Here is a 60,948-nt window from a genome sequence, read left to right as displayed (position 1 = left end):
AGAGACTTACATGAACTCATGCTGAGTAAAATGAGCAGGACCAGAAGATCATTATATACTTCAGTAACGATACTATATGATGATCAATCCTGATGGACATCTTCAACAATGAGATGAACCAAATCAGTTCCAATAGAGCAGTCATGAATTGAACCAACTGTACCAAACTCTGGGAGATGACTATGAATGGTTCATAGTCCACTACATAGAATTCCCAATCCCTCTATTTTTGTCCAACTGCATTTTTTATTTTCTTCACAGGCTAATTGTACACTATTTCAAAGTCTGATTCTTTTTGTACAGCAAAATAACTATGGACATATATACATATACTGTATTTAACTTATACTTTAACATATTTAACATATATTGGTCAACCTGCCATCTGGGGGAGGTGGGGTGGAAGGAAGGAGGGGAAAAGTTGGAACAAAAAGTTTTGCAACTGTCAATGCTGAAAAATTATCCATACATATATCTTCTAAATAAAAAGCGATTAAAAAAAAGAAAAAATAAAATTATTCCCCCATATACTTTCAAGGAAATCCAACTACTTCCAGCTATGAATACTACCATGATTTTGACACTTCACTTCTTGATCATTTTTCCAGGATCAAGATTATTCATTATATTGTAATCACAATTCAATTTCTGTTAACTGTTAATCAGCTTACATTGCAGTGTTCACTGTCTTTATTGGGTTTTTTTGGTTCTGCTTTCTTCACCTGGCTTTATTCATGATACTCCACCTGTTATCCCTATGCATTTGTACTTGCTGCTCTTTATGTCTAGTCTGCATTTTCTCTCTACCTCTGACACTAAGAATTTCTAGTTCCCTTCAAAGCATAGTTCTTCCTCTTGAAAATTTATTTTCCTATACTTTGTATTCATTTATCTGTGTACATTTTCTAATAGAGTATAAGTTGTTTAAGAGAAGGTACCATTTCTTTTTTTGCTGTTATATATATAGTCTTGGTGCAATAATTTTTATATGATAGACAAATAAAATTTATTTTCCATAATTGAATTTAATGACCAAAAGACTTGAATATAAATTGATATAGAAAATGAAAATAATTTTTTTTAATCTATGATTTTATGTAGTATTTTCATTTGCCTGAGATTTCCTAAGTGTATTTCTGAAATGGGATGAAACTCTTGAGTTGATGCACTGAGGTCAGACAACCAAGCACTTAAGGCTAACTACCAATTGAACAACACTTTATTAGCATATGCTTGGAAAATGGCCCTTCCCACTATTCTGTGCTGATTCAATCTTTTGGTGTTTACAGAGAATTGTGGGAAGGATTAGGGAGTGGAGTTAGACAAGCCAGAGTCATTTTGGCGTTAGACAAGCCAGAGTCATTTTGGCGTTAGACAAGGAAGAAGAAGGTTGCAGAGATTATGTGTCCATTCCCTTCACTTCTACCCCTAAAGACCAAGAATAAAGACCAATGATTTTGCTTATTCTGACTCCGGCTGATTCTAAGGTATCCAGGGTGCTAACGTGTCATCACGTATTTCTAAAGTAAAGTTATTTTCCTTTGTTTTCTTACAAAGCATACTATTTCCCTCTACTAGATCCATTATTCTTCCTATATTGCTTTCATGCTTAGTCCCTACAAATTTATTGTATTGCTTCATTCAGCACTCATTTTTCAAAAATACATGAGAAATATTCCCATCATTTATTATGAAACTTATTTGAAAGTCACATATAATTCCTTTGCAAGATGCTGAATTCTGGCATTATCTCATTATTTGAATCACATAGATCTGAACCTGTATGAAGCTTTTAACAAATGCCTAACCATAAGCTAGTGCCTACATGAACATTAAATGTGAAAACATGCCCTTTGAGACAGCATTTTGGTTGCTTATAAGGAAAATCAACAATAACCAATTAACTTGTTGCAAATATGATTTATTACTATTCCTGATGTAATAGATATTTATGTTTTGGGAGGGAAGAAAATGCTTATAACAATTTAATATAAGCTTGACTCTTTAAACTAATTTGGTAACTTACAGTTCAAAATCTCTATCTAGTTTTAGAAACTGTGATATAAAAACTACTATGTTACTGAATAGTAGACTACTGATATCACTAGCTTGGTGCCAGCATACTCAGAATAGCATCTTCCTTAAGCAAATTAAAAACAAGGCCAGCTGTCCTTGTGAGGTACAGATTTTTTGAAACAAGATAAACAAACAATAACCCCTCCAGGTTGGAGAACTGAACCAGCCCAAAAGGCTGATTCTCCAGGATCAGGGATCCTAATGTTTTACTCCAACCTAGCCAGTTCAAGTTTGAGCCACTTAATAATTCATCCCCTTAACATTGTGAGCTTATGCAGGGTAGGTGTGAGGTCATTCCATGCTCAGATGTATGTGCCTGGGATAAATGCTGCCCATCACTGCCAATCTATAAGAAGAGAGAACAGTGCTTCCTTTTGTTGCTTTTTTCATAGTACATACTTTTGTGGTTCTCAAGTAGAATGACAGCTTTCAATGAGCCACACTGGATTCTCGATTTCCTGTTACAGAAACACATCACAAGACCATCTGGCATTAATATAGACTACAAGAGGAAGGAGTAAAGATAGCACATTTGGCTAGGAGCAATCTCAGGGTAACTTTTTTTTCCCCTTGAGCAAAGGTAATTGTCAAGGCCAGAATATAGAGTAGCATCTTCTAAAAGCTATAAATGTAGCTATAAAGCAAAGGCCAAGCCCTGTGTACATATTAATTGCAAGACAAGAAGTAGTAAAGTATAATGGAGAGGGACCAGAGAGATGTGAATTCAAAACCTGCCCCCACAGGCATGCTAGCTGTGTGATCATGAAACCTCCCCAGGCAGTTCTCAGAGATTGAATTAAAGATGAGTTGCTAATCTGCATCAGCAAAGGGAATTTTCATGTTAGGAGTTCTCCTACATTGATGAAATCACAAATAATTATAGCCTCCAAAACAACAAGACAAAAACATTTGCGAGGTATTATGATAGTTGTTGGGCATACCTCCCCATAATGGTCCCTGCCTACAAGGACCTTAACATTTTGCTAACAAAGATGTCATAAAACATCATTATCATAGCTATAGACATTATTTATATATATAGATATATGGAATCTATTATATACCAGGCTCTTTACAATTATTTCATTTGATCCTCACAATAATCTTGCAAGATAGGTGCTATTATTATCCTCATTTTACAAATGAGGAAACCAAAGAACACAGGTTAAACAATTTGCCCACAGTTACACAGCTAGTGTCTGAATCTAGATTTGAACTCAGTTCTTCCTCACTAAGCCCTGTGCTCTAATCACTGAACCACTAGAAAAAAGAAAATACTAACTACTGTAGGACAGGGACAAAATACTAACATCTGGGGCAGGTGGCCCCTTAGCTGAACCTTGAAGGAAGGTAAGGATTCTTTGAGGGAAAGGTGAGGGAGGCAGAGATGGGGGATGAGGAATGCAAAGATCAAGAACAGTAATTTTTATGTAGGGCATACAGAGAACCACTGGTCAGAGAGGCTTTGGACCATCATGCTTGCCTATAGACATAATCCCAGCAGCAGCAAATATAGAGCACAGTCACATACATTATGAAGTGTTGAAGGGACAGGAGGCAAGCAGCCTGGCTTAAACAAGAAGCTCCCATTGAGGAATAGAAGGAGGTAAGTTTGGATAGACACAATGAGGGCAGATGTGTAGAGGGTTTTCAATGGCATGGGTAGGGTTCAAGTCTTAATTTTGTCCCATTCACAGCAGTGGTAGAGAAGTTTACTATATATAATCCATATTTTTCTATGACTATGCCTTTGTTAAGTATAGTCAACATTCTATATGAAGCAATTCCCATCTCACAATTGTTTATATATATATATATATAGAACCTTCTGAGAAGGAACAATATAGTATGTTATTCAGTCATTTTTCAGGCATGTTTGACTCTTTGTGACCCCATGTGGGGTTTTCTTGGTAAAGATATGGAGCAGTTTGCCATTTCTTTTTCCAGCTCATTTTACAGTTGAAGAAACAGGCAGACAAGGTTAAGAGAGTTGCCCAGGGTTACACAGCTACTAAGTGTTTGAGTGACTTGATTTCAGGTTTTCCTAACTTCATGCCAATTATCTGCCTCAAAATATAAGTTTAACCTAATTGCCTATGCATATGATGCATTTTGAGATCTTTAAGTACCTATTTTCTTGATATGTCTATCAGAGGGTTAGGACACACACGGGACAGTTTAAAAAGTCTAAAGAAATTAGTCTTTTAAAGTCAGCTAGTTATGTTTAGCTCTGAGACAAAAATTGCTTGTGTATCCCAATGTTGACAGTAGATGGCAATAAAGTGCACATTTTGGGAACCTGTCCATATTGACTCCTATTTATTTGGCCAATATCCTCTGTTCCCTGGACTGGATGGGACCTGGAGAAAGTGCCCAGGAAGATGCTTTTATCCCTGATTAATTTCAATGTTGCTATTTTACCTGCCTTTATATCATTGCTTTTACCGCTGTCGAACTGCTGTAGCAAGCATGCAATGCTCAGATAACCAAAATAAATTCTTAGTTCAATTCAATGAACATTTATTGAACATTTATATCTTTGTGATATTTCATGCATCCACTTCCTCTTGCCCCCACATTGCCACATTCCTAATTTAGACCCTCATTACCTTCTTTCTTGACTATAACAGCTTAATAATTGTCTTTATTATATTTCCCCCCTCACATCCTTTCTTACAGCTCTCAAAATCATTCCTAATATCACTTTCTGGCTCAAAAAGATTCAGTGCCCCAGTTTTACTTTCAGGATAAAATTTAACCTGGCATTCAGTGCTGCCCACAAACTTGTTCTCAATCTACCCTTGCAGTCTTATCTCAATCCAATTATTTTTTCTCATTCTTAAATTCTAGTGAAATTGAACTACCCCAATTTTATCCTATGCCTCTCCTGATTCTGTGAATTTCTATGGGACATCCCTTAATGATTTACATCATGCTTTTTGCCAAAGTCCTCATGCATAGGACCATGGCAACAAAATTGAATGAAATTGAAGGGATAATGTGAGTGTTCTCAGTTGGCAACAAAGACACAAACTTTCATCAGCCAGCACTTGGTGACACTTTCCATGGCATTTTCTGATCTTATTTTGAATTGAACTCTCTCTCCCCCTTGCCTCATTCTGCAGCTTTGGATTGTTACTTTGTTCATATCAAAAAGTGGAACAATCAGAGATGGGCAGAAAGAAGATTAGTTCTTTAGATAGTTTAGAGGAGATTTTAAAGCAGAGAAATAGGAGTTTATTAGTAGAAGCCTGATCTAGACTAATAGCAATAGGAATATAAACAAGGAGACAAATTTGAGAGATATGATATTTAAGAGATGAATTTGGCATTGGGGAAGAGAAAGGAGTCAAAATTGACACATTTCAAGCCTAGTAATCTAAGGACAGACCTAGTATTCATGGCATAGAGGATAAGAATGGTGGACCAGAAAGAGAAGGTAAAATTCAATTCTTATTTTAAGTTTTCTATATGTAGGAATACATTCCTCAGATTGGATAGAATGAATCTTAAGAAGAAAATAGTTAATAGGAAGGTGAAGCACAGGATAGTGAAGAGATGATAAGAGAGCACTGTCAATAAATAGCATCAAGTCCAGCTGAATTATACCCTGGGGTACTGAAATCATTAATGTGGTTGAAAATGTGGGGAGAAAGAATAGCATAATGGATAGAAGTCTGTTCTGGGAATTGGGATGATGGGTTCAAATACACTAAGACATACTGACAATGACTCAGAAAGTCAATCTCTAATAGTCTTTCTAAATTGTAGAAATAGTACCAACCTTCATTAGTAAAGAGACTTTCCTCACTGGGAGTTCCCCATACCAGTCAGTTGAAGGAAGAGGGATGTTTAGTTCTTCTTTAAGAAAATGTATATATTAGCTGTCAAAGTTATTTCATGATTTGTCAGTATATTCTTATTCAGGTTCCTATTGCCTCTCCCAAAAAAGGTAACAGGGATCTTACATTTGTTGTCATTTTAATCATGTCCAATTCTTTATGACCCCATTTGGGGGTTTACTTGGCAAAGATACTAGAGTGATTTTCCATTTCCTTCTCCAGTTTATTTTACCGAGGAGGAAACGGAAGCAAACAGGGTTAAGTGACTTGTCCAGGATCACACAGATAGTAACTGTCTTGAAGCCAGATTTGAATTCAGGAAGTTGTCTTTCTGATTCTAGCCAAGCTCTCTATCTACTTACTTTTACTTTTACTTTTAAATATTCACAAGGGGAAATTTTGCTTGAGAAAACAAGATTTCCTTTCTCCTAGGTTGTCTGGTGTTTATTCAGCTCAATAGAATTAGAGACAGACCTTGAACTTTTGTGAAAATGGGAATTCTAAGGGGTGCCATGCCTTGTTTTTTAGGCTGGAGCTGAGACTTGGGAGACAACCATAGCTGACTTTAGATACTTGAACTGTCATATGCAAGATTACATTTGTCCTCAGAGAGCAGAGTTAGGAACAGTAAGTGGAAAATACAAAACTGGGGTAGATCTCTCCTCATAGTAAATTTCCAAGTAGAGACTGTATGACCATTTGAGGAGAAATTATAATGGGGATTCCTTTTAGAGACAGGTTGGACCAGATGTGCCTCTTAAGGTCCCTTTGGATAGTGAGAGTCTGTGGTTCTCTGGGAATTCTTTGAATTGAGCACTAAGTGGAATGTGAACATCTTCCACTTGGTGGCCAACATTCTCATTGAGTTTTTTGAGATTTTGCTGGGCTGGCATGGCCTTGGAGAACCCATGTTACTTTCCTTTTACAAGTGGGTGACAGTGGTGATGAGGTCCTTTTGAATGCCTTTTTCTTAGTGGTTTCCTTTCCTATTCTGTCCTAAGTCCCTCAGACACATGGCAGAAATAGAAATCAACAAGCTTTCTTATTTCATTATGGAGATGGTGGAAGCCTTGGCATCTGGCAGCTAGGCTTCCCCAGTCACAGAACAGAATCCTACTCAACAGTTTCTACATTTTTAACTTCTTTTTTTCCCTCTCCTGTGGCAGAAAACTCAGTCTTGTCCCCAGGACACAGATCCAATTTGAGTGAGCACACAGTCAATGTACACATTAAACAAAGGTAGCTCTTAGCAACTCCCTAGTGAGGATCCACTTTGCCAAGTGCCTTCTTTTTCAGAACTTTCCAATCTAAGTTTCTATGAGAACCATATTTAACCAACAATCTGAAACATGGGATTGGAACCTGGTTTTGGGTATACTTAAGGATGGAAGTGTTTTGAAGAATAATCATTCTTTCACAGTGTCAGGTGTACTCACAATTCCATTGTATTCTCCATATATATAATAGAAATGATCACCCTCTGGATTTGGATTTGATCCCTGATTTTTGCTGCTTGTCTCTGTGATGCAGAAAGGTTCAAAATGACTGGTCAATAAAAGCCCAGTGCAGGGAGCATGTATAGAGAGCTCTGGCTATTTACTGCCAAGTCTTCTGAGTATAGTTGGAAAACCTGTTTTTGGTCATGCATAATGAAGAACTCTGCTCTCCATTTGAGAGTAGGCATTGGATTCTATCTAGACAATGATTGTTTCCTGTTGGCTTACTTCTTGGTGATGAAGTCTTTCATGTTCTTTGTCTCTGATCAGGAACTGACTATGCATATGGGAATTGTGAGTGTGCTTACAAAAGACCTGCTGGGGGCTCTCTTTTTACTATTTGATGATGAAGGCAAGGACTATAGTACTTCCAGGTGGGGGGAGAGGAACTATGGAAGCAGCCCAATCTCCTTTTCCAGTCTTAAATACATACCAATACACACAGTGTGGCTGATTTTTATCTCAGTTGAGTCAATTATTTTCCTGTTCTTAGGTGAAGGATTATTAGAGAAGGCTAAGATCTTATGAATTTTGAAAGATCAAAAAAGAGTGAGCCCAAGAAGTCCTGGAACTGTAGTCTAATCCAAATTTACCAGCAGGTAATCCTGGTATATTCATGAAACTCTGAAGAAAGACTTCTGCACATAGCAGAGATGTCCTATCTTTCAAGAAAGAAAACAACTCAATTCATCAGCTGTATTTTATTTAAGAGTAAATTTAGTGGGGTAAATACTTTGGACAAGCTACTTTAAGTCTGAACCCACTCTCAATTCAATAAACATTTATTAAGTACTTAACTATGTGTACTCTCCCTAGGGACCAAGGAAGTAAAGGGAAAAATGTACCCCAGTCCTGGAGGGTATGTGTTTGTACTTTTATTCTTGTTATATTCTTTTAGTAAATATTCCTTTGTAAAAGCTAATTGATGTTAGATGGGTTTAATGATACTGGGATACTTATACTGGTGATAATATAGAGAGTGGAGGAATAAGCTAGAATGGGAGTTCAAGCTGTTAGAACTAAAAGAATTCTCCTACTCCTGAAGAGTACTCTTAGGATCCAAGAGGGAGATTGTAGCTAGTCAGCCTTCAGAGAACCTGATTTTCCAGTACTGAATTGGGATAAAGACTTACAGAGTCTAAAATAATAATAATTATTTATAGTCATAATAATATCAAAAAATAAATAATAGCATAATAGATTAGATAGATGATATTATATTATATGCCTAGTGCTTGCTAAGTGCTTTGGGGTACAAATACAAAGAAGGAAGGCAGTCCCTGTTTTCAAGTAGCTAATATTCTAGTGGAGTGATGAGGTAACATGATGAGGTAAATACCTAATAATGAGGTATATGCCTCAATAGGATTAAGTGAGGTCTAGTGGCAGGATTTGGGGTACAGGGAGTCATATGGAGCTCCCCTGCAACCTCTTAGGATTCAGTGCAAGGATACAAAGTTAAATCAGGTCTAGTGGCAACAAGAGTCCCCTGTAAATGAATTTATAGGCCGAAAACCTAGATGGGTAAAAGATGTTTATTGCCAGGTTTGGAAGCAAAGTTAAGGTCTGGTTAGTAAAAGGCATTAGATAGAGGAAGATACACACCGACAGCAACGATGGGGACAGAGGATCTCTGATGCAAAGCAACTTGGCTGGCATCTTTCAACTCTCTGACCAAAGATGATTCTAGCTTTGCTCTTTTTATCTGCTTGAAGAAGCCATATGGGGGGAGCTCAGGTTGATTTCTGGAAGGCCAGATTTTTTGGCGGGCTTTTCAGATAAGGAAGAAACTGTTTTGGGGAAACCTGAACAGATAGTTGGGGGTTAGGTACAGGCCCAAACTGGCTCAGATACTGATCTCTCCCCTTGGGGTTTTGACCAGATCTTGTAAATCAAAGATCAGTCCCAAAGGTAAATCAGACAAGGAATCTTAAAGGGGGCGGGGCTATGACCGCATCAGGAGAAAGATAACTTTTAGGGCACCTAGAAAAGAAAGAAGCTATATTCATAGTGATAAGATGTGGAGATGTCTAGGAAGTGTCATGGAGACTTGGTTTAGATCAAAGTAAGGCAAAAGCTCACTTCAAGCAAGGAGAGCTAGCAAGAGAGTCCCAGTTTGCCTTGGAGTGGTATTAAGAATGGTGGCAAGAATACAGTGAATATAATATAGAGATGGCTTATATTTATATAGGGTTTTAAGATTTTCTTTTCTTTTTTTTTTTAATTTTTTATTTTATTTTATAATTATAACATTTTTTGACAGTACATATGCATGGGTAATTTTTTACAACATTATCCCTTGCACTTACTTCTATTCAGATTTTTCCCTTCCTCCCCCAACCCCCTCCCCCAGATGGCAAGCAGTCTTATATATGTTAAATATATTACAGTATAATTTAGATACAATATATGTGTGTAGAACCGAATTTTTTGTTGCACAGGAAGAATTGGATTCAGAAGGTAAAAATAACAGTTTACATTCATTTCCCAGTGTTCCTTTTCTGGATGTAGCTGGTTCTGTCCATCATTAATCAATTGGAATTGGATTAGCTCTTCTCTATGTTGAAGAAATCCACTTCCATCAGCATACATCCTCGTACAGTATCATTGTTGAAGTGTATAATGATCTTCTGGTTCTGCTCGTTTCACTCAGCATCAGTTGATGTAAGTCTCTCCAAGCCTCTCTGTATTTCTCCTGTTGGTCATTTCTTATAGAACAATAATATTCCATAACATTCATATACCATAGTTTACCCAACCATTCTCCAATTGATGGACATCCATTCATCTTCTAGCTTCTAGCCACTATGAAAAGGGCTGCCACAAACATTTTGGCACATACAGGACCCTTTCCCTTCTCTAGTAGTTCCTTGGGGTATAAGCCCAGTAGTAGTATGGCTGGGTCAAAGGGTATGCACATTTTGATAACTTTTTGGGCATAATTCCAGATTGCTCTCCAGAATGGTTGGATTCTTTCACAACTCCACCAACAATGCATCAGTGTCCCAGTGTTCCCACAGCCCCTCCAACATTCATCATTATTTGTTCCTGTCATCTTAGCCAATCTGACAGGTGTGTAATGATACCTCACAGTTGTCTTAATTTGCATTTCTCTGATCAATAGTGATTTGGAACACTCTTTCATATGAGTGGAAATAGTTTTAATTTCATCATCTGAAAATTGTCTGTTCATATCCTTTGACCATTTATCAATTGGAGAATGGCTTGATTTCTTATAAATTAAAGTCAATTCTCTGTATATTTTGGAGATGAGGCCTTTATCAGAACCTTTAGCTGTAAAAATGTTTTCCCAATTTGTTACTTCCCTTCTAATCTTGTTTGCATTAGTTTTGTTTGTGCAGAAACTTTTTTAATTTGGTGTAATCAAAATGTTCTATTTTGTGATCAATAATGGTCTCTAGTTCTCCCTTGGACACAAACTCCTTCCTCCTCCACAAGTCTGAGAGGTAAACCATCCCATGTTCCTCCAATTTATTTATGATTTCGTTCTTTATGCCTAAATCTTGGACCCATTTTGATCTAATCTTAGTATGTGGTGTTAAATGTGGGTCCATGCCTAGTTTCTGCCATACTAATTTCCAGTTTTCCCAGCAGTTTTTGTCAAATAATGAATTCTTATCCCAAAATTTGGGATCTTTGGGTTTGTCAAAGATTAGATTGCTATTTTTATTCACTATCTTGCCCTGTGAACCTAACCTATGCCACTGATCAACTAGTCTATTTCTTAGCCAATACCAAATGGTTTTGGTGACTGTTGCTTTATAATATAGCTTTAAATCAGGTACACTTAGACCACCTTCCTCTGACTTTTTTTTCATTAGCTCCCTTGCAATTCTCGACCTTTTATTCTTCCATATGAATTTTGTTGTTATTTTTTCTAGGTCATTAAAATAGTTTCTTGGGAGTCTGATTGGTATAGCACTAAATAAATAGATTAGTTTGGGGAGTATTGTCATCTTTATTATATTCGCTCGGCCTATCCAAGAACATTGAATGTCTTTCCAATTATTTAAATCTGACTTTATTTTTGTGGCAAGTGTTTTGTAATTTTGCTCATATAATTCCTGACTCTCCTTTGGTAGATATATTCCCAAATATTTGATACTATCGACTGTTATTTTGAATGGAATTTCTCTTTGTATCTCTTGCTGTTGGATTGTGTTGGTAATGTATAAAAATCCTGAGGATTTATGTGGATTTATTTTGTATCCTGCGACTTTGCTAAAATTCTGAATTATTTCTAATAGCTTTTTAGCAGAGTCTTTGGGGTTCTCTAAGTATACCATCATGTCATCTGCGAAAAGTGACAATTTGATTTCTTCATTTCCTACTCTAATTCCTTGGATCTCTTTCTCGGCTCTTATTGCCAAGGCTAGAGTTTCTAGTACTATATTGAATAGTAATGGTGATAGTGGGTAACCTTGTTTCACTCCTGATCTTACAGGGAAAGGTTCTAGTTTATCACCATTACATATGATGTTTACTGAAGGTTTTAAATATATGCTCCTTATTATTTTAAGGAATAGTCCATTTATTCCTATATTCTCAAGCGTTTTTAGTAGGAATGGATGTTGGATTTTATCAAATGCTTTTTCTGCATCTATTGAGATGATCATATGGTTTTTATTAATTTGATTATTAATATGGTCAATTATACTAATAGTTTTCCTAATATTAAACCAGCCCTGCATTCCTGGTATAAATCCCACTTGGTCATAGTGTATTATCCTGGGGATGATTTTCTGAAGTCTATTTGCTAATATCTTATTTAATATTTTAGCATCAATATTCATTAAGGAAATTGGTCTATAGTTTTCTTTCTCAGTTTTCGATCTACCTGGTTTTAGGTATCAGTACCATGTCTGTGTCATAGAAGGAATTTGGTAGGACTCCTTCAATCCCTATTTTTTCAAATAGTTTACATAGCATTGGAGTTAGTTGTTCTTTAAATGTTTGGTAGAATTCACCTGTAAATCCATCTGGTCCTGGGGACTTTTTCTTAGGAAGTTGGTTAATAGCTTGGTCTATTTCTTTTTCTGAGATGGGACTATTTAGACTACTTACTTCTTCCTCTGTTAATCTGGGCAAGCTATATTTTTGAAGGTATTCTTCCATTTCATTTAAGTTACTGAATTTATCGGCATAAAGTTGAGCAAAGTAGCTCCTAACTATTGTTCTAATTTCCTCTTCATTAGTGGTGAGTTCACCCTTTTCATTTTCAAGACTATCAATTTGCTTTTTCTCTTTCCTTTTTTTAATCAGGTTTACTAAGGGTTTGTCTATTTTGTTGGTTTTTTCATAAAACCAACTCTTAGTTTTATTAATTAATTCAATAGTTTTTTTACTTTCAATTTTATTAATCTCACCTTTTATTTTTTGAATTTCAAGTTTTGTGTTTGTCTGGGGGTTTTTAATTTGTTCCTTTTCTAGCAATTTTAGTTGTAAACCCAATTTGTTGGCCCTCTCTTTCTCTATTTTATGCAAGTAGGCCTGTAGAGATATAAAACTTCCCCTAATTACTGCTTTGGCTGTATCCCACACATTTTGGTATGATGTCTCATTATTGTCATTTTCTTGGGTGAAGTTATTAATTATGTCTATGATTTGCTGTTTTACCCAATCATTCTTTAGTATAAGATTATTTAGTTTCCAATTATTTTTTGGTCTATTTTCCCCTGGCTTTTTATTAAATGTTATTTTGATTGCATTATGGTCTGAAAAGGATGCATTTACTATTTCTGCCTTACTGCATTTGATTTTGAGGTTTTTATGCCCTAGTATATGATCAATTTTTGTATAGGTTCCATGAACTGCTGAGAAGAAAGTATATTCCTTTCTGTCTCCATTTAGCTTTCGCCAAAGATATAACTTTTCTAGTATTCTATTTACCTCTTTGACTTCTTTCTTATTTATTTTGTGGTTTGATTTATCTAATTCTGATAGTGCAAGGTTGAGATCTCCCGCTATTATAGTTTTGCTATCTATTTCCTCTTGCAGCTCTCTTAATTTCTCTTTTAAGAATTTAGATGCTGCACCACTTGGTGCATACATGTTTAATATTGATACTGCTTCACTATTGATGCTTCCCTTTAGCAGGATATAATGCCCTTCCTTATCTCTTTTAATTAGATCAATTTTTGTTTTTGCTTGATCTGAGATGAGGATGGCTACTCCTGCATTTTTGGTTTTGCCTGAAGCATAATAGATTTTGCTCCACCCTTTTACTTTTAGTTTGAATGTCTCATCCTGTTTCAGGTGTGTTTCCTGTAAACAACATATAGTAAGATTCTGACTTTTAATCCAGTCTGCTAACTGCTTCCTCTTTATGAGGCAGTTTGTCCCATTCACATTTATGGTTAGAAGGACTAATTCTATATTGCTTGCCATCCTATTAACCCCTGCTTATGCTTTTCCCCTTTCCTTCCCTTTTACCCTCCTATCCAGTATTCAACTGGTAAACACCACTTGCTTTTCACAGCCCTCCCTTTTTAGGATCCCTCCCCCACCTTAAAGATCCTCCCCTTATTTTACCCCTTTTCCTCTAAATTACTGTATTCCCTTCCCCTTAGCTTACTCCTTCCCTTTCACTTTTCAATGAAGTGGAAGAAGTTTCACCATAAATCGAATATGTCTATTGATACACACTATGTTCATCTCCCTCCTTTCTTTCTCTCAGATATAATAGGTTACCTTTGCCTCTTCATGAGATGTAGTACCACCACTTTATACTTTTTTATGATATAATCTCCTTTCCACCTCTAGTTTCTAAGACAAATTGTACATATGTTCTTTACATATTTTTTTGACAGAAGTATAGTTCTCAAGATTTCTTTTTACCTTTTTTAGAAGTCTCTTGAGTTCTGTATTTGAAGATCAAACCTTTTATGTAGGTCTGGTTTTTTCATCAAAAATAGATGGAATTCATTTATTTCGTTAAATGTCCATCTTCTTCCCTGGAAAACGATGCTCATTCTTGCTGGGTAAGTTATTCTTGGCTGCATACCAAGTTCCTTAGCCTTTCGGAATATCATGTTCCAGGCCCTGCGTTCTTTTAATGTGGACGCTGCTAGATCCTGTGTTATCCTTATTGTGGATCCTCCTTATCTGAATTGTTTTTTTCTAGCAGCTTCCAATATCTTTTCCTTTGTCTGATGGTTCTTGAACTTGGCCACTATATTTCTTGGCGTTTTGATTTTAGGGTCCCTTTCAGTAGGTGATCGATGAATTTTCTCAATGTCTATTTTACCCTCTGTTTCCAAAACGTCTGGGCAGTTCTCTTTGATAATTTCCTCGAAAATGGTGTCCAAGCTCTTTTTTTCCTCCCATTTTTCAGGGAGTCCGATTATTCTCAAATTGTCTCTCCTGGATCTGTTTTCCAGGTCTGTTGTCTTTCTGGTAAGGTACTTGACAGTCTTTTCAATTGTTTCATTTCTCTGGTTTTGCTTGACTCCCTCTTGGTTTCTCCTTGAGTCATTCATTTCTACTTGTTCCAGTCTAATTTTCAATGATGTATTTTCTTCACTCACTTATTTTATATCTCTTTGTAATTGTCCAATTGAGTTTTTATCTTCTATGGAATTTTTTTCCATTTTATCCATTTTATTTTTTAGAGAGCTGATTTCTTTTTCCAGCTCTCTAATCCTGTTTTCCTTGGAGTTGTTTACCTTTTCCAGCTCACTAATCCTGTTTTCCTTGGAGTTGTTTACCTTTTCCAGCTCACTAATCTTGTTTCTCAATGATTTGATTTCTTTATCCATTCTGTCTTTGAATGCATGGGATGACTTCTCCAGGCTCTCTTGCCAAGCTTCCCTTTCCTTTTCCCATTTCTCTTCCAGCTCTCTTGTGAGAGCCTTTTTGATTTCCTCTATGAGGTTCTTTTGTATTGAGGAGCAGTTTATATCCCTCCCAGGGGATACATCTGGGGACATTCTGTTCCTAGTCTCCTCAGCATTTGAAGTCTTCTCCCTCTCCACACAGAAGTTGTCAATGGTTAGAGCCCTTTTGAATTTTTTGTTCATTTTGTCAGAGTAGGAATCAAAGAAAACAAACTGACAAGAGAAACAATTGGTCTGTTTTGTGGGGGATAGGGCTGGATGTTATTAATGGGCTTCCTCTACAGACTGGGGGTAGGGCAGCAGAGAGCCACTAACAGAACAGCAATGACTGTACTGAGTCTGCGCTCTGAGGCTCTGAGAACGCATCGAGTCAGTCCAGGTGGGGGTTGGGGGTGGCTGGGTTCTGAGAGATGCTGGCTTTCCGGGGTTTTAATCTTCACCTCCGGTGTTTACACCCTCTCCACCGCTCCTGGCTTGCTGCCAAGACGGAGCATCCACACTGGGGCAAAAGCCCTTTCACAGAAACGGCAGAGATCACACCCCTCCCCCTCCGGTCTGAGCTGTGCGAGCTGCCTGTCTCACCCTGGCTGTCTGCCCTCAGTCTGCGCCCAGTCTGATTGACCCTCCCCCGAACAAACACAGACCTTTTCTGGCGACCCTCAAGGATGTCTTCTCTTGGTGATAACCTGTGGATTTCTTTCTGGGTCAAGCATTAAGTCAGAGGCTTGTCATGAAGCAAGTTCTGAGAGAAAACGAGGAGCTCAAGCAGCTGTCTGCCTCCACGCCGCCATCTTGGCCGGAACGGTTTTAAGATTTTCAAAGTATTTTACATATATTATCTTATTTGATCCTCATAATAACCCTGTGAGGTAGAAAACATTATTATATTCATAATATCCTTCATTTTTGTTGGCTAACACAGAACATAGAAAACCTTAAGGATTTTGATAAAGCCCCTTTGGTAGGGTGAGAGCTCCTTAAACTTCCTTTCCTTTTTTTTTTTCCTTCCTTCCTTCCTTCCTTCCTTCCTTCCTTCCTTCCTTCCTTCCTTCCTTCCTTCCTTCCTTCCTTCCTTCCTTCCTTCCTTCCTTCCTTCCTTCCCTCCTTCCTTCCTTCCTTCACTTCTCTTCCCTTCCCTTCCCTTCCTTCCTTCCTTCCTTCCTTCCCTCCCTCCCTCCCTCCCTCCCTCCCTCCTTCCTTCCTTCCTTCCTTCCTTCCTTCCTTCCTTCCTTCCTTCCTTCCTTCCTTCCTTCCTTCCTTCCTTCCTTCCTTCCTTCCTTCCTTCCTTCCTTCCTTTCCTTCCTTCTTTCCCTCCCTCTCTTCCTCTTTTCTTTCTTATTTGTTTAACTTTCATTTTTGTATGATTTCAAATTCCAATTTTTTTCTTTCCTCTCTTCCTTCCCCCCTTTCTAAGACAACAAACAATCTGATATAGATTATACTTGTACAATCGTGTTAAACATTTCCATATTAGTAATGTTGTGAAAGAAAAATCAGAACAAAAAGGAAAAACTATGAGAAAGAGAAAAAAAGTGAAAACATTATGTTTCAATCTACATTCAGTCCCCATAGTTCTTTCTTTGGATACAGATGGCATCATGAACTCTTTGGAATTGTTTTGGATCACTGTATTGCTGAGAAGAGTTAAGTCTGTCATAATTGATCATCACACAATATTACTGTGTACAATGATTTCCGGGTCCTGCTCACTTCACTCAACATCAGTTCACGTAAGTCTCTCCAGGCTTTTCTGAAATCAGCCAGCTCATCGTTTTTTATAGAAACAATAGTATTCCATTACATTCAAATACCAGAACTTATGCAACCATTCAATTTCCACTTGTTTTTTTCTTCCCTCCTTCCCTTCCTTCCTCCTTCCCTCCCTTTCCTTCCTTTTCCTTCATTTTCTTTTTTTCTTCCTTCTGTTTTCCTTGCCTTGCCTTGCCTTGCCTTTCTCTTCCTTTCTCCTTTCCTCGATTTCTCCCTTTCTTTCTTTTTTCATCTTCAGAGCCTAGCATAGTGTGTGACATCAACTGGACTCTTAGTAAGTGCTTGCTGAGTCAGATGGAAACTGGTACAGACCCAGTAATAGTCAAGAACCTAATGCCCTCTTGTATACAATTCTCTGATTTAGCCTTTCCCATGGAAGCCTCCAAGGCAAGTTCTTTTTTTTATTAGCTGCAGGTGGTCTTCTCCTACTGGACTTTTTTTTTTCTTGTACCTTTCATTTTCTGGTGCTTCTCACCTTCGCATTATTACAGTTTCAAAGGATTATTATGTAGAAAATAGATAGACTGGGACCCAAACACAAAGTAGAAATGTAGTGACCTAATGTAGCTTTTAGAAGGTCTGCCACTTGCTGAGAGCCAACTATTATTCACTTTCTGTTTTCTCACTGGTGGTTTTCAATTACAGCAGTTCTAACTGTGAGATCAGCGTGTTAGAACTAATGTAGCAGGTAAAAACAGCTATTAGCCGATCTGGGCATTTCAAAACCCAAATAATAAAAATGAGTCATCTAGCCAGCTGTGATTAGAAATAACTGCAGCCTGTGTTACATGGGGCCTTTCATTCATATCATTTTAATTAATTATGATTTGTGTCCAATTCCATGTTTGTGCTGTTGGTTCTATACAAACACATGACTAATTGTCAGCATAAATAGGAAGAATGATGTCCTATGAGTCTTGAATTTGGAGTCAGGACCCCTAGGTTCAAATCTCAGCTTTCCTCCTTGCTACTGAAAGCCTTGGATAAATTATTTTGTCCCTCTAGATTCCAGGTGCCTTGTCTATAAAATGAGTTAGACTAGCTGTCCCCCTGAGATCCCTCCTAGCTCTAAAGAAATAAGTAATTTTCAGTGGAGCCTGTATTGCTGAAATAGCCTGTTGGTGGATCTGCCTCTCCCCATTCCAGTCCACTGCCAATTCAACTGCTAAAGTGATTTTCCTAAAATGCAGGTCTGATCACATCACTCCTGACCCCCCTACTCAATAAACACAGTGATGTCCTACAGGATCAAATACAAGATACTCTGACATTCAAAACCCTTCACAGCACAGTTACCTCCCACTCTTCCAGTCTTCTTATACTTCATTCCCCAACAAATACTCCCCAGTTCAGTGACACTAGCATCCTGATTGTTTTATGAATAAGATTCTCTATCTTATACCTATGGGCATTTTCTCTGACTGTCCCCAGATTCCAAAACACTCCCTCCTCCACTTTGTTGACCTCCCTGGCTTCATTTAAGTCCCAACTATAATTCCACTGTCCATAGGAAGCCTTCCCTCCCTCCTTTAGCTTTCCCTCTATTAATTATTTCCTATTTATCCTGAATTTAGCTTGTTTTGTATATGTTTGTTTGCATGCCTTCTTCCTCATTAAATTGTAAGATGCTTGAGGGCAGGGCTGCCTTTGGCCTCTTTTCATATACCCAATACTTAGCATGGTGCCTGGAACACCATGGGTACTTAATAAATGTTTATTGGATTTAATTGAATTTTAGCTTACAAAGAAATTAAAAGACAAGTTCAAAGAACTGGAGTAGGACAGGAATGACAATTCCTCTCCAAATCATTTCCTAATAAATGTGTTTCCTAAATACATTCTATATTTCTCTCCTATATATAAAAACATAGAAGTTAGAAACTTAATAAATTATATTTTTCCCCCTGTACTTTATTTTCAGGAGAAAGAAGCAACAAAAGAAACTCACATTAAGGACTTAAAGCTAGTAATTGGGATTAAACCTGCAATTTTACTGGTACAATATTTTTAAAAATATTTCTATAATTAGTAACTATATGTAGTTATCTGTGACTTATTTTCCATGCAGATGAAGTCCATCTGCCCCCAGGAACCATGCTCTTTTGAAACAGATTAAACAGCTAAGTTTTTTGAACTTGTCTTTTGAACCCCAATTCCCCTCACCAAGGGCAAATCTCTGTCCCAAACACTTGCTTTAAATGGATTGGAAAATTTTTAGAATTGCTGCTTTCTCTTTGAAGGGTGAAGTTTGGCCTTCCATTTGTTAAATGTTATTAAATCTATTATAACAGTTTTGTTTGCTTACTCATTTCTTTCTTTTTTTTTTTTCTGTGAGATTTTCATAAAGAGGGCTTTTCTTTCACCTCTTATGTTTCACTTTGACTCACAGCCTTGGAGCTGAAAGGGAACTCAGAAGCTATCAAACACAGCTTTCTCATTGTACCCAGGAGAAAACTGAGTCAGAGGGAAGAGAAACAACTTTTCCAGGGTCATAGAGTTAAGCATCATAGGTGGGACTCAAATCCAGATCTTCTGGCTCCTGAGTCAGTCTCTTTCTCCTATATCTCATTGCCTCCATAGCAGGTCTCCTGTAAGCAATTAGCAAAACCAGTCAAAAAGTAAACACAATTACATGTTTTGGGGGCATTTGTGCCAATCATTGTGAATAATAAAAGTCTGAATAAGAAATTTTAAAATAGTAGAGGCCATTCCATAAGGAAACAAATAGTAGTAGAGTAAGCAATATACATTGCTTTTCTACATGCTACAGACTCTAAAGATATGGTCAAGGAAGGACAAATTCACAGCAGCAGACAAACAGAAACAACAGAAATAAATACCCTGTATTGGGAATTTCTATTGGCCATAACACAACATCAATAACTTTCACTTATATGAACTTTAAGATTTTTGAAGCATTGTATTCATTGTGTCCTTGGAACAACCTGGTAATTTAGATCCTATATTTATCCCTCCCATTTTACAAACTGGTAAAGTGTGGTTCAGGAAGGATGGGTTGTCCAATCTTACACAATCACATCGTCTTTGAAATGGAATTTGAACTTTGGTCTTCCTGGCTCCATGATGCCCCCATGGCCTCTCAGAGGGAAGATGGGGTGGGATTCTATTCTGCTGAAATTTTCAGCAGTAAAGTTTTGTGGTAACTAGTCCTGCCAAGGTCAAGACTAAGTGATCCCTATCTGTTTTATCTCATCAGCTGAGCACAGAGTTCATGCTATGAAAAACAAGTGGCTTTAATGAAAGACTGAGAAAAAAAAAAGTTTCATGAACAATCAACTCTTCAAGATCCTTGTTCCTTTCTATGCATGTGAAATCCCAACTAAGTATCAGAGAATCCACGATTTTGACAGTTGGAAAAGATCTTCAGCACCAGAATCTCCCTGTGTAATGTACTGGAAAGTGGTCATCCAAGCTCTACTTGGACAGAGGTTGGGAGACAGCTTACTGTGGACTGAGGCTGTCCACTTCACTTTTGGACGGTTCTGAAAATTTTACCATCTTCCACTCTCATAGTCCTGATGCTGCTTTTGAGGCAGTGGATAGAAAGCTAGTCAGGAAGTCTTGAATTCAAATCCAACCTCAAATACTTACTAGCTAAATATGCGATCCTGAGTAAATCTCTTAATCTCTGTTTGCCTCAGTTTCCTCCACTGTAAAATGGAGATAATAATAACCACCAGGATTATTGTGGGAATCAAATGAGATAAATAAAATGATTAGCACAGTGCCTGGCACTATATAAACTATATAAATGTGTGTATATATATATATATATATATATATATACATATATATATATATATATATATATATATATATAATTATATACTATATAAATGCTCATTTTTTCCCTCCACTATCTCCCTCCCTTCTCTTGAGGACCAAATAGAATAGCAGGCTTTAAATGGGTCTCAGGGATGCTAAACACTTTGTGCACTACTAGATTAGATAATTCCAAGGTTTTCTTCCAGCTTTAAAACTCGTGGTCCATACAATCCAACTCAATGCTTAACTGAGTTTTTCCATTTGAATATTCTAATTTCCTTATAAAAAATGTTTTTTGTGTCCTCTTTCCTTCTAGCTTCCTCTCCCTCTCTGGTTTCCTCCTGTTCACAGCTCAGGTCACCAGGTGTTGCCCTTCTGAAGACTTTTATGTCACTCAGCAGGTGTGTCACCCCTCTTCCTAGGGAACTCCAAGGACTCAAGTCACATTTTACTCTAACCTATTATATTTACTCATTCTACAAGCATATTTTATGATGATTATTTTCATAATCTGAAAGTGGTATGAGGGATTTTTATGGGGATATTAAAATGTTTAAGTGGGCAAGCCCAGATGTCACAATTAAGCATTAGCATGGATTATGTGGGCTACAAAATTTAGAGCTAGGAAAAAAATTAGGATCACCTGATCCAGGGGTTCTCAAAGTGTCGTCCAGAAATGCCTAAAGTTCCCTGAGACCCTTTCAAGGGAGTCCATGAGGTCAAAACTATTTTTGCAATCTTACAACCCATCTTCATCAACAAAGGGAGAGTCCTACCCCAGTAGACTTTGGGATATGGATTTCAAAAGTTTCTTTTGTAATATGGCAAATATCAAAATATATTCATGCACACATATGTATATGTATATATACATACACATAAATGTATACATATACAATAGGTATACACATGTGTATATGCAAGAATATAAGTACATACACATATAAATGCCTTGTATATATGTATATATAAATGCCTGTTTGCATATATACATGTGTATAACATGTTTCTATACTTGTGTATGTAAACATAAAATTTATTGCCCACATAAACAAATGCTTTTTGGGAGGATGCTCAATAATTTTTAAGAGTGGAAGCGTTTTTGAGAACAAAAAGTTTGAGAACCACTGATGTAATTTAATATATTTATTTTGCAAGTAATAAAAACAAAATCCAGACAAGTTAATGACTCTGATCAAAGTCATTCAAGGAGTAAGTAGCAGATCCAGCTTTTGAATCCAGGTCTTCTGCCTCAAAATCAACTGCACTTTGCTCTATTTCTCCTTCTCCTTCTCAATAAAATGATAAATGAATGAAACAGGATTGCTCAAGCTGATGAGTCCTATATAACCACAGGGAAAAATATAAATTTAGTTCATTTGACCATTATTATCTTACACTGCTACCTTACCATGATGATAACTCTAGGTCTAATGTTAGAAACATGCAGGTTCTGCCAGGTTATATCTATCTAGAAGACCTTCAAACATGATACTGGCAACAAGTGATTGACTGATAATATCCCATGTAAATAAAATGAAACTCATTAGTTTGTCACAAGATGATGAGCTCTTTCTCCATGATGGCCTAAGAAAAAGATAAAAATACAAAATCATTGAGCATGGTGCCCTTTTTAAAATTTAATTTTAATTTTTTCAATGACAAAAGCTATTTTTCTCTCACTCTCACTTTTCCCCTTGTAAAAAAAGAAAAAGAAAACCAAAACACTTGTAATAATTCATAGTAATAAATACAATAATGATAAAAGTATATTTCAATATATAAAGTTTTCAAATAATTTTACAAAAATCCCATTCTCCCTGATTGAAGAGAAAGAAAAACTAATAATAAAAAATTCATAGTAAAAATAATAATGATGATAATAATAAAAGCATTTAAATAACACTTTAAAGTTTTCAAAGTGCTGTATAAATATCACATTTTATCCTTACAATAGCTCCTGAAAAGTCAGGATTATTACTATTCTCATTTTGTAGAGAAGAGAGAGATATGCCAATGGCCATATGTCCAGTGGGTGTCTACAATGGCATAAAAAGTCAAATTTTTGCATTGGCTGTATCCACAAACTGTATGTCTCATTCTGCACCCTGAGTCCATCTTCTTTCTGTCTGTGAGGAGTCAGATAGAGCAATCCTCTAGACTAACAATTGTTCCATGTGTTGACTAAATTTCTTAAATCTTTCCAAGTTGTTCATCTTTACAATGTTGCTCTTTTACAAATTGTGCTCCTGCTTGTTTACTTCACTCTGCATCAGTTTATACAAGTCTTCCCATTTCCCTGGACTTTCTTTTTTTGTCATTTCTCACAGCACAATTGCAATCCATTCCATTCATTTATAATTTGTTAGCTATTCCCCTATTGATGAACACCTCCTCCCCCTTAGTTTCCAATCCTTTGTACCACAAAAAAAGAGGGGCTATAAATATTTTTGTTTAACTGGAAACTTTTCCTGGATAACTTCAGTTATTGGTCACAGGTCCAAATTGCTTTCCAGAATGGTTGGACCAATCTACTAGTGCACTAACATTGCACTAATGTGTACAAAGCTTTTTCTTTATCTCTAATAGTGCAGAGTAGTGAGGAAAAGAGCAGGAGGTGCTAAAGACCAGATAGTTTTCAGACTGTCTACACACATTTATTTATTTGTTGATTCTCTAAATGAGTTTGTTTTTGTTTGGTTTCTTTTTTGGTTCAGCAAGAAATGCATTGTTTATACAACTAAAAAAAAATGAACTTTTTTTTCCCCGTAGCAATATTCTTGATATACAGTAAAATCAGAAGACATAAAGATGTTTTAGCTAAATGGAAGAAGGATGGGTGCTTTCGACAAACAAATAAAGTAATTAATTTAAACTCTATCAAGAGCCAACAAAAAAAATTAATTTCATAGGACCCTTTAGGATCCCATGTCATCTGATCTTAGAAAAAAGGAAATTACAAGTATAAAGGTAATTACAGCATAGGTGTTAACATGACAGGATCTTCCAAAAGTCAACATGTACTTCTATACTCAGTAATTGCAATGTGAAAATGGACACAGAAAACTGATAAAGACTACGTTTTCACATATGGGTTGAAATTTTCTAAAATGAAAAGTTAAATGCTTATAGATTATTCTCATATCTGCAATATTGTGAATATTTTCCTAAGAAGAAAAGATAAAGAGTGATAAATGTGGCAAGCACAAAATGGCATGATGGAAAATGAAACTGGTTATTTCTTAATAGAAAGAAAATGGTTCCCAGTGTTTGAGTTGTTTCCAAATCAATTGCTTGTTGAAGCTAAGATCAAAATTATCATTTTTTTATCACTGGTTTTAAGGACAGCAAGCCCTTGTGTGTAAATCCAATAGCTCTAGCCCAACTTATTTAAATGAATGCTGACCTAAATGAGTTAAAAATATGGGGTTTAGTATCAGAATGAGTCAGCAGTGTGACATGGCAGCCAAAAAAGCTAATGTAATCTTGGGCTGCATTAAAAGGCATATAACTTCTGGAAATATTGGAATAATTTCCACAGTACTTTGACATTTTTCAGACCCAATCTAGGGTATTTTGTTTGGCTCTGAGAGTCAGAAGAACTCTGATAAGCTGAAGAGTGTCCAGTTAAGATCAACATGGATGGTGAAAGTCCTTGAACTTCATATCATATGAAGATGATTGAAAGAACTGGGCATGATCACATGTATAATTAAGATCATATTGTTTGCCTTCTTGAAAGGGGATGGAAGAGCAGGAAGGCTGGAGAGCACTTGGAACTCAATATTTTAAAAGGTGAATGTTAAAAACTTTTAAAAAGGTAATTGGGAAATATTTAACAAAGTAAAGATATATTTTTCATCTATAAAATTTTATTTTTTCCAATTGCATATAAAGATAGTTTTTAACATTCATCTTTGTAAAATTTGAATTACAAATTTCTCACCCTTCTTCCTCAAGACAGCAAGCAATCTGATATAGGTTGTACATGTACAATAATAATAAACATATCTCCATATTAAGTCATATTGTAAAAGAAACATCAGAACAAAAGGGAAAAACCACTTTTGTTTGTGAACTAAACAGTGAAAATAGGATGTTTCACTCAATAGTCAGTTTCCACAGTTCTTTCTCTAGGTGTGAATGGCATTTTCCATCCCAAATCTATTGCAATTCTTGGAGAGATATATATATATGCCTTTAATCTATATGTATGTAAAAATAACTGGGCATGAGAAGAGAAAAGAAGGTTTGGAGTACATGTTGGTTTTAAGTATTTGAGAGATCATCACATGATGGAGAGATTAGATTTATTCTCTTTATCTCTATAAGGCAGAACCAATACCAACTGGTAGAAGGTCCTAAGAAACAGATTTAGGTTTGACAACAATATTTCCCCCAAATTAGATGTCCATTAGTGGGATGAACTGCTTTGAATGGTGATGGGTTCCCCCTCCCTTGAAGTCTTCAAGCAAAGGCTGGACAATCATTTGTTGGGATATCCATGTGTGTGTCTGTGTGTGTGTATAATGGGATCTCCTTTTATCATACTAGAAGGCCAATGCCATCCCTTTCTGTTCTTTCATTCTGTGATTCTGTGACTTGGGAAAAAAAGGGGGAAATGGAAAAAAAGGAAAGACACTGACTCTACCACTGTCTTTTTGAAAAGTTTGTGTTAATTGCTACAAGAAGAGAAGAGCCTAGAAATCTCATCAGTTAGAAAGCAAGGATGGTATCATTAAAACAAATTATAGAGCTAACTTTGATGATTCTCTAATTATAAATATCAACTGATTCATAAAATAGAAACATGTTGACTAAAGATATTCATTATTACCATGAAAGAGTTTCCCATAAAAAGTCCAGATTTAAGAGGGATTCATTATAGGTGGTAAAATTCTCTAGATGTTCCTATTTGTTCCTATTGTCCTGATTTTTACCAATAAGATACTACAGAACATTTTCATTGAAACCCAAAGAGTTAAGGCTATCCATTTACACAGGAAAAACTAAGTGGGTGAAGAATGCCTATTATCCAGATTATGACAATTTGATTATTAGTTAGATAGGCAGCCTATTCCTGCACTATGGACACTAGGCTTGGTTGGGAAATGGAATATGGTGAAATAAAATTGCTTTCAAATAATTCCTGCTGTCAAAATCCATCTTTTAAAAAATACCAATAGTTTTCTGCTTTACTATGAATCATTGGACATCATTTTGGGAATTGTGTCACATTTGCAGGGGACATAAAAAGCTATGTAAGAAAAGTGCTTCATTTAAAAAAAAAAGTCTCTAGCATATTACTAACAAGAAGAAATAGAATCAAAGACATTTATTCTTTCAGGCATTCAACAAGCATAAGTCCTAGGGATACAAAGACAAAACTAAAAAAGCTTACATTCTGTTAGAGGAATAGCATCAAGAATATGGACACAACCATATATCTATTGAACACCCAGAAAAGAACATTCTTGTCACCAAAATCTTTGATGCTGTTAAATAGTTCAACATCATAAACTGATATGATTTTATCAGTGGAAATGACATTAAATAAAAGACATCATCTGCTTTGTATCTATACCCTGAGGACCATGAGACCTTTCCATCTAACTTACAGTTGAAATTTCCATTTATGTATTCTTTGCCATAAGAACAGGAACTCCTTGAGAGCAGGAACTGTTTTTTTTTTTTTTAATTTGAATCTCTAGTGCTTTGCCCATAGTAAGTGCTTAATAAATGCATCATTCATTCATTCATTCATTCATTCATTCATTCATTGATGTGTGACCTGAAAAGGTGAACCAATTAGCCTCTAAATGCTCCTCCAGCTTTGTACCCTATGATCCATAGGAGAGCAACAGATGGACTCTCTAGTAGCATGCTCATTCAAAACATTCAAATACATTGGACAGATTATAGAAGATAGAGGATTTATGGATGAATACAGACAATTGCATAGGAAACGAAAAACAACACATGGGCAGATTCTTGAGAGAGGTAATACCCACGTTGAAGAGATTATAGATTGATGGAAGTATTGACACTTATGATAGAATCATTTTAAAAGAATTGCAGGCATGTATTTAAAATGACATTAGCTTTGTTTCTACAATATCCAGAAAAGTTCAAGAGAGGCAGTGATAAGGTTAATGGAAACAGCATTTATCTTGGAATCAAAAGACCTGAATTCAAATTCTTTAATCCAACACTCACTGAGTAGGTGACCCTGACCAAATCCCTTAAATTGAACCTCACTTCCCTAATTTGTAAAATGAGAACAATAATATTCATAATATTTCACAAAATTGTTCTGAGGTAAATGCTTCACAAATATGAAAGTGCTCTACAGAATGTTAGAGGAGGAAAAAGTTCAGAGATGCCATTACAATTTTCCAGGTAAGAAAACAAACTTAAGAATGTTAAGTAACTTGCCAAAAATAAGTTGATCGATCAATAAGTACTAATTAAGCCATTTCTATATGCAACAGGTATTAAATGCTAGAAAGGTAAAAGACAATCCCTGCCTTCAAGGATTATTAGCTCTAATAGAGGTAATATATACAAACAAAGCCCATATAGGATAAATGTATGTGATACATGTAATTTATATTCTACATGAAAATATATAAATATGTACAAATGAGATGAATGAAAAGTCCAAGAGACAGAATTTCTGGGAATAATTTATGAATTAGGCTGGCAAATAATAAATTTGGAGTCTAGGTAACCAAAAATTCTGAATAGATGTCACAGAATGCTTTTGGAAAAGGGAGTGTGTCTGAGAGAGAGAATCAAATCTGATTGGTTAATGAGCTAATATTAATAGTGAAAGGTGGGCTTTTTCTAATTAGGAGCTGGGGATCATGACTTGATCTTGTTAGCCCTCTCCCATAATTGCAGTAATCCTACACAAAGAGATCCATCTCCATTCAGATCACTTCAATTGAACAATGAGCTAAAGATTCAAATGGATTAGATTCTCTTTACAATTTAATCAGAAATCCCACTTGGGTGAGGTTAGCCTAACCAAGATTGAGGAGAATGTGTTATTGGCAATACTTGTCCTTCATAAGGACTGGATTTTGAATGAGGAATTAAAAAGAAAAAAAAAACTTTTAATATAAACAAGGTACATACAGGATAAAAATATATTTAATACAGACTATATTTAATATAAATGTATGCTTATACTACTATATATAAAATATATATGACACATAAAATCAATATAATTTCTATATTATATGTGTGAATATATTATGCACACACATGGAAATATATACATACACATACATATATATAAATGTGTGTGTGTATTGTTAATCACAGAATTGAGAATAGAACCCAGGCTAGAATTCTTTGCATGCATGACATTATATGATGTAAAAATGGCTCATTACTAACTGCAAAGTCTAAGTATACAAATGACATTTTTAAAAGAGACTAGAAATATTTTAATGTCATTATGCAACTCTCTTGACAGTTTTTGACAGTCTTCTTGTGTCTTACTAATTATAAAAGTCATTCATTTGTACTCAGGAAACTCCACCCCTTTCCTAATAGTCTTTTCTTGGCCAGACTGAGAGTGCCCTTGGCTTTAGTCAGAAAGGAACTTAAAGGGCAATGGAAACCCATATATTTTAATATGTATTTTTTCTATTTCTATTTTGTCAATATTCCCTGATCACCTTTTAATCTGGTTGTACTCCGAAGTATCATGGGTTGTTTGACCCCTCTGATGTAGTCCAACCTCCTAACTTTGCAGACTTTACAATCCTAGAAGAGGGAGGCACCAAGAAGCAGAACCATGTTCAAAAACCAGCATTCTTTGACACTGAATTCAGTGGTCTTGTCCCTACACTATATTGTGCACTTGAACCAAGAGGGAGAATCTTTTCAGATAAGTCTAAAAGCCCCAACCCCTTCCCTTCTCCTTCCTTCTTTAGGACCTTATACCTCAGACAGATAAGCCCTCAAATTTAACAAAAAGAGAGGAGATAGCAATAATGAGAAAGCCCCTTTGAGCACTCTGGCTTTTGTCTCAAGCAGGCTTGCCCTAAAACTCAATGTCCTTTTTGTGATAGAACAATAATCCTTCAAGGCTTGGACTGCTTGCTTCCAAACTGGTCACTCAGGACTGTATTTCTTCCAAGCTCAAGAAGAGAGAATTCTTATGTAGGGATCCGGACTGGAAGGATTATAAAAGGGACAGGGAGCCGGAGAGAGGGCAGCCAAGGCAGCAGTAGTGGTGGTGACAGTCAGGGGCAGATGGACAACTCTTTCCAGGAGACTGACTCTAAGCACTGGGTGGAACTTTTTTGTTCCCTGGCTTACATCTTGGCATGTTAAAAGAATCCAGCTGAGAGAGACTGAATTCTAGCCTCTCAGAGAAACTGCCAAAACAATGGCCAATCTACTCCATTCTCCATTTCTTCCTTTTGGATTATTGTTCCAGCAATGAGCTGAAAGATTAATTACTAAGGATTTTTTTTTTTTTGCTGTTTAAAAGTCTTGCTACTCATTTGACAAAATCCAACATCCATTCCTACTAAAAACTCTTGAGAGTATAGGAATAAATGGATTATTCCTTAGAATAATCAGGAGTATATATTTAAGACCGTCAGTAAGCATAATATGCAATAGAAATAAACTGCAACCTTTCCCAGTAAGATCAGGAGTGAAACAAGGTTGCCCACTATCACCATTACTATTCAATATAGTACTAGAAACGCTAGCCTCGGCAATAAGAGCCGAGAAAGAGATTCAAGGAATTAGAGTAGGAAATGAGGAAATTAAACTATCACTTTTTGCAGATGACATGATGGTATACTTAGAGAACCCCAAAGACTCTGCTAAAAAGCTACTAGAAATAATTCAAAATTTCAGCAAAGTGGCAGGATACAAAATAAATCCACATAAATCCTCGGCATTTTTATATATCACTAACAAAATGCAACAGCAAGAGATACAAAGAGAAATTCCATTCCAAACAAATGTTGAGAGTATAAAATATTTGGGAATCCATCTACCAAAGAAAAGTCAGGAATTATATGAGAAAAATTACAAAACACTTGCCACAAAAATAAAATCAGATTTAAATAATTGGAAAGACATTCAGTGCTCTTGGATAGGCCGAGCGAATATAATAAAGATGACAATACTCCCCAAACTAATCTATTTATTTAGTGCTATACCAATCAGACTCCCAAGAAACTATTTTAATGACCTAGAAAAAATAACAACAAAATTCATATGGAAGAATAAAAGGTCAAGAATTGCAAGGGAACTAATGAAAAAAAACTCAGAGGAAGGTGGTCTAAGTGTACCTGATCTAAAGCTATATTATATAGCAGCAGTCACCAAAACCATTTGGTATTGGCTAAGAAATAGAACGGTAGATCAGTGGAACAGATTAGATACAAAGGACAAAAAAGGGTACATCTATAGCAATCTAATCTTTGACAAACCCAAAGATTCCAACATTAGGGATAAAAATTCATTATTCGGAAAAAACTGTTGGGAAAACTGGAAATTAGTATGGCAGAAATTAGATATGGATCCACACTTAACACCATATACCAAGATAAGATCAAAATGGGTCCATGATTTAGGCATAAAGAGGGAGATAATAAATAGATTAGAGGAACAGAGGATAATCTACCTCTCAGACTTGTGGAGGAGGAAGGAATTTATGACCAGAGGAGAACTAGAGATCATTATTGATCACAAAATAGAAGATTTTGATTACATCAAACTAAAAAGTTTCTGTACAAATAATACTAATGCAAACAAGATTAGAAGGGAAGTAACAAATTGGGAAAATATTTTTAAAAACAAAGGTTCTGACAAAGGTCTCATTTCCATAATATATAGAGAACTGACCATAATTTATAAGAAACCGAACCATTCTCCAATTGATAAATGGTCAAAGGATATGAACAGACAATTCTCAGAGGAAGAAATTGAAACTATATCCACTCACATGAAAGAGTGTTCCAAATCACTACTGATCAGAGAAATGCAAATTAAGACCACTCTGAGATACCACTACACACCTGTCAGATTGGCTAAGATGACAGGAACAAATAATGACAAATGTTGGAGGGGATGTGGGGAAATTGGGACACTGATACATTGCTGGTGGAGTTGTGAAAGAATCCAGCCATTCTGGAGAGCAATCTGGAATTATGCCCAAAAAGTTATCAAACTGTGCATACCCTTTGACCCAACAGCGCTACTACTGGGATTATATCCCAAAGAAATACTAAAGAGCGGAAAGAGACATATATGTGCCAAAATGTTTGTGGCAGCTCTTTTTGTTGTAGCTAGAAACTGGAAGATGAATGGATGTCCATCAGTTGGAGAATGGTTGGGTAAATTGTGGTATATGAAGGTTATGGAATATTATTGCTCTGTAAGAAATGACCAGCAGGAGGAATACAGAGAGGCCTGGAGAGACTTAGGTCAACTGATGCTGAGTGAAATGAGCAGAACCAGAAGATCACTATACACTTCAACAACAATACTGTATGAGGATGTATTCTGATGGAAGTGGAAATCTTCAACATAAAGAAGATCCAACTCACTTCCAGTTGATCAATGATGGACAGAAATAACTATACCCAGAGAAGGAACACTGGGAGGGGAATGTAAATTGTTAGCACTAATATCTGTCTGCCCAGGTTGCATGTACCTTCGGATTCTAATGTTTATTGTGCAACAAGAAAATGATATTCACACACATGTATTGTACCTAGACTATATTGTAACACATGTAAAATGTATGGTATTGCCTGTCGTCGGGGGGAGGGAATAGAGGGAGGGGGGGCAATTTGGAAAAATGAATATAAGGGATAATATTATAAAATATATATATAATAATTAAAAAAAAAAGTCTTGCTACTATCTGCATTTTTAAGACAATGGTTTACTATATAAAGCTAATATAATTCAAATGACTTTCTAAGTCTGTGTTTTATTGCTGTTATTGCTATTGTCTGAGAAGGAAGGGAAACCTGTGGAGATTTGCTAATACTAAATTCAGCTGACTAGGAGATCACCCTCCTTGCTTAGCAATTTACAGATTACCTAGGTACTTGGAGTGGTTTATGAAGTTTTTTTGTTTTGTTCTTACTTTGACAAGAAAGGAAGTCCCTTGAATTTGAGATCTTCCTTCTGGGCCAGAAACTCTCAAATTAGGATCCAAAAAAACCCTATACAGTCTTAAAAGTTATTGAGAATCTCAAAGAGCTTTAGTGAATATGGATAATATTAATTCATTAAAAATAGCAAAGAACCTATTACATGTTATCATAGTATTATTATTTTTATTAAAAAATATTTTCATTGAATGGATACTGTCCAAAAATCTTTAAATAGTAGTTTAGGGCAATTGTGGTTCAGTTGTTAAAGCTAGTTCTAATCATCCAGCTATAAGGACCCCTGCTTAATCCTTGCTCGGGGAACTCATCATTCCTTCAGGGGGACAGAAACTGTCACCAACAGGACCCATCATTTCCTTCTTCATAGCTGCCATCACAGGATCTAAGGGAAAATTCCCTTGGAGTGGGAGACTGGAATTATAAGCTTTACTTTTTATTCCCCCACCCTAAGGATCCAAATAGGCTCTTGGGTTTCTGATCTTTTTCCAGCTTCAATTATCTTAATCTCTCTGATTGACTTCCATCTCCAAGAGGTTCAAAATGATAGTCTAAGCCAATCACATCATCAAGGATATTTAATCATTAGCCTCAATGAAGTAAGAATAAATTGTTGTTCAGTCATATCCTACTCTTTGTGACCTCATTTTAGAGTTTTCTTTGCAAAGATACTGCAATAGTTTGCCATTTCCTTCTCTAGCTCATTTTACAAATAAGGAAACTGAGGCAAATAGGATTGGGTGACTGGCTAATGGTCCCAGAGCTAGTATCTGAGGCCATATTTGAATTTAAGTGCTCTTGACTCCAGACTTAGCACTCTATCCACTGCACTAAATAGCTGTCCCAAGGATGAGTTAATAAGACCTCAGACCCAAAGTATGTCTCATAGCTCACATCAGAAAGATAATTTTCGTTATCACAATAGGGTATTAATGGATGTATCCATACCTTCATTAGGAACATATAATCAAAGCCTGTTAAAAAAAAGTCTATCAAGTACCCAGATTTATTCCTGGTCATATCCTTTATAAAGACTTAATGTCAAGAAAAACTTTATAACAATTAGATCTCTCCAAAAGTGGAATGAGTTGCTAAAAGAAATGAATGGGTTCCTCTCATTAAAGGTTCTCAAGTAATTGGAGGGAGAGAAGATAGGAATATTAAGAACTTATGCCAGGCACTGTTCTAGATTTACAAATATTTTAGCCTTAATAACAATCCTAGATGTTATTAATTGAAGGAAATGAAATAAACAGAAGTGACTTGTCCACCATCACAAAAGTCTGAGGCCAGATTTGAGTTCTTCAGGCCCAGTCTGATGACTGCTTGTTTGAGATTGTTATAAGATCTATTTTTTTCTCAACTAGAGGTAAAACTACAAATCCACTGAGATTCCTTCCAATAAACTCTGTGCATGGGTCATTCATATTATTTATAAGAAATCTGAAGCATTACAGTGTCAAATCTGGTTAAAAGTTCTTAAATTCAAATCCAGCTTCAGACACTTACTTGCTATGTGATACTGGGCAAGTCATCCCCTTGCTACCCATACTGCCCCCCCTCAAAAAAAAAAAGGAAAAAAAAGATCTGAAGCATGTATTGCAATCGTAATATAAACTGAAAGCCAGAAAGCCAAATTATATACACTTTTTTCCATTAAGAGTTATTGTCTTTTCTATTTTCATTATGTTTTGCTCATTAAGAGAATGATTTGCAAAAGTAAAATATCATGAAGATTGAATACTTTTTCCATGGAAAATAGCCTATTGTAATAAGAAACCAAATGCTTTAAATTTCATTTAATGATTCTCAGAAGACAAATATATTGACTGAAGAGTTTGTTGCATTGCAGTAGTGTGTCTTTTCTTTAAAGGGGATAATAATAATAATTATCTTACAAAACAAGGGCTTAGGAGTTGTGGTTGAGGTTAAGAGCCTCCTTTTAGGAATTCCAGAAAAGCACTAATGATTTGGAGGCCTGACCTTGGTGAACACAGGCTGGAACTAAGTACAACCCCTGAATTGACAAGAGCAACCCACCTTGCTTGAGATGGAAAGGATACTGATACCTCTCAATATGGCCCTAATCTTTGGCCAAGATTCACTGCCAAAGTGCTCTTTTGCTAACCTTCATATCCAGAAATACTTTTCATTCATAATTAAGTGACCTTGGAGGAATCAATTGCCTGAGCTAAATTTCAACTGAATTTGCAGTTTGTAACTGTTTGAAAGAAAACAACTGTTCTATTTCAAATGCTCCTAGAATTAAAAATCTATAAGATTTAAGATTAGCATTATGAGGAGGGAAGGCTTATTCAGGTCCCTGATTTGGAAAATGGAACTCAGGGGAATGTGAGGAGATTAGATAACTTTCTAATAACTCAAGTTCATTTTCCAAGTGAGGTAAGCCCATGGTGTGGTTTTTCTCACTAGTCATTTTCAGTTGTGTCCGACTCATTTGAGATTTTCTTGGCAAAGATACTGGAGTGGTTTGCCCAAGTAAGCCCATACTCTTTGTCTCATGAGGCCGGAGTACTTTATATTCCTTGGGGTAAAAAGTGGGCTTAAATATTTAAGAGCTGGAAAAGAACTCATAGGTCAACTCGTGTAATCCATTCACTTTACAAATGAGAAAACTGAGGACTCAAAATATATACTGACTCTCAGCACAGTGTCTGGCTGGCACATAATATCGTTTGTGCTTCACAATAACTGCATGAGATAGATGCTATTATTATTTCCATTTTACAGATGAGGAAAGTGATGGGGGAGAAACTTTAAGTGACTTTCTTAGTATCTCATAGCCAGGAAGTGCCTGGGCAAATTTGAATTCAGCTCTTCCTAACTCCAGGTCTAACCACTACAGTCCCCTAGAACTGGCTGTAGCTATTAAGCGTTTCTTGATTGAATGTTGATTTTCCACAGTTCAAATACAAATATCAGGAGATGGATTTTGAATCTAGATCTTTATCTTGTCCACCTTACCTCAGTGAAGAGGCTATCTTGATGGTTATATGTTTCTGTGAGTTCTGGGTATTTTTCTACAGACTTTCTGTGGAATGAAACAAAGACTATCCAATATATAACCCTGTATGATTGAAAACTTGCCCCTGAACTAGAGTTCTTGACTAAATCTATGGAGCTCTAAACACAAGTTATATTCTGAAGTTCTTATGAGGAGTCCTCCGTAGAAGCAAAAATCAAATCCTGAGTTTCCACGGAAGGCTAGATAAAAATAAAACTATCTAATGGGATGTTATACCTAAGTTTTCCTCTTTATTATCTCTATACCTAGTTCTGTCCTCTGAGGCCTAACCAAATATCCCCTCTTTCACATGATAACCCTTCAAATACTGGAAGGCAACAACCGTGTCCCCCTGTGTCTTTTCTTCCCTAACTCACCATCCCTTCTTCCTCAAGGTGATCCTCATATGCTATGAATGCAATTTACCATCCTGATTGAGCTTCATTGGACAGTTCCCCACTTACCCATGTCCCTTCTACAATGTGGCACCCAGAACTGAATACAGTACTCTAGATGTCACTGGATTAATACACAATGCAACTAACATCTCCTTGCTCTTGGATGGTTTTTATAGTATTTTAAATCAGACAGAAATTATGGCATTAAATATGTAAAAATATGTGCATAGGTATATCGCAGGTGTACTGTATCTGCCAATAGAGAAGTTTGTTTTACACTGTCAAAAGATAGGTCATCCTTTTTAAAGCTACTGCAATTATAGCTCAAATTATGAAGAACAAATGTGAGTAGAATCTTAAGAAGACTACGATTCCCACTTTGACAGATCTATTTATTTTTCTTTTGGATAGGGTAGAAATAATTAGTGATGTCTTAAGTCCCATTTGTGCAACTCTTTTAATTATACCAAGATGATAACATCCATATTCTCCCAGTAATTCTACGTGACTGCAAATTAAGGAACAATACCATTTCAGAAGAATCAAAATAACTGAGACTTACATGGCAATTCTGAAACAAATAGTGTATGTAAGATGCAGCATCTTCTAATGGTGACTTGCATGAAAGATGGGATAGAAGAAACCTATAAAAGCAGAAAAGGAAGCATGTTGAGTGAAGAATAATACCATCGGTTTTCCCAAAATATTAAAAGAAAATGAATGAATGAAAATCATTTATTAGATGTTTTCTGCATGTATCATTCTGGTTACAGGGATACAATACAAAAATGAGATAGTTCCTTTCCTCAAGGAATCTCCACACAGGGAAAAGCAAAGCATGCAGGGGACCTATGATGGGAGTTCCAGAGCTCCACCATATGGTGTCTAATCTAGAATGATGCTGCAGCAGTGTGTATGGAAAGATCCAGTGGTCCAGCAAGTGCAACAGATGGCAAGAAGATGGCTAAGGTAGACCGTGAAATAGGACTGGGACCTATTAAATGTAGTGGACTATATGGTATAATGACCAACCATGTAGTATCCCCTTTGGATTACCTCTACCTGACACACTCACAAAGTAGTTCCCCTCAGGACAGCTAGTTCAAGTTCAAGGTCATCTGTAAATTTGCACTTCTATAAATATAGCTAATCAGCTTCCACTGGAGCATTTATCTCTACTGCAGTCAGCGGGAGGACATAATTAGCTAAAGACAATTTACTGAAATGACAGAACAAAAGCAAATACCACCAAAATCCTGGGGTACAGTAACCTACAAATAGTCATTGAGAATGGGCACCCACAGAGTTCCTAAGTGGGGAGACATACGTTGTGAAACACGTGACCAGTACATGTGCAAAGAGGGGACAGCTCATACCTCCAATAGTGATGTCCCCCATGGCTTCTGACATCCTTGCACGGCATAGAACGCATACTCCCTCCAGTGAAATGAATAGGTCTTCCATTTATGATTTGCGGGAAGACCTGGCCAAGATCTCCAACAGGATGAGCTGTGGAGGAAAAGAGAGGGAAGAAGTTAATTTGCCTACTGTGTGCTAGGCACTGTGCTAAGCATTTCATAAACATCATCTCATTTGGTCTTCACAACAACCCCATGAGGTAGATGGACACCTTAGTTCTGCACTGGTGGTAAAAGTGTCCAACCTGATTAAATTACCAAGCCAGTGAAGTGTCACGGGGCTTTCCTTCCCTTTCTCAAGAGATTGTTTTGTGGGTGTGGTGATGTCTTTAATGAGATAATTTCTGAATTAACTAATTTGTTAATGAATACATTTTATAAATTTTGATTTTTAAGTATATGTCAGTTCTTGTGGTTCTTACTTTGAGCTCTCTATGTCTTATTTTAAAAATCTTAATTATTTCAATACAATTGATTTTCTTTGTAATTGTGTGTTTTAATTTATGTATTTAGAAACATAATTCTGAGAAGAAGGTGATAGGATTCCTTACACTGGCAGAAGAGTCTATGACACAGAAAATGACTAAAAACCCTGCTCTCAACAGAGTTGTTTATTTGCATCTCCATTTTAAAATCTGAGCCTTACTTCCCTTCTCTTAATTTCTCTCTCTCTGTTTCTCTCCTCTTTTTCTCTTCCTCTCTCTTTTTCTCTTTTTTATACTATTTTTCCTGTCAGATTGTCCCCACTACCATTCCTTCTCTTTCTTTCTCTTTTCATTTAAAAAAATTGAGCTTGAATCCTCTCTCTCTCTGTCTCTGTCTCTGTCTGTCTGTCTGTCTCTCTCTCTTTTTCTTTAATGTGGAATAGAGGCCAGAACTTTCATTGTAGTAATACTTTCAAATTTTAAGAACCAAAGAGAATAGTAGAAATTACTCCCTCAATTTTAGTGGTGAAGAAACTAAGCACCAAAGAAAACATATTATGCCTGAAGAAAAATGAATTTTGTAAAAGCTATCAATCAAATTGATCATAGAATCACATGTAAAATCTAAGTTACCATTACAAATGATAATTGCCCCTAAAAAAACTGTCTTGTAGTATTTGAGGATAACAGTCAGATGATTAATCATTGTCAGAGTAAATGGATTTCTGCGGCTCACCCCTTCTGAAAATTCTAATTAAAGCTCCTGGAAATGCTTGGTATGAGGTTAAAAGAAGAAAACATCTTGTGGTAAGAATAGCTGAGAGCTTTAGAAAGCTTGTCTCCAACTCTTGGGAAAAGGGGAGCTAGATCCAAGAAATAGCTGATAGTTATTTCCCGGAGAGACAATGGGGAAGGCAGGGTGACTATTTTATGAGTGGGGGCAGCGAATGTCACAGAGGCTGCAGGATTCCTGACTGTCAGATGTTCATGGTGAATTTTTAGGGGAGTCAATAGCAGTTTCACAAATCCACAGTCAACTCCTTGCAGAGTCATGTTTGGAGTACGAATGAGCAGCTAGAGCTCCAGATTAGAATCATTTTACAAAGTGACATTTTGGAAACTCTAGTCTTTAGAGGGGACTGAAGATCCTCACTGTAACTTAAAATCCAATGTGTAATGGCTAAGTGAAGTCTAGTAGATAGAGTGGATTTCAGTTTTCTTCTCTTTGTCACAGAAACTGTGCGACCCGAGCAAATCATCAATCTCTCAGCACCTCCAGATACAACTCTTAGATTATAAATCCCAGAATAGGAGTCAATTTGAATTGAAAGTGGGAATTAAGGAACAGGTCCACTCTCTACCACTCCCTCCAAAAGATGTCTAATATCATTCATATCCCAAACCTCTCATCTTGTGACTCAATGGCTTCCAAATAAAAACAACTCTTTATGTGGAGGAATCAACTCTTTTGGGAGAAATTGATATAGCTAATAAAACTTTTTTAGTTCAACAACCATTTGCGGTAGGGTTCATTTGCTTTTCATGTAGTCATCAATTTATTTTTTTCTTTATTTATACAAGAAAATACCTGTGGCTTTCAAGGACATTGTTTATTTTGTTTTATTTTATTTTCCTTAGTTCCTTAATTATAATTCCTTATAGCCAGGTGGCATAGTGGACAGACTACCAACCCCAGAGTCAGGAAAACCTGGGTCCAAATTTGGCCTCAGATACTCACTAGCTGTGTAACCCTGGGCAAGTCACTTAACTCTGTTTTACCTCAGTTTCTTCATTTATAAAAATGGATAATAATAGCACCTACCTTAAAGAGTTGTATTGAGGATAAAATGAGATAATTGTAAAGTGCTTTATACTTAGTAAACACTATATAAATGTTAGCTATTATCATTATTACTTAATTCAATTTTATTTTATTTTCAATTCCAAATGTTTGCCCTCCCTCTTCATCCTTTTCCACCCATTGAGAAAACAAGAAAAATGAAATTCATTACCTATATGTGGAGATATTAAAAATCAATTTTCATATCAAGCATATTCTAAGAAAAAATGAAGAAAATAAGTTTTAATATGCACTCTGAGTCCATCAATTCTTTTTCTAGAGGTGACAGCATGTTTCATCATGAGTTTCAAGGATACAATTTTTTAAATTATGGTCAATAAATTTTATTAGGAAAGTTATAATGATGTTTCACAATATCTGATGCACTATAAAACTATAAACTTTCTTTCAATAACCTTCCCATGAAAACTTTTCATTTTTACACAAAGAAAAAAAATCTTTGACATTACTCATTTTCACTGTTATACAGTAATTGGTATTCTGACAGAACTATAAAAATATTTTTAAAAGTCTTTCCCACTCTACCTTATTTCAACTCTGTAAAGTTAGGATTTTATGGGTCATGGATTTAAAAATATAAACTTTTATATAATACATAACCACATTTTGACATCATTCTTTTTTCCTTTTGTCTTCTAAACATATTATGTTTTTGGTATTTTGGACATCCTGAGGTTTTGGTGGCCATTAGACCAGACCTCTGTCAAAAGAAAAGGTTATTCTAAAACACATATACTATAGATATAGACATACCTATATATCTATACATGTGGCACAGCTTTGATGACTCTCAAAATTAAGAACTTTTAGTTCTTGGTAGGAAAGCATTACCTAGCAAGCATGTTCAAAAGAAGCAAGGATCATCATTGTATCATCACTGACCCCCTGCTGTCACCAAAGTTCTCAGCAAGAATTCTTATGTTAGATAGGACAAGAATAAGGTCATATTTTATATGCAACTTCTAAGTCACACAAAATAGATCTTTAAAGACATCAGAGGGCCAAGGAAAAAAGGGAGCAGAATGGGATCCCATAATAGCTATTAAATAAAATGGTATTCAGTCAGAAAGGTAAAGCCTGACAAAGAAAACAACCTCTTTACAAAGAAAGGCAGTATAAAGTGAGCCACAAATAGTGTTTCTGTCCTTAATAACATTGAATCAGACTGACATGACTGTGCAAAATTGCACCTGACCTCCCAGCCAAAATGGTTTGGATAAAAGTTTGATGTAGGACTAACTTTTATAATAAGGAATACTGTACCCCATAAACACTGTATGAATGTTAATTATTATTACTTATAATTGAATTTTACTTTATTTTCAGTTTCACATTCTCTCTTCCCTTCTTCCTTTCTCATCCACTGAGAAGGTAAGAAAAAAATTATCATATAGACATTCAAAATATCCATATTAGCTATGTCACAAGAAAAAAGAATAATAAAAAGAAAGAAACAGAAGAAAGTATATTTCAATCTGCACTTTGAGTCTTTTGGTTCTATTTCTGTAGGTGTACAGTATGTTTCATCATGAGTGTCAAGCACAGAATTTTTAAAACTTGGTCAATCAGTGTTTTCTAAGGAAGATGATGATGTCTTACAATCGATTTCCATGTTAACCATGTTCCAAGGGGGAAAAAAGCAAAAAAGGAAAGAATTAGAAGAAAATATACTTCATTCTACAGCCTGAGTCTATCAATTCTCTTTTTGGAGAAAGGGAAAAGAAGATGAGTCTTTCTCAGTATTAAGCTCCTGGCAGGGAGTGGATTTTCTCTTTTTACTTTTCAATCAATTTAATTTCATTCAGCAAATCTTTTTTAAGTACCTGCTACATGCCAGACCCTATGCTTAGCACTGGGAATTTAAAGACAGGATTAGAACAACCCTAAAAGCTTACATTTTATCGATGAGATGCAACAAGTAAGTGAATAAGAAGCAATAGAAATTATTTTAAGAAGGAGGGAGTATTAGTAACTGGGGGGTTTGCAAAAGGTTTTATGGAGAAGGTGGTACCTGAACTAAACTTTGAAGGGAGCTGGAGATTCTAACAGATGGAGGTTAGTTCAGACATGCATTCTCATTTGTACAAAGACAAATGATGGAAGATGGAATATTATTGAGTGGCTTAAAGGTAACTTTGCTTGGAGTCTTGAATGGATGAAGAGTCATAAGAATTAATATTGGAAAAGTAGGTTGGCTGGAGCCATATTCTGAAAGAATATTATATCCCCATGATACCTGGGGTACTAAAACAAACAGTAAGTTTCTGAGACTGGATTTGAACTTGGAAAGATAAACTTCATGACTTGAGACTGGACTCTCTCTCCACTGAGCCACCTAGCTACTCTAACTCATGCTAGAACCCCTAAATATTATGAATATCTCTAGATATCTCTGCAGTCCACTTCTAATCCTGCTTTGTTTGTTATGATTAGCTGCTTCTTGAAACAAAGGTCCATCTTTTTAATACTAGTATTTTTCCAGTGATATCATATGACTCTGAGTCATGGAATATTAAAGTCTGAAAATACCAGAGTTGGCAGTGGTTCAAAGGGTATGGAAAGCACAGAGGGGTATGACTAGGTTGCAACACATAAATGAAGAGATTGCAAAGGTGTTATCCAAGACAGGCGGGACCCAAAAAAATGGGCTGGTGAGAACCTGTTCTCACCTGGTGAGAACAAGGGAGAGCTCATATGCTCCATTAGTATCCTCATGATGTTAAAGAAACATGAAGGTTCCCAATTCTTTAGGAGCACCTTCTATGGTGAACTCGTGCTACATGGAGAAGATTCTCACAGCCTCCCGGTCAGTGAACATGTGCGAGGCACTATAATAAGTCCTACAGAAAGAAGCAATCTTTGTCCCCCAGGAGCTCATAATTTAATAGATGAGGCAACAGCATGAACACAACCGAGGTATATAGAGAATAAACTGAAGATAATTTACCAGAGAGAAGACGCTAAAATTAGGAGAAGATCAGGAAAGGCATTTTATAGAAGGTGAGGTTTTAGCTGAGACCTGAAGGAAGTGAAGGAAGCTAGGAGGTGGAGATGAGGAGGAATAAGAGTCTGGGTGGCACAGTGGGTAGAGCTAGACCTGCAGTCAGGAATACTCATCTTCCTAAGTTCCATTACTAGCTATATGATTCTAGTAAGTCACTTATCTCTGCCTGTTTCCTCATCTGTAAAATGAGCCGGAGAAGGAAATGGCAAACTGCTCTAGTATCTTTGCCAAGAAAATCCCAAATGGGGTCACAAAGAGTTAAAAATAACTGAAAAATGACTAAACAGCAAGAGGTAAAAAGAATACTGGACAGGGAGTCAAGAGAATTAGATTTTAGTTTTAATTCTACCATTTACTAGCTGAATGATCTTAGGTAAATCCCTTAATTAATCTCATCCATAAATTGAGAAGTGTTCATTTAAAAGATCTCCTTTCTAACTCCCACATTGTATTAACCTATATTGTATTATAGATGCATGTTGTCTACTAATATAAGCAAACATAAGGTACTGTGGCCTTTTCAAGTTAACCCTTTATAATGACTCCATATGGTGGTTTCCCATTTTACTTGAGCTCTTATTATCAATCAGGCAGTCAGAAAGGCAAGTGAGGTGAACTTTCAGATAGATGCAAAGTTTGTTCTTGTTTCACAGAAAGGAAAAGCAAAGTCTTTCATGCTAGCCCCTGAACAGCTGGAGGGCAAAGCTACAAAGGAGAAGCTTGGGTCCTGTCATTGTCAGGGAGAATTTTCTGTTTGGCCTTCCCTGCCTCTGTGCATGCATTATCTAAATAATGTCGTTTAAAATTGGTTATGAACCTGGCATAGTAATGAGATGCACCTACATCAAGGATGCAACTAATGATGTGTGTCATTTTATTCAACTAATAAAGAGGCTGTATTTTGATGTTCTGGTTCCTTGGAGAAATGCTGAGTGCTGAGATTTACATAGAAATAATCGAACATGCTTCTGAAAATCAAAAGGAAATGTCACTCCCAGAAGAACTTGCTGTTGCATTACAGTGTTTGGTTAAAACAATTTTAAAATTCTAATTTTTGAATCCTGGGTGAGGGTAGGGGTGGGAAGGGGGGAAGGGAAAGTAAGGAAGTTAGGTTGAAAGACTATGTTGCTGCTTCAACCAAATAAATAATTTTATTTTTTAATTATCATTCATAATTAAAATGCTTTGCAAGGCACATGAACACTTTCAAGGTACTTATAGACCAAGAGTTCTTAATAATTTTTACATGTGTGAGAGAAAGAAAAAGAGACAGAGAAACAGAGGGAATGACAGACAGAGACAGAGATAGAGACAGAGAGAGTCACAGAGAGAGAGACAACAAGACAAGAGAGCGCACAAAAGACAGAAAATAAAAGAGAAAGAGGGAGAGACAGAGAGAGAAGCTTTTTCGGAGTTCAGTGAAGCCTATGGATCTTGTCTAAGAATGATATTTTTAAATACATAAAATAAAATATATCAGATGATAAGGGAAACCAATTAAATTGAAATAAAGTTTTTCTCCAGTCCAAGTTCATAGACTCCATGAAATATATCCATGGACATTTTGGGATTGGAGATATCACAGTTAAGAACTCTTACTATTCTATACCTGTGATATTAATTTATTGAATAGCAGTACAAGAAAATACCATATAGCATGAGATAGGGCCCCTTATGGGGATGGCAAGTACGATATACTATATATTATATGGTATATAGTATGTAGAAGTTTGGGATAGTTAAAAGGGTGAGTTAAAAGAAAACGTCGTGGGGGGAAGCCAAGGGGCATGTGTGAAAGGATACGGTCCAAACCTTGATCCAGAAAGATAAAAAGGCCCAGGTAGGGAGTCAAGCCTAAGAGTTCCTTTGGATGAAGTTGTGAAATAGAAGCTGGAAGGATGGTCCGAAACTAGGGTAAAATCAGCTCTACACAGTTAGGAAGCCCTAAAGATATTCACAAAAATGACAAGTTTTTAACACAACAATATAAAGTTTCCATCAGAAGTAGTCTTCTACTATAGTTCCCAGATTCATCTGTATCATAGGAGGTTCAGAGTGTCAAGATTATGGTACTGGATCAGCAGTTAAGGTAAAAGAGATGATTTATCAGTGGTTATTTTTAAAATTTTAATTTTTGTTCCATTTATTTGATATTTTATTCTCCCAGTTACATATAAAACTATTTTTAACATCTTTTTTAAAACTTTGAATTCCATATTCTCTCCCTTCCTCTCCCCATTCCTACTGAGAAGGCACATGTGAAGTTATGCAAAACATTTCCATGAAAGTCATGTTGTAAAAAAAAAAAAAACAGATCTCCCTCCTACCCCAACAAAAAAACAAAACAAAACCATCAAGAAAAAAGTTTTAAAAAAAAAAGTAACTAATCTGTATCCAGATCTAATCCATTCCTTCTTTGGGGATGGGTAGGATTTTTCATCATAAACCCTTCAGGGTCCTCTTGGATCATTGTGTTGCTGAGAATAGCAAAGTCATTCTCAGCTGATCATCGCACAACATTGCTATTACTTTGAACACAGTACATTTCACTTTGCATGAGCTCATGGAAGACTTTCCAGTTTTTCTGAGAACATCCTGCTCATCATTTCTCATAGAACGATAGTATTTCATCATAACCACATACTACAATTTATTTAGTCATTCCCCACTTGATGGGCATACCCTCAATTTCCAACTCTTTGCCCTTATAAAAGAGCTGGTATAAATATTTTTATACACCTAGGTCCTTTTCTTTTCTTTTTAATCTTTTTTGGGATGTATGCATAGTAGTGGTATTGTTATGTCAAAAGGTATGCATAATTTTATACCTTTGGGCATAGTTCTAAACTGCTCTACAGAATCAGTTCCCAATTCCATCAATACATTCATGTCTCATTTTTCCCACCTTTCTTCTAACATTTGTCATTTTTCCCCCTTTCTATTAACCAATCTAATTGGTATGAAGTAACATTTCAGAATGATTTAATTTGTATTTCTGCAATCAATAATAAGTTAGAGCATTTTATATAGCTTGATTATTGGATTATTGATTATTTCAAATAGTTTGATTAGTTAACTACTCATATCTTTTGATCATTTATCAATTAGGGAATAGCACTAATTTTTTTTTATACATTTGACTCAATTCCCTATGTGTTTGAGAAGTTATGTCTTCATCAGAGAAACTTACTTCAAAAGTCTTTTCATAACTGATCCAACCATTCTGGAGAGCAATATGGAACCCCAAAGGGCTATCAAAATGTCCATAGTCTTTGATCTAGCAATGTGTCTACTGGACCTGTATCTCAAAGAGATCATAAAAAAGAGAAAATGACCCACATGTGCAAAAATGTTTGTAGCAGCACCTTTTGTAGTGGCAAGGAACTGGAAACTGAATGGATGCCCATCAGTTGAACAATGGCTGAATAAGTTATGGTATATGAATGTAATGGAATATTATTGTTCTACAAGAAACGATCAGCGGGATGATTTCAGAAAAGCTTGGAAAGACATGAACTAATGCTGAGTGAAGTGAGTAGAACCAAGAGAACACTGTACATAGTAACAAAAAGATCATGTGGCGATAAATTCTGATGAACATGGCTCTTTTCAACAATGAGGTGATTCAAGGCAATTCCAGTGGTCTTGTGATGAAGAAAGTCATTTACATCCAGAGAGAGAAGTGTGGGGACTGAGTATGGATCCCAACATAGTATTTTCACCTTTTATTGTTGTTTGCTTACTTTGTGTTTCTTCTAATTTTTTCCCTTTTTGATCTTATTTTTATTGTGCAGCACAATTGTGGAAATATGTATAGAAGAATTGCACATTTCACAATTGGATTACTTGATGTATAGGGGAGGGATGGAGAGAAAGGAGGGAGAAAAAAATTGGAACACAAGATTTTGCAAGGAATGTTGCAATGAATATTGAAAACTATGTTTGCATATATTTTGAAATTAAAAAGCTATTATCAAAAAATTATTTTCACAATTACTGTCTTACAACCCTTTTTATTCTATTCTCTCTTTCTTTTCACCCTGTCCCTCCTCAAGTGTTTTACTTCCAACCACTCCCTCCCCCAATATGCCCTTCCTTTCTATTACTCCCCCTCCTTTCCTTATCCCCTTCTTCTACTACTTTCCTGCAGGGTAAGATAGATTTCTATACTATACTGAATGTCTATGTTCTTTCCTCTTTGAGTCAATTCTGATGAGAATAAAGTTCACTCATTCCTCTTCCCCTCCACTATAAAAACTTTTTTTTTGCCTCATTTTTGGCAGATAATTACCCGATTCCACTTTTCCCTTTCCCTTTTCTCCTAGTATATTTCTCTCTCACCCTTTAATTTCATCATTCTTTAAAAAGATATTATCCCTTCATATTCAATTCACACCTGTGCCTTCTGTCTATATATACTCCTTCTAGTTACCCTAATAATGAAAAAATTCTTATGAGTTACAAATATCATCTTCTCATGAAGAAATATAAACAGATTAACTTTATTAAATTCCCTTATAATTTCCCTTTCCTGTTTACTTTTTTATGCTTCTCCTGAGATCTGTTTTTGAAAGTCAAGTTTTCTATTCAGGTCTGATCTTTTGCATTATGAATGTTGGAAGGGCCTCTAATTCACAGAATATTCACGTTTTCCTCTGAAAGATTATACTCATTTTTGCTGGGTAAATGATTCTTGATTCTAAGTCTAGCTCTGTTTCTCTCCAGTTTCTCATATTCCAAACCCTCTCATTCTTTATTGTAGAAGCCACTAAATCCTGTGTTATCCTGATCATGGCTTCACTACACTTGAAATATTTCTTTCTGGATGCTTGCAATCTTTTCTCTTGACCTGGAAGTTCTGAAATTTTGCTATAATATTTCAGGGACTTTTCATCTTGGGATCTCTTTCAAGAGGTGATCCATGGATTCTTTCAATTTCTATTTTACCCTCTGGTTCTAGAATATTAGGACAATTTTCCTTGATAATTTCTTGAAAGATGATGTTCAGTCCTTTTTTTTTTTTTTTTTTTTTTGATAGTGGCTTTCAGAAAGACCAATAATTTTTAAATGATCTGTCCTGGATCTATTTTCCATGTCAGTTGTGTTTCCAATGAGACATTTTCCATTGTTTTCTAATTTTTCACTCCTTTGGCTTTGTTTTCACTGTTTCTTGTTTTCTCATAAAGTCATTATCTTCCATTTTTTCAAATATGATTTTAAGGAATTATTTTCCTCCGTAAGCTTTTATACCTTCTTTTCCATTTGGCCAATTTCATTTTTTAAAGCATTCTTCCTTTTGCATCACTCTCATTTCTCTTCCCAATTTTTCCCCTACCTATATTACTTGATTTTCTTTTTTTTTTTAATTAAATCTTTTTATTTTCAAAACCTAGATATGGATAATTTTTCAACATTGACCCTTGAAAAACCTTGTGTTTCAAATTTTCCCCCCTTCTCTTCTATTCCTTCCCCTAGATGGCAAGTAATCCAATATATATATATATATATATATATATATATGTGTGTGTGTGTGTGTGTGTGTGTGTGTGTGTGTGTATAACATGTTTAAAAATATGTAACTCCAATATAGGCATACATATTTATACAATTATCATGCTGCACAAGAAAAATCAGATCAAAAAGGAAAAAAAAACAAGGAAGAAAACAAAATGCAAGTAAACAACAATAAAAAGAGTGAAAATGCTATGTTATGATCCATACTTACTTCCCACATTCCTTTCTCTGGGTGCAGATGGCTCTCATCATCACAAGCCCATTGGAACTGGCCTGAATCATCTCATTGTTGAAAAGGACCACATCATCAGAATTGATCCTTGTATAATCTTGCTATTGCTGTCTTACTTGATTTTCAAAATCTCTTTTTGAGTTCTTCCATGGCCTAAGACCAATTGTTATTTTCCTTGTAGGATTTGGATGTATTTTTGTGTGTATTTTGATCTTCCATATCACCATAGTAATTTTCTGTAATTAAAATCTTTTTCTGTTACTTGCTCATTTTTCCAACCTATTAATCTATTTTTAACTCATTAAAATAGGGTGTTGGCCTGGCAGATTGGCTAAGATGACAGGAAAAAATAATGATGAATGTTGGAGGGGCTGTGGGAAAACTGGGACACTGATGCATTGTTGGTGGAGTTGTGAAAGAATCCAACCATTCTGGAGAACAATCTGGAATTATGCCCAAAAAGTTGTCAAACTGTGCATACCCTTTGACCCAGCAGCGCTACTACTGGGATTATATCCCAAAGAAATACTAAAGAATGGAAAGGGACCTGTATGTGCCAAAATGTTTGTGGCAGCCCTTTTTGTGGTGGCTAGAAACTGGAAGTTGAATGGATGTCCATCAATTGGAGAATGGTTGGGTAAATTATGGTATATGAAGGTTATGGAATATTATTGCTCTGTAAGAAATGACCAGCAGGAGGAATACAGAGAGGCTTGGAGAGACTTACATGAATTGATGCTGTGTGAAATGAGCAGAACTAGGGGATCGTTATACACTTCAACAATGATACTGTATGAGGATGTATTCTGATGGAAGTGGGTATCTTCAACACAGAGAAGATCTAATCCAGTTCCAATTGATCAATGATGGACAGAAGCAGAACCCAGAGAAGGAACACTGGGAAATAAGTGTAAACTGTTAGCATTTTTGTTTTTCATCCCAGGTTATCTTTACCTTCTGAATCCAATTCTTCCTGTGCAACAAAAAAAAAAAAATCAGTTCTGCACATATATTGTATCTAGGATATACTATAACATATTTATTTAACATGTATGGGACTGCCTGCCATCTAGGAGAGGGGGTGGAGGAAAGGAGGGGAAAATTTGGAACAGAAGCGAGTGCAAGGGATAATATTGTGAAAAATTACCCATGCATATGTACTGTCAAAAAAAGTTGTAATTATAAAATTAATAAAAATAAATAAATAAAATAGGGTGTTGCGGCAGCTAGGTGGTGCAGTGAATAGAGCACCAGCCCTGAAGTCAGGAAGACCCGAGTTCAAATCTGGCCTCAGACACTTGCCTAGCTATGTGACCCTGGGCAAGTCACTTAATCCTAATTGCCTCAGCAAAATAATAATAATAATAATAATAATAATAATAATAATAATAATATAGGGCTCTATTTCCAGGGTAGAGGATACAATGTCCCAAGCTTCAGGGATTTTGTGCAGCTGTTTTTAGAGATTTTTCTAGGGACCTTCAAGATTCCAGTTCTTCTAAGATGGTGTGCTCCAAAGAGAAATGTGTTTACTGCTCTTCTATGACTATGCTATAGTCCCAAATCCAATGCACCCACAGATCTTTCCTGCCAAACTTCCAAGCTGTCTTCAGCTGGAAAATTATTCCACTGCATCTTTTCGTGGGCTCTGACATTTTAAAACTTGTTTGGAGTCATTATTTAAAGGTATTGGGAGGGATTTGGGGGAGAGTTCAGGTGAGTCCCTGCCTTAAATTACTCTGCAATTTTGGCTTTGCCTCTATTTATCACTGGCTATTAATCTGGGATCTGAGAACTTAAAAAAAATTTATTTTGATTAGCTGTATTTCAACATATTTGCTCTCTTTTATCATCCTACATATTTTATTTTGTGCATTTAATAACATAATTTTTAGAAAGAACCTACAAGTTTCCAGACTACCAAAAAAGGTGCCTTATCTCAAAGTGGTTAAGAATCATTATTGTAGTTTAAATGTGTCAGACACCAACCAAAACTCTTGCTGAACCATATAAAAATGTAACTGGGACATAGTTAACAAAAAAAAAATAAATAAAAATAATATATATATATATATATATATTATAATAATAGATAAGGTTAATATCTTTTCCAAGTTATTATAAGGTTTGCAGAGAGCTTTATGTTTAGTTTAGTGGTCTTGGTTCCCTAAAAAATTAGTGACTTCTGTTCTAGTTCAAACTCCTGATTTTACAGATGAAGAAACTAGGATACAGAAAAATACAATGATTTGTCTCTAGATTTACACAGTTAATAAGAAGCAAAGTTTAGATGTGAATCCAATTTCTTCTGACTCCATATTGATTGGTTTTTCCACTATAGCAATAATCTGTTGTGATGAGGAAGGGAAAGGAAGAGAAGGAAGGAAACAAACATTTATATGGGGCCTACTATGTGCCAGGTACTATACAAGTATTTTTTCATTTGTCGTCTGTACAAAGTTATTCAGGCTTCACAGTTTCCCAACCACAAAAAAAATAATAGTAATAATTCAGCCTTTTTACCCTGTAAGTCAATGAGCTTAGCCAACAGTTTTAATCAGAAGTGATACTGTTAAGTGGATTAGGTAAACCAAAGACAAGGCATTTAGGAGATAGTGGTTTTTGGATCATTTCCCCCTAATCCTTTCCCCTTTTAGCAAAAGCAGTTTCCAGAAATGAGGATTTTTGCTCCAGTTATTCTTCAATGCTTCAGTGGATCGATGATATCATAGATACAGTTTCTCTTTCTAATGATGCAGATCCTAACCTATCTCCTCCTACCAGAAACCTTCCAGAGAAAAGCTTGTGCTTTTGTGTGCTAGAAATCTCTCTTTTGGCCCTTTAGCAGTCCATGAATACCAGTGCAGTGCTCAGGGCTGTCCATCTGTTACTCTTTCCCCTGACTACATTACTGGCCCACTTACTTTTTCGAGTATGTATTTCCTAAATATTTTGTGCTACTTCTTGTTTACACGTTGGCCCTGATAATAATGCTGCAGCCTGGGTACTGTAGCAGATAGACCCCTGGATTTACGGTCAGAAAAATCTGACTTCAAATCTAGCCCTAGCTTGAGGGATCCTCCGCAAATCACTCAATATCTCTGTTTGCTTCAGTTTTATCAACACAGAGACAATAACTTCTACCTCACAGGGGTGTTGTGAGGATCAAACGCGATAAGATTTATAAAGAGCTAAGCCCGGGCCTGGCACACTGTTTGTTATTGTTCAATCATTTCAGTCATTGGGGGTTTTCTTTGCAAAGATTGACCCTTTCCTTCTCCAGCTCATTTTACAGATGAGGGAACAGGAAAATAGGATTAAGTGATTTGCCCAGAGCCCCACAGCCAGAGCATTTTCTGACATGAGGAATTCACATCATAAACACAGTAGTACTAGTTTGAGAACCAAGTGATGAGTGATTTGGACCCCAGATGATGGTAGACACCAAAAAGTTGGGGTTTAATCTTGTGAAGAATTCACAATGACCATTCTCTTTGGCAAAAGGTAGATTTATTTGGGGGAATAGGTTATAGACAAAATGAAGGTATTTAATAAACACTGGAAATGGTAAATATGAAATAGAGTGGGAGAGCATATGAAAGATCAATTCCTCAATGGAACTCACAAATCAGAGCAGAAAAGGATACCCCATGGGACTAGGGCATGAAAGGGACTTAACAGCCTAAAAGAGGAGAAGTGGGGTTCAGAAGCACAGCGGAGTTGGGAAAGATACCACGTGGTAAGGGATAGAGGAAAAGGGAAAGACACCATGAGACAGAGTGCCCTGGCAGACTGACCCAAAGAAAGACCGAAGTGATGGCATGGCCCATAAGTAGATTTTGTAAGGAAAATTTAACCTCAGGGACATGACTGGGATTCCTGAGGGCGTGGCAAGGCGAGACTGCTTGAGACCTCTACAGAGGGTGGGTCTCGGGAATGTGACATCACTTGGATTTCAGACTGGACCACCTCCCCAAAAGCTGGGACCATGGAGCTAAAGTGATCTCTTTCAGAGCCTTCTTCCTGCTTGCCCCAGGGATCAATTCCTCTACTAACCCCACCTGACATTAAAGACCTCGTTAGTAGGGTGGAAGTTACCTTCTCCCAAAAGAAAGTAAACTCCTGGGAGCCAGGGACTGACTTTTATAATCAGCTGGGGTGAGATTTGAAAAGAACCTTTTGTTCCTTGCTCTTAGCCTTTTTCCCTTCTGGAATATAAGCTCCTTGGGAGCAGGAACTGACCATGAAATGATGGGTAGAGACTCATGTCCTGTAACATCCAATTATAGGGAAAACAGGGAGGGACTTGTGCTTCAGGATAGGAAATAAATGCTGCCTTTGGAGTTTCAAAGGTGTGTCTACTCACCTAGATACCTTTTTTTTTTTTTTTTTCTGAAGCAATTGGGGTGAAGTGACTTGCCCAGGGTCACACAGCCAGGAAGTGTTAAGTGTCTGAGGCCAAATTTGAACTCGGGTCCTCCTGAATTCAGGGCTGCACCAACTAGCTGCCTCCTAGATACCCATTCTTGCAAGAATATAAAATAAATATTTTCCTGCATTCATCATTGAGTCATTGGTAAGATATTTTGTTTCTCACATGAACCATTCTTTGTGATCCCACTTGGGATTTTCTTGACAAAGATACTGAGTTAGCTTACTATTTCCTTCTCCAGCTTATTTTACAGATGAGGAAACTGAGACAAAGTGACTTGCCCAGGATCACACAGCTAGTAAATGTCTGCTTTATGACACCTAACATAGACTTGATAGGCTCATAGCTTTTGAGAAGGTATTCTTAACCCAAGGAGTTCATGGATACATTTTTAAAAATCCATTATTATAAATCCTCATTTGTTAAATGGAGATAATAAAAGCATTTATCTCCCAGGGTTGTTGTTAGAATCAAATGAGATAATATTTTTAAAGAGCTTAACTTAGTACCTGGAATATACCAGGAACTTAATAAATGTTTAGGATGTGAATTCCTCAAGGGAGAAAATGCTAACAAACAAAAACAAAGACTATGGCTCGTCCTGAGAACTTAGCTTCCCAGACTGTCTTATTACCATAGTTAAAGCAACCATGATGTGCACAGACTGCCTTGATTAGCATCTTAACATACCTATGACTGAAACCCAGGCTTTCCCAGATTGTTTTTGTTAGTATCTTCAAGGCAGTCTCAATATCTCAATATGCATCCTTGTTCTTATCTTTATTTCCCTTCCTCCCCTGAAAAACCTCAAGGTTAAACTTCCCCTATAAAAAGATGTACTTATGATGAAAATTTTTGCCAAGTCTTTTTCAGAACTAAACCCCAATATCAGGTGCTATAAGATACTCTCTCCCTCCTCATAGCATCTTCCCTTTAATGGCCTCTTTCTCCTTACTACACCTAATTCTGGTTAATCTGCTAAACTCTTTTATGGATTTAGCCTGCCAGTCAATGGAGTACTTTCACCTCATGACATATTCCTTTAATCCAAACTCCTTTCCTTGCTAACTCTATTGCTCTCTCAGATCTATTCTATTTACCATTCCTAATGTCTATTTTTCCTCTTCATTTTGCCTGTAATCTCTTCTCTTAAATAAAGGTGCCTTTTGGCAAAGGAGAATGCTCTTGTAAATTTATCACATGTGCTTTGCAACTGGTGTTTTGAATTAAGAATTGCTACTCTGATCTTATCATTTCCTTCCTTCCTTCCTTCCTTCCTTCCTTCCTTCCTTCCTTCCTTCCTTCCTTCCTTCCTTCCTTCCTTCCTCCCTCCCTCCCTCCCTCCCTCCCTTCCTTCCTTCCCCCCTCCCTCCCTCCCTCCCTCCCTCCCTCCCTTCCTCCCTCCCTCCCTTCCTCCCTTCCTCCCTTCCTCCCTTCCTCCCTTCCTCCCTTCCTCCCTTCCTCCCTTCCTCCCTTCCTCCCTTCCTCCCTTCCTTCCTTCCTTCCTTCCTTCCTTCCTTCCTTCCTTCCTTCCTTCCTTCCTTCCTTCCTTCCTTCCTTCCTTCCTTCCTTCCTTCCTTCCTTCCTTCCTTCCTTCCTTCCCCTCCTTGTCTCACTAGGTGTCTGCATTACCTTTCTGTACAGCAGAGTTTTGATTCTTTGGAGATCCTAGCTTTCCAGAATTTAGGGGAAAAAACCTCACATCTCTATTTTCATTAAATTATTACTTTAATTTATCATTTCCTTCACATATGGACTTTTAAAAATACATTATTCTAAGAAGGAATCCATAAGCTTCACCGAACTTTCAGAGGAGTCTGTAAACAAAGAAAAAATGCTAAGAGCCCTACTCTAGAGAGCAAAGAAAAGGGAAAATGACCCATATGTTAAAAAATATTTATAGCAGCTATTTTGTGTGTGTGTGTGTGTGTGTGTGTGTGTGTGTGTGTGTGTGTGGTGAGAGTTAGAAATGAGAGGATGTCCATCAATTGAAGGATGACTGAACAAATTATGTTATGTAAATGCGATGACATACTAATGTGCTATAAGGCATGATGAAGAAGGTAGCTTCATAAAAGCCTGGGAAGACTTGTATGAACTAATACAAAGTGAAAAAGAATCTACACAGTAACAGCATTATTGTAAAGAGATAGTCAACTATGAGAGACTTAGTAATTCTGATCTCACTAAATGACTCACTAAAGCTCCAAAGAACTCATGATAAACGTGCTGTTCATTTCTAGATAGAGAATTAATGGGCTCAGAATGCAATTTGAAGCATATTTTTTTTTCTTAATTTTCCTTTCTTTTTTTTTTTTTTTTCCTTGGGACATAGCTAATGAAGAAATGTTTTGCAATGTCTAATGAGTATCATTTCTTGCCTTTTCTATGGAAAGGGCTGAAAAGGAGGGAAAGAGTTTGGGACTGAAAAGAAAAATGTAGTAAAAAAAATTTTTTTAATTACCCTGTTAGATAGTACAATGGTTAGAGTACACGGCCTGAGGTCAGAAAGACTGGAGTTCAAAACGCCTCTGGACATTCCTAGTTTTATGACCCAGTGCAAGTCACTTAACCTGCTTTCTTTAGAAATGACAAAATGATATGGGGATGTCTTTTGATTCCTGCATAAATTGGATTTAAGTGAGGCAGAGTTGCACAGAAGTCATCAGCCTCACTCAATGCCAGAGCCACTACTGTCCACCCGTGGGCAAAGTAGAGAAGAGAAATTCTGAAATATTACATCTACTCCACTCCCAATTGCAGCTGCCTTAACTGTCATTGAAACTGCTAGAGTTGTAGCAACACCCTTTCTACTTTAAAAAAGCTTTCCTACGTGAGTTCATTTCTTAGGACTAATTTAAATCAATCTTTCCAAGGTAAATTCTTTTGACCAGTTTCTAGGGGAATGGCTATAATAATTGCCTTCATTTAAGGTTAAGTGCTATCTCAATCTACTGTGAATAATGGATTATTTCTTAAGCATCTTCACTTTCCCTTTTGCTGGATGCTGGGAGGATGCCAGCATTCCTGAAGCTGGAATTCAAATTCATATGTGAATTGGATCAAATCTTTGAAGTTTCTGCCTATTCTAAAATTCTGTGATTCAATCCAAACATTTTGATAGAATATTAGCTGTTGTTCCTGGGAACAGCTCCTATGGGAATCTTCTTGCAGTGGGAGATGGTACTTGCCCTTCCTTTCATTTCTGTGCCTCATTCTCTCTACAAAACCAGCAAGAGGTAATAGAATTATGGGAGTCCTCAACTATCCAACAACTTAACTAGGAATCAGTATAGCCAAAATAAAGCAGCTGATAAATTTCAGGGCTTTCCTTGAGTACAATCATCTCTTAGAAAGTAAAAGAAGCAAAAAAGGTTCCTGTTACTCTTGACCGACTTCTCACCAGCAGGGAATAATTGGTTGGTAAAATGGAAGTGATGGATGAAAGCAATTGCACCATCTAGAATTCATCATCACCAAGGATATGCCAGCAAAGAGGAAGAACAGTGACCCAGATTTGTGTCCGTGACCCGAGCAAAATCTTCTTTTAAAGTCTGGGAGAAAGTTAATCATAATCTGATGGCTTGAGTCATTGAGATGTGAGGCTCTCAAAAATGAAATTGATGTAATATGATTTTGGGCAATGTCAGTGATTCTAGATTTTCTGGCTTTGGAGTCAGCCTCAAGAAACTCTCACACCCAGTCTGTCTGATTCTGACCACTCCTTAGGCAGATAGCTTCTGGCCATAAAACCACTCCTCAATTCATTGCTGACTGGTAATCTGTCAGTAATAATCTGATCAGTGAGAACCAAATTCCTTCCAACTAATGAACCATAGAACTAGCATATCAATGATAAAAGCTAATAAATGTCTCTCCTTGCTTCGGTTTCTAATTACCTTACAATTCAGCCCTCTTGTAATGACGGAACATTTACAATAAACTTTACCCCTTGACTAGGAAATGGGTTTTGAGCCACTTCATAACACTGGTCTGTGACCCCAAGTTTTGGGGATCCCCTTCCCCAGCCTCAACAAAATTACAGTGGATTAATGACCCCAATGATCCATTTCAACTTAATACTTCTATGATTTTTTTGACATGTAATCATGTCTATGAGTTAGGTCACAAACTAGGTGTTTCTTGGACTTGGTTCCCTCCTCTATGTCTATCTTCACGCAATTAGACTTATCCCAAAAGAGGAATGTCTTCTTCAATAGGAAAGCATTTGAAACAAATGCCTAAGTCACCCCTTGCTGATCTATTATAGGTCAGATTTGTGAGAAATGCTGAAAAGTTGGGTTTCCACAGTGTTGCAAGTTTCAAGGTGGTGGAGGATAGTGGGTATCACTGACCAGGAGGTTTTCAGAATGTAAGAGATTAAGGAAGGTTAAGATTCCACAGAACAATTAAGTGATCAATAGAAGCTTTGAGCAAACAAGAAATTGGGAAGCTAGGAAGACACTGATGGATTCAGCCAATCAGAAAGAGTTTTATGCTTTTGAGAAAACTACAAACTTAAGATAATAGTGGATCCAGTCCATACTAGTTGGGGGTCAATGAGCTGACTTGACCAAATCACTATTGGTCCTGCTTAATAGGCTAAGTGAATATTAAACAACACACCTGTAGAAGATTTTGATGAGGGAGGAGGAACATGTTTATACATATTTAGGGGGAAACATGTAGTGGGTATCAGAAAGATTGCAACCTGAAGGAATGGACCAATACGTTCTCTGAAGGGAGGGGCTACACCAAGCTAATAAGTATAAAGACACTCTCATTTCTGTACTCAGGGTTCCCTCTTCCAGAAGATTTGATCCGGAAACATTTAGACGATTCCTTAAGATTATTTTTTAATAAATTTTCCTTAATATTTGATTTTCGGTATCAAAAGAGTATAATTCTAGCAGATTCAAATTCATATATGAATTGGATTAGATGGCCTTTGAGGTCTCTGCTTATTCTGAAATTCTGTGATTCGAGGATTCAACCCAAACATTTTAACAGAAAATTAGCTGCTGCCCTAGCCCCAATAATCCCAAAATTTTTCTCTTTTAAAGGCTTCATTAGAACAAAAAACCCTATACCTTTTCACAATACTCTCTTTTTCTCTCTCCTTTCTCTTTTCTCTCAATGGAACAAAAGGACTCTTAGAAATTGTCCAAACTTATCCAAAATCTCCTTTGAGAGCATCCTCTGCTCAATTCTTTTTATTTTTCAATTCAATTATTTTTTCTTACTTTCCCCTTCTCTATTTAAACCCTCAGTTCATTCTGCTGGGTTTGCCCTCTCCCTTATGGAGGAGACCCCACAGGATATATTACCCCTTGCCTCAAATAAATGTCTTTGCTTGATTTAGAGATGGTTCGAGCCTGAATTTTTTCAGAGATGACACTACCACACATGCCTTGCTACCTCAACAGCTTTTGTGTACCCCAACAATAGAGAATTCAACTTTAAAATTTTTCTGAACTGCCAGGTCCAATTGTTCCATTTTAATTTGTTTTTCTCTTAACAACATACAACTTGATAAGTGTTTCTACTGAGAGACAACATAGCCTAATGAATATATTCTTGAATTTGGAGTCAGGAACATTTGGCTTAAAATCTTGCCTCTGATACATATTCATGTCTTTGAACAAGTTACTTAAATTCCAGGTTCCCCCAGGCAATTCCCTAAGACTTTTAAGTTAAAAATAATTTGTTGATCTGTATCACTGAAGAAAGTTACTGATGAAGTCCTGGGTAACCAGAGGGGTGTTGACAGAGAGAGCCAGAATCACTGTATACAGTCTGGAAACTTCACTACTCCTTGACCCAAACAAGGAGAAGCACTGATAGGATCATCTGAAGGCTAAGTAGGCCTTTTGTTCTTCTCAGAATATCTTGCAATGACAATCATCATAACCCCACAATTTGCTGTATCCAATCAGAAAGGTTGTATTTCCCCTTTGAAAGACCACTTCTTCCTCCCCCAATTTTGTTTTCTCCAAGTCAAGGGGCAAAATTTGTTGTGATTGTAATGTCAACTGAAGCAGGCTAAATTCTAAAAAAGATTTAGCAAAGAACCAGGAGCAAAAAGATACAATTTATTCCATTTTTTTTTTATGTCACTGATATGCTAACTTTACAGTCCAGAGGTAGAACTGAAGAGTGGTCTTATTCACTGTTGTCTCAGAAATTTGGATTACTAATCAGCAGATTATCTACCTGACAACCATGTTTGTAAGGCTATCCTAAGGCCAGAATTCTTTAGAATTATTGATAGACAGATCGTTAGAACAAACATACTCTAAGGCAGTGGTCCTCAAACTTTTAAATAGGGGGCCATTTCACTGTCCCTCAGACTGTTGGAGGCCCGGACTATAGTAAAAACAAAAACTCACACTCTGTCCCCACCCCTCAGCCCATTTGCCATAATCCAGAGGACTGCATAAAGATCCTCGGTGGGTACATCTGGCCCAAGGGCCATAGTTTGAGAACCCCTGCTCTAAGGTCAGGGGACTTCTCATCACTGCTATGTCTCCCCTAGGAGCTGTATCCCATCATTTCCCTTCTCAAGCAGTTTGAACCCCAAATTCATTTAGTACAAAGGGATGGAGATCTCATCTTCTGGAGCTGCTTCATGCTGATAAGGGGCATAGAGCAGTCCCTGCCTAGTGGGGTCCAGACCAGGAAAGGGAGGCAAGATGATGGTAGCAGCATCTAGGGGGTGCTAAGTGTCTGAAGCAGTTAGCCAATGGTATTCAAGTTGACCGAGTACTTGGAATTTTATGAAAAAGAATAATTAATTAATTTAATAATTAAAATTCTTTAGGAATTTAGCCTGCCAGTGAGTGGAATAATCCAGCACTTGCCACAGCTAAATAGTAGCTTCCCCCAGTGATGACTTTCTTCTTAATGACATCTTAGACCTCTTATTAATTGCTAAAATGCTTTTCTCTGCTAAAAACTTTTAAATATTTAGCTGGCTGCTAGTAGCATAATAAAATCTTTTCCCTTGATTTGAAGATGGCCTAAACGCACAGATTCTTTTGAGACAATCTGTAATACTGGCTCTTAACCCCAATATACTTCTGGGGTTCAACACTCCCCATGCTCCATTACGATGTTGAGAGTTCCTTGTCCCAGTTAAAGGACCTAATGTTTTCAGACCAAAAGTCCTATGTGAGTGTTAGTACTTCAAAAACTGAAAAGCAAAAAAAAAAAAAGATTCACCCGGTTATAAAGTACTTTACTGTTAAGGGAGATAAATGGATTCCTGTATGGTCGACTGAGAGCCAACCATTCTGTCTCTCGTTGGTGTGCATTAAAACTCCAGCCAAGCAGCAGTGTGCCCGAGTGCCCGGGTGCCTGAGCGCCTGCCAGTTCCACTAACAAAGCATCCATTTGTAGCATAGCTCAAGGCGCTTCACTTCAGCTGAAAAAAAACAGGTCCAATTTTGCCATTTTGAATGACATAAATGGCCCTAAGTGTAGATATTTAAGACTTCAGGTTGAAAGGGAAGATACGGCACCCAAAGGCAATTTATATGCTAAAGGGGAGGCAGAATCTCTCCTCCAAGAGCATAGATGTAGAGCCCACTTAATTGAAAATTTCCTATGTTACAGTAAACTAGTGATGTCAGTTCCTCTTAATGCACTGGTATTTTACACTATATCTCAGAGCCTCATAAGTGAAAAATGTCCAGTAAATTTGTCTAGGAAACCATATAAACTTGTGTTCCTGCTGGGAACAAAGACCCTTGTGCGTTATTTCCCCTTGAAAGATGTCTTAGAAAACAAATAATGGCTAGCTAGTATGATGCCCTTTGTAAGTAAGTAGCTAAAACCCAAGGGCCTCTTGCAACTAAAGGCCTCAGAAACAATTAGAAAGATGAAGCACATCATTATCACAGTGAGCGGGAAAGGACACGGAATACTCTTGCTTCCTTTGGAGGACTCTCAAGGTCAAGTTCATTCATGCTCGGCCTTTCATGATTTGTATAGGACTCAGCACTATAATAATTATGCACATTAAAAAACTCAGTGAAATAGAGCAAACAATTATTCAATAGCAATAAAATGCAAAGAAGCAAGTGGTCCAAGGAAGAAGCAGCCTGAGTTCCCGGATGTGAAACCAGAAGCCAGGCTTTGTACTAACTTCCAGGTTTATAGAGAAGGGATAGTGGAGCTCATTGACTCCAACTGCTACATTTTACAGATGGGCAAACTGAGGGCAGGAGCACCTCAGTAACTTGTCCGAGTTCATACAAGTCATAGTGGCAGAGCTGACTTATCAAAACCAGGTTTTCAGCTCCAAATACAGTATTCTTTCTGGCTCTTACATCTTAGCTGTGTGGCCATCAGCAAGCGACTTAACCATTTTAAATGTTAGTAAGAGGGGGGAGAAGCAATATCTGCCTTACTTAAAACATTACGTAAATACAAATGATCATTTTATTGATTACATAATTATTAATGAAGTATCTGACCACTTATAATAACTATTATGTTCATTTCTTCAGGAGGAGCTTAAGTGTGTGGAGGCACCTTATAAATGTGTTCATTAGATGGTGCAATGGATAGAGTGTCTGCCCTGGAATCAGGAAGACTCATCTTCCTGAGTTCAAATCCAGCCTCAGACACTTACAAGATGTGTGACCCCG

General features: G+C 36.6%; 1 long non-coding RNA gene across 1 annotated transcript; it reads left to right on the top strand.

Moving 5' to 3' along the window:
* Positions 1–1,046: 1,046 nt before the first annotated feature.
* LOC141543855 (uncharacterized) lies at positions 1,047–22,396 on the top strand. Its single transcript, XR_012482518.1, has 3 exons — positions 1,047–8,273; positions 16,861–17,000; positions 20,258–22,396. It is a non-coding gene; the product is annotated as an uncharacterized LOC141543855 (long non-coding RNA).
* Positions 22,397–60,948: the final 38,552 nt, after the last annotated feature.

Source organism: Sminthopsis crassicaudata, chromosome 1 (assembly GCF_048593235.1).
Source record: "Sminthopsis crassicaudata isolate SCR6 chromosome 1, ASM4859323v1, whole genome shotgun sequence".
NCBI lineage: Eukaryota > Metazoa > Chordata > Mammalia > Dasyuromorphia > Dasyuridae > Sminthopsis > Sminthopsis crassicaudata.
The sequence above is the reverse complement of the archived record's forward strand: the minus strand, read 5'-3'. Positions and strand labels throughout refer to the sequence as shown.